General features: G+C 37.7%; 1 protein-coding gene across 1 annotated transcript; it reads right to left on the bottom strand.

The window, feature by feature from the left end:
• Positions 1–37,036: 37,036 nt before the first annotated feature.
• NAF1 (nuclear assembly factor 1 ribonucleoprotein) lies at positions 37,037–69,103 on the bottom strand. The gene is made up of 8 exons (XM_066387167.1): positions 68,583–69,103; positions 66,306–66,471; positions 50,876–50,969; positions 47,826–47,908; positions 45,771–45,922; positions 42,929–42,980; positions 40,632–40,734; positions 37,037–37,956 (listed from the first exon to the last, which is right to left on the bottom strand). Exons 1-8 carry the CDS (start codon positions 68,948–68,950, stop codon positions 37,466–37,468), a joined length of 1,509 nt encoding a protein of 502 aa, XP_066243264.1. The 5' UTR covers positions 68,951–69,103; the 3' UTR covers positions 37,037–37,465.
• Positions 69,104–72,089: the final 2,986 nt, after the last annotated feature.

The raw sequence follows: 72,089 nt of genomic DNA, 5'->3' as shown, positions 1-72,089 counted from the left end.
GGGATTTCAATACCACATTAACATCATTAGATAGATCCTCAAAAAAGAAAATTAACAAAGAAACAGCAGACTTAAAGGACATATTAGATCAACTCAATTTAATAGATATCTTTAGGACCTTTCACCCTAAAACAGCAGAATATACATTCTTTTCAAGTGCTCATGGTACATTCTCTAGAATAGATCACATGTTAGGGCAAAAAAGTGGTTTCAACAAATTTAAGGCGATTGAAATCATATCGAGCAACTTCTTGGATGACAATGGCATTAAACTAGAAATCAACCGCAACAGAAAAACTAAAAACTACTCAAACACTTGGAAACTAAATAGCATGTTATTAAATAATGAATGGGTATAAGATCCAAGAAGAAATTTAAAAATCCCTAGAAACAAACGATAATGAGCATACATCAACTCAAAATTTATGGGACACACCAAAAACACTCCTGAGAGGGAAGTTTATAGCATTACAGGCATACCTCAAGAAGCTAGAAAAAGCTCTAATAAACAACTTGACCCTACATCTAAAAGAACTAGAAAAAGAACAGCAAGTAAAGCCCAGAGCTAGTAGAAGGAAGGAAATAATAAAGATCAGAGCAGAAATAAATGACATAGAGGCTAAAGAAACAATACAGAGGATCAATGAAACCAGGAGCTGGTTCTTTGAAAAGGTAAACAAGATCGATGAACCTTTAACCAGACTCACCAAGAAAAAAAAAGAGAGGACTCAAATAAATAAAATTAGAAACGAGAGTGGAGAAATAACAACTGACACAACAGAAATACAAAATATTGTAAGAAAATACTATGAAGAACTGTACGCCAAAAAACTAGACAACCTAGATGAAATGGAAAAATTCCTTGAAACATAAAATCTTCCAAAAATTAATCTGGAAGAATCAGAAAACCTAAACAGACCAATTACAACAAATGAGATTGAAACAGTTATCAAAAAACTCCCAACAAAGAAAAGTCCTGGGCCTGATGGCTTCACAAGTGAGTTCTACCAAATATTCAAAGAAGAACTAACTCCTATCCTTCTCAAGCTATTTCAAAAAATTCAAGAGGAAGGAAGACTTCCAAGCTCCTTTTATGAGGTGAGCATAATTCTGATTCCAAAACCAGGCAAAGACAACACAAAGAAAGAAAATTATAGGCCAATATCCCTAATGAATTTAGATGCAAAAAATCCTCAACAAAATATGAGCAAACTGGATCCAGCAATATATGAAAAAAATCATACACCATGATCAAGTGGGATTTATTCTTGAGAGGCAAGGCTGGTACAATATTCGCAAATCAATCAATGTGATTCATCACATAAACAAAAGAAAGGAGAAAAAACACATGATAATTTCAATAGATGCAGAAAAAACATTTGATAAAATCCAGCACCCATTCATGATTAAATCTCTCAGCAAAGGGGGAATACAGAGAACATACCTCAACATGATAAAGGCCATCTATGACAAACCCACCACTAATATCATACTCAATGGGCAAAACTTAAAAGGAATCCCCTTAAGATCAGGAACAAGGCAAGGGTGCCCCCTTTCACCACTCTTATTCAACATAGTTCTGGAAGACCTAGCCACAGCAATCAGACAAGAAAAAGAAATAAAAGGCATCCAAATTGGAAAAAAAGATGTAAAACTATCATTATTTGCAGATGATATGATAGTGTATATAGAAAACCCTAAAGTCACAGTCAAAAATCTACTAGACCTGATAAATAAATTCAGCAAGGTGGCAGGATATAAAATCAATACTCAGAAATCAGAGGCATTTTTATACACCAACAATGAACTGTCAGAAAGAGAAATTAAGGAATCAATCCCCTTTACCATTGCAACCAAAAAATAAAGTACCTAGGAATAAATATAACCAGGGAGATTAAAGACTTATACTCGGAAAATTACAAAACATTGATAAAAGAAATCAGGGAAGATACAAACAAGTGGAGGCATATACCGTGCTCATGGTTAGGAAGAATAAAAATCATTAAAATGTCTATATTACCCAAAGCAATTTATAAATTCAATGTAATACTCATTAAAATACCAATGACTTACTTTAAAGATATAGAACATATATTCCAAAAATTTATATGGAACCAAAAGAGAACACAAATAGCCTCAGCAATTTTGAAAAGGAAGAATAAAGCGGGAGGTATCACACTTCTGGATATCAAGTTTTATTATAAGGCCATTGTACTCAAAACAACCTGGTACTGACATAAGAACAGGCATTTAGATCAATGGAACAGAACAGAGAACCCAGAAATAAACCCACAGTTTTATGAACAACTGATATTTGACAAAGGAGGTAAGAGCATACAATGGAGTAAAGACAGCCTTTTCAACAAATGGTGTTGGGAAAATTGGACAGCTACCTGCGAAAAAATGAAACTAGACCACCAACTTACACCATTCACAAAAATAAACTCAAAATGAATAAAAGACTTAAATGTAAGCCGTAAAACCATAAGCATCTTAGAAGGAAACATAGGCAGTAAGCTCTCTGACATCTCTTGCAGCAATATATTTGCCGATTTGTCTCCACAGGCAAGTGAAATAAAAGACAGGATAAACACATGCGACTTTATCAAACTAAAAAGCTTCTGCACAGCTAAAGACAACAAGAACAAAATAAAAAGACAAACTACACAATGGGAGAACATATTTGACAATACGTCTGATAAGGGGTTAATAACCAAAATTTATAAAAAACTTTTAAAACTTAATACCAGGAAGACAAACAATCCAATCCAAAAATGGGCAAAAGAAATGAATGGACACTTCTCCAAAGAGGACATACAGATGGCCAACAGGCATATGAAAAAATGCTCAACATCACTAATCATTAGAGAAATGCAAATTAAAACCACAATGAGATATCACCTCACACCAGTCAGAATGGCGCTCATCAATAAAACAACACAGAATAAGTGCTGGCGAGGATGTGGAGAAAAGGGAACCCTCCTGCACTGCTGGTGGGAATGCAGACTGGTGCAGCCACTGTGGAAAACAGTATGGAGATTCCTCAAGAAATTAAAAATTGAACTGCCTTTTGACCCAGCTATCCCACTGTTAGGAATATACCCCAAGAACACCATAGCACTGTTTGAAAAGAAGAAATGCACCCCCCTGTTTATGGCAGCATTGTTCACAATAGCAAAGATCTGGAACAGCCCAAGTGTCCATCAGAGGACGAGTGGATTAAAAAGCTTTGGTACATATATACTATGGAATACTACTCAGCCATAAGAAATGATGACATCGGATCTTTTACAACAACATGGATGGACCTTGATAACAGTATACTGAGCGAAATAAGTAAATCAGAAAAAACTAAGAACTATATGATTTCATACATAGGTGGGACATAAAAATGAGACTCAGAGACATGGACAACAGTGTTGGGATTACAGGGTGGGGGGAGGAGAGGGAGGGGGTTTGGGGAGGAGAGCGGCACAAAGAAAACCAGTTAGAAGGTGACGGAAGACAATTTTATCATTGTCACCTCATCAAAATCAATAAAAAAAAATGTGTCTCATGGCTAATTCAGGCAGTTAGAAGAATAGTATAAGGATGCTAATTCTGCTTCTCAGGCCACATCCTGCAAAAGGGGACCCAAGCAAATTGGTGATTTGGCTCCTCTGATTTTGCCAATTGGATTTAAAAAAAAAATAGGTCAGGAACGCCCTGAAATGGAACTAACAATACATGAGCATAAATTTAAAGGACTTTTAAATACTGGAGCTGATGTATCTGTTATTGCTAAGCTACATTGGCCTCCTTCCTGGCCCACTTACACAGCAGCCACAGAATTACAAGGTGTAGGGCAGAGTAAATCCCCTCAACAAAGTTCTAGTTTTCTACATTGGGAATATTAAGAAGTCATTCTGGATTTTTAAGCCTTCTGTGCTCCCTGGATGGCCAATTAATTTGTGAGGAAGAGATGTTTTGAAAAATATGGGAGTGTTGCTTGTCAGTCCTAATGGTTTAATTAGTACTCAGATGCTTGATCGGGGATTTTTGCCCACCAAGGGACTAGGGAAAAGACAGCGAGGAATTCTCACCCCCATAGAAGTGGCACCCAATACCAGAAGGTGTGGATTAGAATATCAAAATTTAGCATAGGGGCCTTGGTAGCTCCTGCTACCCCAATAATGCATTGTGTAGACCCAATTACTTGGAAATCAGATAATCCTGTATGGGTAGACCAGACCAATGGCCCCTTTGTCAGGAGAAACTTAGGGCAGCTGCTCAATTGGTACAAGAGCAGCTACAGCTTGGGTATTTTGAACCATCTAATAGCCTATAAAATACACTTTCATATTTTGATCTTGTTATCTCCTGGATTATCAAGGGGCATAGGCGACCCTTACAGCTTATAGGTTTTGAGCCTCAAAATTATTATTGTTCCTTTTTTCAAAGGATCAACAACAATGGTTCTGGGGAACTTCCTCTAAATGGCAAATCGCTCTTGCAAATCAATGGACAACTTTATACTGAAACTATCAACTCAAAATCAGCTCAAAGACTAGAATTATATGCCATTATCATGGCTTTTCAGCATTTGCCATATTCCCCCTTTAATCTATATACAGACAGCAAATATTTACTTATGGTGTTTCCACTATAAAGACTGCTGTCTTAGGGACAAATGCTGATGAACTATTTCAGCAGTTCCTCCTTCTTCAAAGACTTGTATGTCAACATAGAGCTCCATGTTTTATAGGACATACTCGAGCTCACTCCATGCTCCCTGGAGCTTTAGCACAAGGGAATGCCCTTTTTTCCTTTTTTCTTTTATTTCTATATTTTTTTATTTTTATTTTTTTGTTTATTTCTTTTTCTTCTGAAGTTGGAAATGGGGAGGCATTCAGACAGACTCCCGCATGCGCCCAACTGGGATCCACCCGGCACGCCTACCAGGGGGGGGATGCTCTGCCCATCTGGGGTGTTGCTCTGTTGCAACCAGAGCCATTCTAGCACCTGAGGCAGAGGCCACAGAGCCATCCTCAGTGCCCAGGCCAGCTTTGCTCCAATGGAGCCTTGGCTGCGGGAGGGGGAGAGAGAGACAGAGAGGAAAGAGAATGGAGAGGTGGAGAAGCAGATGGGCACTTCTCCTGTGTGCCCTGGCTGGGAATCGAACCCAGGACCCATGCACGCCAGGCCAACACTCAACCACTGAGTCAACTGGCTAGGGCCTAGGAAAGCCCTTGTTGATCAAGCTACCCAAAAGAAAATCATTTGGAGCAACCATGACAGATCGAACAATTCAGTCTCATACCATTCATCACCAGAACGCTGCAGCCCTGTGTAAACAGTTTCAACTTTCTTGGGAAGCAGCACGGCAGATTGGGAAATCCTGTCCAAGGGGTCCTATACTACAATCTGCCCCTTTATTTGGAAGTAACCCTCAAGGACCCCTACCAGGACAACTTTGGCAAACGGATGTTACTCATATACCTTCATTTGGCAAACAGTCGTATGTCCACGTTACAGTGTATACATATTCTGGATTTATAGTAACCACTGTCAGAACAGGATAGGCTGCTAAGCATGTATAGCTCATTGTCTTTATGCATTTTTCTATTATTGGATTTCCTAAACTGGTTAAACTGACAATGCTCCTGCATATGGAGCAAAAGCATTTAATGTATTTTGTCAAACCTTTCGAATTATGTGTATTTCTTACAATCTTTAAAGCAAGGTATTATTAAAGTGTACCCAGCAAATATTTTAAGGTCAATTTAAAAAAATTTAAAAGGGGGGAGTCATATCCTGGAACTCCTACAGGTCTACCATATCATGCTTTTTACTTAAAAAAAAATTTAAATTTCTTTTGAATGCTGATGAACAAATCTTTTTCTCCTGCAAACTACTACCTTCTTTATTTGATCCAGCCAATAACATTGTTTTGTCTTTTTCCAAATAGCTCCAGATATATGGAAAAGACTTATATAGGCAGATGGGGATCCTCAAACCCCTCAGCGAGATCTTCTGAGCATGGTTTTTAAGATACCAAGAGGCAAAAAAAGCCCAATAGAGATCAGGGAAACTACCAGCTTTTAGGATATGCCCTTAAAGGCTACAACATTCCAAACGGGTCTCATAGGATGCCATCTGGGTCTTGCTTCAATAGTGGAAAGGAAGGTCATTGAGCTAAAGCCTGCTAGACTTACATGCCTCTGCTGTGAGGAAACAGGGACACTGGAAGGTAGGCTTCCCCCTTGCTCCTCTAAGGGAGGCTTCAGTCTCTTCCAGCCCTACTCCAGCCACCTATGACCTAATCTTGCCCAGAATGCTGGGGTTTGCCACTGAAGGCTGAAGGTGCCCAGGGCCTTCAGCCCCATCCACGACACTGTGGACAAGCCTAGGGTATTTCTTCCCAGAAGCAAGTAAACTGATCTCATTTGAACAAGGGCCACTTAACTATGTCTTGCCTGAATAGTCAGGTTTTTTATTCTTCCCTCGAAGATCTCTGTTGTGGTTGTTGATAGTCCTATTTTCTGCTGCTTTGTTTAATATATAGTGTTTCCTTTATTCCTCCTACCTCAACGCCCCACTCATATTTCAGGCTGGGACCTGCTCCTAATTTAGAGCTCTCGTTCCCCCTTTTGTTAACTTCTATTATGAATCTATCTTTGCCACCCACCTTAGTGTATCCCAAGGTTCTCTTTACCAAGCCACAGTCACAGAGCTCCAGGGAAAAGCAACCTGGTCTCATCTCTCCAGCAGAGGAGAACAGAAGCTCCATCTCCACACATGCTGCAGATGGCTTTTCCAGTCTACCTAAATCATTACCAGCTAGAAGCAGCTGTCATTGGGACTTGGACATGAGCTGCAAAGTATAGAATTGTGACAACAATTCCAGTGCCATGCGAACTTTTCCTGGATGTGGACTTTTCCTCGCCTCCTGCTTCTTGGGACAGCTCCTAACAGACTGAACTGGGGTTGGGTTGCAATTTTCAGGGATTTGGCATGGTGTTGGTGCCAACTTGGACTTGGTGAACATGTTAAGGACACTACTCTTTTATGGATTCTTGCTGTATTGGCCAAGAGTTTGTTTAAAGGCTTTAATCAGTGTAAAAAAATAGAAGACTGGATAAAAAAGATGTGGCACATATACACCATGGTATACTATTCAGCCATAAGAAATGATGACATCAGATTACTTACAACAAAATGGTGGGATCTTGATAACATTATACAGAGTGAAATAAGTAAATCAGAGAAAAACAAGAACTGCAGGATTCCATACATTGGTGGGACATAAAAATGAGACTAAGAGACATGGACAAGAGAGTGGTGGGTACAGGGGGCAGGAGGAGGGAAGGATGATGAGAGGGAGGGGAGGGGAGAAGGAGGGCACAAAGAAAACTAGATAGAAGGTGACAGAGGACAATCTGACTTTGGGTGATGGGTATGCAACAGAGTTGAATGACAAGATAACCTGGACATGTTTTCTTTGAATATATGTACCCTGAATTATTGATGTCACCTTATTAATATTAATAAAAATTTATTTATAAAAAATTTTAAATAAAGAAAGGTAAAAAATAAAAATAAATTAAAACTAAAAACGTACTTGTTTTGGGGCCAAGCAAGTATATTTCACTTTATAAATAAAATAAATGGACATGCCTAGCTTGTAGTTATCTTTAATCCATTAGATGTGGAAAACATGCATAATTTTTAATGTTCAGTTCCTGTTGAGGACTAAGTTAAAGTAAAGGACTGTGAATAAAAAAAGTTATAATAAAAATCTTGCCAATTAATCCTTAAAATGTTTATTTATTAATGTTTTGTTCTAAATTGCATGCTTCACTTAAACATAGCAATAATAATATTACCTAATATTAAGCCTAGCCATTTGTAAGATTTTTGTTTTTTCTTAAGAATTAATCAATGCATTTTCATTAACTACAGCTGTGGGAAGCTTCCCGAAACTGTGAACCAGGGCACTACTATTGACAGTTATCCTAGTAGAAGACGTGATATTAGCCTGGGGTCCTATATCTATGAAATAAAGAAAACACAAGGGGTTGTGAGGGTTCTTATAGCATTTCAAGCTAGGTAGTTTGATCCTGTAAAGTTAAATACACAAACATCCTCATACTCTAGCTGTTGCATTGACCAATATAGTAGGCAGTAGCCCCAGACAATTATATAAATTTAAATTAATTGAAATAAAGTCAAAACTAAATGCAATTCCTCAGTACCACTAGCCACACTTAAAGTGCTCAATATTCCCATGTAGCTAGCGGCTACCATATTAGAAAATGCCAATACAGATGATTTCTATCAGAGCAGAAATTCTATTGGCAGCACTGATCTAGAGTTTTCATTTTTAGAGTGTAAAAACTCAAGTTAAATAGAATTACTGAAAAAGTATCAAAATATATTCATATTTTTTCTCCTTTTCATTCCTTTGGGTTTTTCTTCTATTTGTTCTTCACTTCAACATCAGCCAACATGATTTCAGTTTCAAAATGGAATAAAGTCACTTATTTTCATTAAAAATTACTTTAGGCTACACGATTTGGGATAGCTATATGCAGTGTAAATCATATGTAGCTGGCTTATTAATATATCTCCTCCTAAAAATTCTTCTGTATCCTGCCTTGGTGTCTCTATGTAACCCGTGGAATTAAGGGTTTTCACTAAAGGACTACATCTGGACTCTAGAAGGCATGGAACTCATTGATCAGTGCATGTAGGTCAAGCTCCTGGAGTGGAGAGCAGAATGGAGAGTGATGATTGAACCTGGAGTGGCAAGCTGAAGAGTCCCAGCAACAGTTCCTCACGTTGGAACATGACAATCCACAATATTAAGGAACTCACTGAAATGTGTACAACAAAGCAATTCAAGTTAAGCCTTCTGTATGATCACCATTCAAATCTGACAGGTGATTACAAACAGCAGCTGATGCCAACCCAAGAAGACCTAGAAATAACACAACTGAAAATTGGAGGCAGACAACACCAACCCTAGATAAACCATCTCTAAAAACAACACACCCAAATGAGGAAGGTATACACAGACATAATGGGAAGACAGAGAAATGCAATCCAAATGAATCAACAAGAGAAACCACCAGAAAATGAACTGAGTGATAGAAAATAATCAAACTACCAGATGCAGAGTTTAAAATAATGATTAGAATACTGAAAGATCTTAGAACAACAATGGATGGACACATGAGCACATAAATAAAGAGATTATAAGCATAAAAAAGGACATTAAAATAATAAAGAATAACCAGTCAGAAATGATATATACAATATCAGAAATGAAGACTACACTAGAAGCAACTAAAAGCAGGCTGGATGAAGCAGAGGATCAAATCAGCGATTTAGAAGACAAGATAAATGAAAACACAGAAGCAGAACAACAAAAAGAAAAGAGGCTAAAAAAATCTGAGGAAACTCTTAGAGAGCTCTGTGAAAACCTAAAGAGAAACAACATCCACATCATAGGGGTTCCAGAAAAAGAAGAGAAAGAACAAGGGATAGAGACCTTATTCAAACAAATCTTAGCTGAAAACTTCCATAAATTGATGCAGAAAAAAGTCACACAAGTTCAAGAAGTACAGAGAACTCCATTAAAGAGAAACCCAAAGAAATATACACCAAGACACATAATAATTAAAATACCAAAGCTAAGAGATAAAGAGAAAATATTAAAAGCTGCTAGAGAAAAAAAGGTTATCACCTACAAAGAAGGCCCCATAAAGATGACATCTGACTTCTCAACAGAAACACTTGAGGCCAGAAGGGTATGGCAAGAAATATACAAAGTAATGAAGAACAAGAGCTTACAACCAAGACTTCTTTATCCAACAAGGCTATTGTTTAAGATTAAAGGAGAAATAAAAAGCTTTCCAGACAAAAGAAAACTCAAAAAATACATTACAACTAAACCAATGCTGCAAGAAATGTTAAGGGGTCTGTTGTAAACAGAACAAAAAGGAAAAAATATATAGTAAAAAAGGAATAAAGCTTTAAAGAATAAAATGGTAATAAACAACTACATATCAATAATAACCTTAAATGTAAATGGATTAAATGATACAATGAAAAGATAGGGTAGCTGCATGGATAAGAAAACAAGACCCATACATATGCTGTCTACAAGAGACATACCTCAAAACAAAAGTTACACATAGACTGAAGGTAAAAGAATGGAAAAAATATTTCATGCAAATGAAAATGAAAAAAAAGCTGGAGTAGCAATACTTATATCAGACAAAATGGACTTTAAAACAAAAGCTATAATAAGAGATAAAGAGGGCCAATGCATAATGATAAAGGGAGCAATTTAACAGGAAGGTATAACCATTATAAATATCTAAGCACCTAATATAGGAGAACCTAAATATATAAATCAGACTTTGATGGATATAAAGGTGAGATCAACAGCAATACTATAATAGTAGGGAATTTCAATACCCCAATAACATCACTAAATAGATCCTCAAGAAAGAAAATTAACAAAGAAAAGCAGACGTAAAGGACACACTAGATCAACTTGGATTTAATAGATATCTTTAGAACTTTTCACCCTAAAGCAGCAGAATATACATTCTTCTCAAGTGCTCATGGTACATTCTCTAGGATAGATCAAATGTTAGGGACAAAAGCAGTCTCAACAAATTTAAGGTGACGAAATCATATCAAGCACTTTCTCTGATCACAATGGCATGAAACTAGAAATCAACAACAACAGAAAAACTGAAAAATTCTCTAACACATGGAAACTAAATAGCATGTTATTAAATAATAAATGGATTAATAATGAGATCAAAGAAGAAATTAAGAAATTCCTAAAAACAAAAGATAATGAGCATACAACAACTCAAAATTATGGGACACAGCAAAAGCAGTCCTAAGAGGGAAGTTCATAGCACTACAGGTATACTTTAAGAAGCTAGAAAAAGCTCAAATAAAAAACCTAACCCTGCATCTAAAAAAACTAGAAAAAGAACAGCAAGTAAAGCTCAGAGGTAGTAGAAGGAAGGAAATAATAAAGATCAGAGCAGAAATAAATGACATAGAGGCTAAAGAAACAATACAGAGGATCAATGAAACCAAGAGCTGGTTCTTTGAAAGGCTAAACAAGATCGATAAACCCTTAAGCAGACTCACTAAGAAAAAAAGAGAGAGGACTCAAATAAATAAAATTAGAAATGAGAGTGGAGAAATAACAACTGCCACAACAGAAATACAAAATATTTTGTAAGAAAATACTATGAAGAACTGTATGCCAAAAAAATTAGACAACCTAGATGAAATGGACAAATTCCTTGAAACATATAATGTCTCAAAAATTGATCTGGAAGAATCAGAAAACCTAAACAGACCAATTACAACAAATGAGATTGAAACAGTTATCAAAAACTGCCAACAAACAAAAGCCCTGGACCAGATGGCTTCACAGGTGAATTCTACCAAATATTCAAAGAAGAACTAACTTCTATCCTTCTGAAGTTATTTCAAAAAAATCAAGAGGAAGGAAACTTCCAAGTTCCTTTTATGGGGTGAGCATAATTCTGATTCCAAAACCAGGCAAAGACAACACAAAGTAAAAAACTTATAGGCCAATATTCCTGATGAACTTAGATGCTAAAATCCTCAACAAAATATTAGCAAACTGAACCGGCAATACATGAAAAAAATTATATATCACGATCAAGTGGGATTTATTCTGGGGAGGCAAGGATGGTACAATATTCATAAACCAATCAGTGAGATTCACCACATAAACAAAAGAAAGGAGAAAAACCACATGATAATTTCAATAGATGTAGAAAAGGCATTTGATAAAATCCAGCATCCATTTATGCTCAAAACTCTCAGCAATGTGAGAATACAGAGAAAATACCTCGACATGATAAGGGCCATCTATGACAAACCCACAGCCAACATTATACTCAATGGGAAAAAATGAAAAAGCAATCCCCTTAAGATCAGGAACAAGGTTGGAGTGCTCCCTTTCACCACTCTTATTCAACATAGTTCTGGAAATCCTAGCCACAGCAATCAGACAAGAAAAAAAAAATAAAAGGATCTAAATTGGAAAAGAAAAAGTGAAACTATCATTATTTATTGATGATATGATACTGTATATAGAAAACCCTAAAGTCACAGTCAAAAAACTACTGGACCTGATAAATGAATTCAGCAAAGTGGCAGGATATAAAATCAATACTCAGAAATCAGAGGCACTTTTAAACACCAACAATTAACTGTCAGAAAAAGAAATTAAGGAAACAATCCCCTTCACTATTGCAACAACAACAACAAAAATAAAGTACCTAGTAGTAAACTTAACCAAGGAGGTTAAAGACTTGTACTTGGAAAATTATAAAACATTGATAAAAGAAATCAAGGAAGATATAAACAAGTGGAAGCATATACCGTGTTCATGGTTAGGAAGAATAAACATCATTAAAATATCTATATTACCCAAAGAAATTTATAAATTCAATGAAATACCAATTAAAATACCAATGACATACTTTAAAGATATAGAACACATCATCCAAAAATTGATATAGAACCAAAAAAGAACATGAATAGCTTCAGCAATCTTGAAAAAGAAGAATAAAGTGGGAGGTATCACACTTCCTGATATCAAGTTATACTAAAGGCCATTGTACTCAAAACAGCTTGGTACTGGCATAAGAACAGGCATATAGATCAATGGAACAGAAAAGAGAACCCAGAAATAAACCCACACCTTTATGGTCAATTGATATTTGACAAAGGAGGTAAGAGCATACAATGGAGTAAAGACAGTCTCTTTAACAAATGGTATTGGGACAATTGAACAGCTACCTGCAAAAAATGAAACTAGACTATCAACTTAAACCATTCACAAAAATAAACTCAAAATGAATAAAAGACTTAAATGTAAGTCGTGAAACCACAAGCATCTTAGAAGAAAATAGGCAGTAAGTTCACCGACATCTCTCGCAGCAGTATTTTTGCTAATTTATCTCCATGGGCAATTAAATTAAAACTCAAGATAAACAAATGGGACTATATCAAACTAAAAGCTTTTGTACAGCTAAAGAGAAGATGAACAGAATAAAAAGACAAACCACACAATGGGTGAACATATTCGACACTACATCTCATAAGGGCTTAACAACCAAAATTTATAAGGAACTTGTAAAACTCAACACCAGGAAGACAAACAATCCAATCCAAAAATGGGTAAAAGAAATGAATAGACACTTCTCCAAAGAGGACATACAGATGGCCAATAGATCAAAAAATGTTCAACATCACTAATCATTAGAGAAATGCAAATTGAAACCACGAGATACCACCTCACACCAGTCAGAATGGCGCTCATCAACAAAACAACACATGATAGGTGCTGGCGAGAATGTGGAGAAAGGGGAACCCTCCTGCACTGCTGGTGGGAATGCAGACTGGTGCAACTACTGTGGAAAAGTGTGGAGATTCCTCAAAAAATTAAAAATGAATCTGCCTTTTTAACCAGCTATTCCACTTATAGGAATATATCCCAAGAACACCATATCACTGACTGAAAAAAAGAAACGCACCCCTATGTTTATGGCAGCATTGTTCACAATAGCAAAGATCTGGAAACAGCTCAAGTGTCCATCAGTTGACAAGTGGATTAAAAAGCAGTGGTACATATATACAATGGAATAATATGGGGCCATGAAAAAGAAGGAAATTTTACCTTTTGCAACAACATAGATGGACATGGAAACTATTATGTTAAGTGAAATAAGCCAGGCAGAGAAAGAAAAATATCATATGACCTCATTCATTTGAGGAATCCAATGAACAATGAAAACTGAGGAATGGAATTGAGACAGAGGAGGATCAAATGGACCACAGGAAAAGAGGACAGAGGGAAAGGTGATGATAGGATGAGATAAACCTGAAGGGAAGGGGGGAGGGCACTATTAGGAGGGGGGCAAAGGAGATCTTGAAGGGTATAAGGGGGAGGGAGGTGCATTTGGGGTGACACTAGAATCTATGTAAATACAATTAATTAATTAAATAAAAAATTACTTTAGAAAACAAAATAAGTCTTACGTTTCCTGAGAAATTTAGAGAACAATATAAAAAAAGATATTTTAAACACACCATGTTAGATGAATATTTATACGTGCAATTCCAAAATAAAGACCTATTTATCAGTAAATTAGGCAAAATTAGTAGATAAAATTCATTTGGATTTTCAGTACTACATACATATTAGAGAGAATTCTCCATCCTTTTCTTATATTTTCAAAGAAAGGTACACCGGAGCATTTTTCCATACCACCTTTCTTAGGAAGAGTAGCTAATCCTGAAACTGCCTGGGCCATTTTCCTAGAAGGAGGGACCACTGAAGCCCAGGCTAAAGCCTTTGTTTTTATCTCTAGTGGCCAGTCTGTGCTGGGGTACGGCAGGTTCCCATGCCTGCTCCTACACTGCGCATCCAGGTACACGGAGCTCTCCTGTGCCATGTTCTCTCAAGGACAAAGCTTGTTCTCTTTCTCCTTCAAGTTCAAACCATCTTGAACTGACTTCAATTCAGAGAAAAGTGATCTCACTTCAGTCCCAGCTCTGGGAACAGACTACAAATAAGCTTTTATCTGAAAGCCCTGCCTTGGTTCACCTATTTTAAAAATTGGTTTCCATAGGGCTATTACCTCTCTACTATTTGTTCCATTAGCCAGAAATTGGGAGAGGGTAAAGCCTTTAGTAAACTAAAAGTACAATATACAATAGTGTTATTTAACCTTTTTTTTTCACTACTGCCTCTCTAAGAACCTTTTACAAATATTTTTGCCTAATCCTCCTATCATGAAATTTTAATACTTCAGATATACTACATATCTAATTACTCTATGTGTACTGGTGCTTTGTACATAAAAGAGTAAGAAACTTTACCTTCCAAAAATCAAGTTTTACCTCTTTGGCAATGATATTGCAATTTTTGATAATGCCTGATAATCAAGAAACAAAGTATCAGAAATGGATACTGTTTTCTAGATCTTTACCTGTGTTGCTGTGCACTGTTATATAAATCAAATAGCTTGCTTGAGTCTGGAAATTAGAAATTCTTTTTTCCTCCTGAATATAACAAATTGCATACATTAGTAGTTTAGTAAGGAAATAACCTGTTTGGATTTCCTGAGAAATCATAGTATTTGAAGTCACCAGACATTGATCTTTGAGATCTTATGTCATTTCCACTCTATTTTCAATGCCACTGCTCACAGGCAGGGCGGCATTGTGAAAGAATAAGAGACAACAACATGGGAGGAGGGGAGGAAATGGATGAAAACATCTAGATAATAGTTTGGAGTATATATATTTTTTATTTTCCAAAAGCCATTTATTCAAACCCATTGACCAATAGGCTACCCATATCTCTTTTTTTGAGACTCCTTAACATAATAGATTATAATTTGAAAAGTAACTCATATTGCCACCCTCAATTATTAAAATGCCCTATCACTTCTAAAGACAATAATATTCAAATATTGAGCACTGAGTTCAAGGTGAGAAAGTTGATTATACCTTAAGGAAATAATTGTTAAAGATTTATACCAATCTATATTCCATTCAGTGAATGCATCCTACTTCATATTGTCATGGGAAAGGCACCGGGTTGAGGTATGTCTGCCCCAACACCAGCTGGAATGTGTGGGTTCTTGACTTCGTGCAGAAAAGATTTCATGACCCAAGTCTGGGTGATTTTGTGAGTATACTTATTAAAGCTGAGGACAGTAAAACAAAGTAGGGGCTTAGAATAGAAAAGATCACAGCAACAGGAGTGAGCCTCGGCAGAGCTGCCTTGTTCCTTTAGAAAAAGAAGTCACAGAGGCAGAAATGAGCCACACTGGGCTGTGCGGACTCAAGAAACAAATTACAGAGGCAAATGGAGGGCCCTTGGAGACAAGTAGGTTCAAGCTGCCACTGCTGGCTGCTCCCCTGGTTTCAAGTCTCATGGAAACCTTTAGAGCTTAAGGGAAAGAAAGCAAAGATACACACCTGAGGAAAGAAGGGGGATGTGAGTGTGTTCAAGGGAGAGTGAGCTGATACCTATCATCATTTCTCATGGTTTTTGTTTTCTAAAGGCGGGAATTTTAGGAGAGGTGTCAATCAGAAGATTCATCAGTTTTCCAGGTGTGTCATTTGTTATACTGATACATCAAAATAAGCACATAGGATCTGGCTGGTTAGCATAATGGTAGAGCATCAGCCTGGCATGTGGATGTCCTGGGTTCAATTCCAAGTCAGGGCACACAGGAAAAGCTCCCATCTGCTTCTCCACCCCTCCCCCTTGGCTTCTCTCTCTCTCCTCTCTCTTCCTCTCCTGCAGCCATTGATCAATTGGAGTGAGTTGGTCCTGGGTGCTGAGAATGGCTTCATGGCCTCTGCCTCAGGGGCTAAAAAATGGCTCTGGTTGCAACCAAGCAAGAGCACCAGATGGGCAGAACTTCGCCTCCTAATGGGCTTGCTGGGTGGATCCCAGTCAAGGTGCATGCGAGAGTCTGTCTCTGCCTCCCCTCCTCTCACTGAATACTAAATAAATAAATAAATAAATAAATAAATAAATAAATAAATAAATAAATAAATAAATAAAGATGAGCATATAGATGGATCAGGGTCCTTCTCTGGTCAGTTTCATCTTCAAAGAATGCCACCAGAAAGGGATCAATGTGGGTCCAGGCATAGTGTGGAATGTGCAAACCATTCCCTCCTAAGTGTCCTTGGTTAGGGAAGATAGATCTTGCAATTTATTAGCTGGCTCTAAATGGCTTGGTCATTTTTCTATCCAGTTGTCTCAGTTTGCCTCATTCCATCTGCCAGGAAATTTCCCTAGCTTCTCACTAACCTGCCTCAATATTATTTGATAAATCAATAAATCTTTATAATTAAGATAATAAATAAGGCTCCTCATTGATATTTTTCTTCATCATTCTTCACATGGCAATAATAAAAGAAATACAGGGATTTTAAAGTATAACAAGATATTGTTCTTGAGATGTATTCAATCAAAGTAACAAGCAAAAACATACTCTGATTTATTCTATCATTCATTCATTCACTCAACACATATTTACTCTGGGAACTCTGCCAGAGGAAAACACTTTTATCCTAAAGAAACTAGTGCTGAGGCCATTCTTGCTCATCTGTGGAGTCTCTCCCTGTTCAGCTTAGAATCTCACGAGAAAAGGGCTTGTTGTCTTTTTTCCTTTGGGTACAGTTCCTAAATGAAATTAGGCTCAGGAAGACATAGGTCTCCACTCCCTCCCCAAATCTTTCTATAAGTTGAAAATAAATGATTGAGAAAAATTCCCTATCACATTTCAGAACATTTGTTTGAGCAGAAACAAGCTTTTCATTAAAATAACTCCAAACACACCAGGTTTTGATGCTGAGGGGAAAAGAAAATATAATTTCTTAACACAGTGCTTTTAAACCCAGAAATGGAATCTTTACTTTTTCACGTCTCTCATTTATTTGGTCTTTCTTCATTGCAAATATGTGAGCTGGCATCGACCTATTGAATATGCAAACCTAGAGATCATTAAGCAAGAAAACAGCTTTTCATTATTTAGGCAGAACATGAAATCTGTGGGATGCACACAGGGTTTCCATGGCAACTATTCTATATGAAATAATGCCTGACTAGTCCGGCAGATTGTTCTTACCAGCCACCAGCCTGGTAATGTTTGCAAATTCAGCCAACTTGGAAAGAAACTGGCATGGTAAACGGGTTTTGTCTCCTCTCTCTGTTCTGGAAAGCTAAGGGCCAAAGTGATGTATATGTATCTCTCAGTGCATTTCTATACATTTTAAGGTGACTTTTAATTTTGCTTTTGGTTTTTCTATTTGCTTCCACCAACTGTAGTACAGATTTTTTGAACCCACAAGTGATGAGCTCTAGCCACTCTACAATACAGATATTTATATTTGTGGTCCCAGGAATCAGAAACCACAATTTCTAGGAATTTATTTGTATTTAGGAAATGAATAAAAGCCTTACAATTGACAGAGCTGCCTAAGTTTGTCTCTCCTTTCTACAATAATCAAAAATTGTTTCTTTTCACAAAAGTTAAGCCCAAGCAGTGACTTTTCAAAAGCTCCTTAGATAACTCTTTATCTAAGTATATCATAAAAAATGCCTCCCCCGCTTTTTTGGGTATATTTCTAGATGTGATTTCAGCTATTGCATACCCACCTTTTCTTGTTTTTTCAAAGTGACAGCATTAAATATATTTTTCTATATATAAAGCCAAAAGATTGATTTGATGTTAAACAAACATCCATATCAGCGTCAAGGAAAGAATGTATGACTATCAGTGAACTGGAAGGAAGCACATGGTAAATTTCTTTGGCCACTGTCAACCATTTAAAATACTCAGGTTCAGAGAGATAACACTAGAAAACTGAAAACTAGGTTAATTCTCTAACCACCACGACTCCCTTCTCCTCCCTGAGCATAAAATAAAAGAAATATGCAATCCTTGGTTGTTGTTTTTGTTTGTTTGTTTGTTTGTTTTAATTTTATTTTTTAATGGGGTGACATCAATAAATCAGGGTACATATATTCAAAGAAAACATGTCCAGGTTATCTTGTCATTCAATTATGTTGCATACCCATCACCCAAAGTCAGATTGTCCTCTGCCACCTTCTAACTAGTTTTCTTTGTGCCCCTCCCACTCCCTGTTTCCCTCTCTGTCTCCCCCCACCCCCCGTAACCACCACACTCTTATCAATGTCTCTTAGTCTCGCTTTTATATCCCACCTATGTATGGAATAATGCAGTTCCTGGTTTTCTCTGATTTACTTATTTCACTTTGTATAATGTTATCAAGATCCCACCATTTTGCTGTGAATGATCCGATGTCATCATTTCTTATGGCTGAGTAGTATTCCATAGTGTATATGTGCCACATCTTCTTTATCCAGTCATCTAATGACGGGCTTTTTGGTTGTTTCCATGTCCTGGCCACTGTAAACAATGCTGCAATGGACATGGGGCTGAATGTGTCTTTACATATCAATTTTTCTGAGTTTTGGGGGTATATACCCAGTAGAGGGATTGCTGGGTCATAAGGTAGTTCTATTTTCAGTTTTTTGAGGAACCACCATATTTCTTCCATAATGGTTGTACTACTTTACATTCCCACCAACAGTGAATGAGGGTTCCTTTTTCTCCACAGCCTCTCCAACATTTGCTATTACCTGTCTTTTAATAATAGCTAATCTAACAGGTGTGAGGTGGTATCTCATTGCCGTTTTGATTTGCATTTCTCTAATAACTAACCAAGATGAGCATCTTTTCATATATCTGTTGGCCATTTGTATTTCTTCCTGGGAGAAGTGGCTGTTCATGTCCTCTTCCCATTTTTTTATTGGATTGTTTGTTTGTTTGTTGTTGAGTTTTATGAGTTCTCTGTATATTTTGAATATTAGGCCCTTATCTGAGCTGTTGTTTGAAAATATCATTTCCCATTTAGTTGGCTGTCTGTTTATTTTCTTGTCAGTTTCTCTTGCTAAGCAAAAACTTCTTAGTCTGATGTAGTCCCATTCATTAATTTTTGCCTTCACTTCTCTTGCCTTTGGAGTCAAATTCATAAAATGCTCTTTAAAACCCAGGTCCATGAGTTTAGTACCTATGTCTTCTTCTATGTAATTTATTGTTTCAGGTCTCATGTTTAGATCTTTGATTTATTTTGAGTTAATTTAAGTACAAGGGGACAACTGTGGTCCAGTTTCATTCTTTTGTATGTGGCTTTCCAGTTTTCCCAGTACCATTTGTTGAAGAGGCTTTCTTTTCTCCATTGTGTGTTGTCGGCCCCTTTATCAAAAATTATTTGACTATATATATGTGGTTTTATTTCTGGGTTTTCTATTCTGTTCCATTGGTCTGAGTGTCTATTTTTCTGCCAATACCACGCTGTTTTGATTGTCGTGGCCCTATAATATACTTTAAAGTCAGGTATTGTAATGCCCCCAGCTTCATTCTTTTTCTTTAGGATTGCTTTGGCTATTTGGGGTTTTTTTATAGTTTCATATAAATCTGATGATTTTTTGCTCCATTTCTTTAAAAAATGTCATTAAAATTTTGATGAAAATAGCATTAAATTTGTATATTGCTTTGGGTAATATGGCCATCTTGATTATATTTATTATTCCTAACCAAAAACAAGGAATATTCTTCCATCTCATTATATCTTTTTCGATTTCCCTTAACAATGATTTGTAGTTTTCACTATATAAGTCCTTTACATTCTTTGTTATCTTTATTCCTAGGTATTTTATTTTTTTTGTTGCAATCATGAAGGGGATTTTTTTTTAGTTTGTTCTCAAATGTTTCATTGTTGGCATATAGAAAGGTTATGGACTTCTGTATGTTAATTTTGTATCCTGTGACCTTGCTGTATTGGCTTATTGTTTCTAGTAGTCTTTTTGTGGATTCTCTGGGGTTTTTGATGTATAGGATCATATCATCTGCAAAAAGTGATACCTTTACTTCTTCTTTTCTGATATGGATGCTTTTTATTTCTTTGTCTTGTCTGATTGCTCTGGCTAGAACCTCTAGCACCACATTAAATAAGAGATAAGAGTGGAGAGAGTGGACAACCCTGTCTTGTTCCTGATTTAAGGGGGAAAGGCTTCAGTTTTGTGCCATGTAATGTGATGTTAGCTGATGGTTTATCATATATGGCCTTTATCATGTTGAGATATTTTCTTTCTATACCCATTATGTTGAGAGTTTTAAACATAAAATTGTGTTGTATTTTATCGAAAGCCTTTACCACATCTACTGATAAGATCATGTGGTTTTTATTCTTTGTTTTGTTGATATGGTGTATTACGTTAACCGTTTTACGTATGTTGAATGAACCATCCTTGAGCTTCTGGGATAAATCCCACTTGATCATGATGTATTATCTTTTTAATATGTTGTTGTATTTGATTTGCTAGTATTTTGTTTAGTATTTTAGCCTTTGTATTCATTAGAGATATTGGTCTGTAGTTTTCTTTTTTTGTGCCATCCTTGCCTGGTTTTGGTATGAGGGTTATGTTGGCCTCATAAAATGTGTTTGGAAGTATTGCTTCTTCTTCAATTTTTTGGAAGACTTTCAGTAGAGTAGGAACCAAGTCTGCTTTGAATGTTTGATAAAATTTGCTGGTATGGCCGTCTGGGCCTGGAATTTTATTTTTGGGGAGGTTTTTAATGTTTTTTCTATTTCTTCTCTACTAATAGATCTATTTAGGCTTTCTGCTTCTTCTTGACTCAGTCTAGGAAGGTTGTATTGTTCTAGGAATTTATCCATTTCTTCTACGTTGTTGAATTTAGTGGCATAAAGTTTTTCATAGTATTCTACAATAATTCTTTGTATATCTATGATGTCTGTGGTGATTTCTCCTCTTTCATTTTGGATTTTGTTTATATGAGTTCTTTCTCTTTTTTCCTTGGAAAGCCTTGCCAAGGGTTTGTCAATTTTGTTGATCTTTTCAAAGAACCAGCTCCTTGTTCTATTAATTTTTTCTATAGTTTCTCTGTTCTCTATTTCATTTATTTCTGCTCTGATTTTTATTATCTCCTTTCTTCGGCTGGTTTTGGGTTGTCTTTGTTCTTCTTTTTCCAGTTCCTTAAGGTGTGAAGTAAAGTGGTTCACTTGGGCTCTCTCTTGTTTGTTCATATATGCCTGAAGTGATATGAACTTCCCTCTTATCACTGCTTTTACTGCATCCCGTAGATTCTGATATGTAGTATTGTCATTTTCATTTGTCTGTGTATATCTTTGATCTCTGCACTTATTTCTTCTTTGACCCATTCATTTTTTTTTTTTTTTTTTTTTTGCATTTTTCTGAAGCTGGAAATGGGGAGAGACAGTCAGAGAGACTACCGCATGCGCCTGACCGGGATCCATCCAGCACACCCACCAGTGGGCAATGCTCTGCCCACCAGAGGGCGATGCTCTGCTCCTACGGGGCGTCGCTCTGTCGCAACCAGAGCCACATTAGCTCCTGGGGCAGAGGCCAAGCAGCCATCACCAGCGCTCGGGCCATCCTTGCTCCAATGGAGCCTCGCTGCGGGAGGGGAAGAGAGAGACAGAGAGGAAGGAGAGGGGGAGGGGTGGAGAAGCAGATGGGCGCTTCTCCTGTGTGCCCTGGCCGGGAATCGAACCAGGGACCTCTGCACGCCAGGCCAATGCTTTACCACTGAGCCAACTGGCCAGGGCCCTGACCCATTCATTTTTTAAAAGTATGTTGTTTATTTTCCACATTTTTGTGAGATTTTTCCCTCTTTTTAGCAGTTGAATTCTAGTTTCAAGGCTTTATGATCAGAAAATATGCTTGGTACAACTTCGATTTTTCTGAATTTGCTGATGTTCCTTTGGTGGCCCAACATATGGTCAATTCTTGAGAATGATCCATGTACACTGGAGAAAAATATATACTCTGTCACTTTGGGATGAAATGTCCTATAGATGTCTATCACATCCAGGTGCTCTAATGTTTTTTTAAGGCCACTATATCTTTGTTGATTCTCTGTTTGGATGACCGATCTAGAGCCATCAGCGGTGTATTGGGGTCTCCAAGTATAATTGTATTTTTATCAGTTTTTGTTTTAAGGTCAATAAGTAGCTGTCTTATATATTTTGGTGCTCCTTGGTTTGGTGCAAATATATTAAGAATTGTTATGTCTTCTTGATTCAGTGTCCCCTTAGCCATTATGAAATGGCCATTTTTGTCTCTGAGTACTTTTGCTGTCTTGTAGTCAGCATTATAAGATATGAGTATTGCTACACCTGCTTTTTTTTGGATGTTATTTGCTTGGAGTATTGTTTTCCAGCCTTTCACTTTGAATTTGTTTTTATCCTTGTTGCTTAGATGAGTTTCTTGAAGGCAGCATACAGTTGGATTTTCTTTTTTAATCCATTTTGCTACTCTGTGCCTTTTTATTGGTGAGTTTAATCAGTTTACATTTAGTGTAATTATTGACACTTGCGAGTTCCCTATTGCCATTTTATAGATTGCTTTCTGTTAGTTTTGTGTCTTGTTTGATCCTTCTCTTTTGTTTTTCTATCTTTTGTTTTTACTTGGTTGTATTCCATACATCTTTCCTCTGTTGCTAACTTTTTTAAATCATGTGCTTCTTTGGTGGTTTTTTCAATGGTGGTTACTGTTAATTAATGAAAGGGTTCCTACCCTGTTCATTGTAGTGTACAATCTTGTGAGAACTTTTGCACTCCATCATCCTTTGCTACTGTTAATCTCCATCCTCTTTCCCCCCTTTCTTTATGTTGTTGTCAAAGTTTAAATTTGGTTTTATTGTGTTCTTCTTGGAGCTTTTACTTAGGGCTTTGGTTTTTTTTGTTGTTGTTCTTTGTATCTGATTGGAGAACCCCCTTTATTAATTCCTGGAGTGGGGGTTTTCTGAAGATAAATTCCCTCATCTTTTCTGTATCTGTGAATGTTTTTATTTCTCCTCCATATTTGAAGGATAGCTTTGATGGGTATAGTATTCGTGGTTGAAAGTTCCTCTCTTTCAGGACTTTAAATATTGGGGTCCACTCTCTTCTAGCTGGTAGAGTTTCTGCTGAGAAATCTGATGATAATCTAATGGGCCTTCCTTTATATGTTGTATTCTTCTTTTCCCTGGCTGCCTTGAGAATTTTTTCTTTGCCGTTGGTTTGTGCCAATTTCATTATGATGTGCCTTGGAGTAGGTTTTTGGGGTTAAGAAAACTTGGAGTTCTGTTTGCTTCTTGAATTTGAGGCTTTTGTTCTTTCCACAGGCATGGGAAGTTCTCATCTATTATTTGTTTGAGTATGTTCTCCATTCCATTTTCTCTCTCTACTCCCTCTGATATACCTATTATTCTTGTTGTTCTTTTTGATGGAGTCAGATAATTCCTGTAGGGCTATCTCATTTTTTTTTAATTTTTGAGTCTCTTTCTTCTTCTCTGTTGTGCCTCAAGTTGCTTGTCTTCTATTTTACTAAACCTATCTTCTATCTGGCCTGTTCTATTAGCTAAGCTTTTTACCTCATTTTTTAGCTCTTGAATTCAGTTTTTCATCTCTGTTTGATTTGTTTTTATAATTTCAATTTCTTGGAAATATATTCTTTGTGTTCATTGAGTTGTTTTCTGAGCTCCCTAAATTACCTTTTGTGTTTTCTTGTATATCTCTGAGTATTTTTAGGATTTCTAGTTTACATTCTCTGTTGTTTAACTCCAAGTTTTCCAATATATTGAATTTTTTTATAGATTTTTCCTCATCTATCTGTGTTACCTCTCTTTTGTATCCATGATATTCGATTTTCTCTTCCTTAATGGCATCTGAGTGTGGTTTTTGATAGCACTGAGATTTAATAAAGAATAAAAAGTTAAAAAATAAAAATAAAAATAGAAAAGTTTTTTTAAAAAAAAAAATTAAAAATTAAAAAAAAAGGAAAAGAAAATTATTCCCCCCTCCTTTTTTCCTCTCCTCTCCTCTTCCCTCTTTCTTGAGAAAATCTTGTGGTGAACTGTGAATTATATTGTACTGAATAGAACAAACAATGCCTGTAATGGAGGGCCTGAGTTGGGGAGAAGTAATAAAGGGGCAAAAGAAGTAGGTATGGACCCACAAAATGCAAATAAGAAAAAAAATTGGGTCAAAAATAAAATGATTTGCTTTTAGGTGTTGGTTGACTAAGAGATATGATGAGAGGAATAAGAGGGAAACAGGAAAATGAGTGGGGGGGAATTAAAAAACTACTATTGTATTTAGTGGAACAAGAACTAGATAAAATGGAGAGCCAGGGTTGGGAGCACTGCTAGTGAGTTAAAAAAGTAAAGCAGCCCTGGCCGGTTGGCTCAGCGGTAGAGCGTCGGCCTGGCATGCGGGGGACCCGGGTTCGATTCCTGGCCAGGGCACATAGGAGAAGCGCCCATTTGCTTCTCCACCCCCCTTCCTTCCTCTCTGTCTCTCTCTTCCCCTCCCGCAGCCAGGGCTCCACTGGAGCAAAGATGGCCCCGGTGCTGGGGATGGCTCCTTGGCCTCTGCCCCAGGCGCTAGAGTGGCTCTGGTCACAGCAGAGCGATGCCCCAGAGGAGCAGAGCATCGCCCCCTGGTGGGCAGAACATCGTCCCTGGTGGGTGTGCCGGGTGGATCCCGGTCTGGCGCATGCGGGAGTCTGTCTGACTGTCTCTCCCCATTTCCAGCTTTAGAAAAATACAAAAACAACAACAACAACAAAAAAAGGTAAGCAAAAACCCCCCAAAATACCACAAACATAAGTTTGAGTCCCAGATAAGATAATTTGTTCGTTATTGAGGATTGAATGAGAGGAGATGTAAAGGAGAAAGGAAGAAACTAATATAGAGGTAGAGAAGAAAGAGAAAGAAAAAAAAAGAGGGAACCACTAAAAGAAGAAAAAAGTAAAAAAAGGAGAGAGAGAGAGAGAGTTAATGGTTTTGGAGTGCAACCCTCATAGAGAGAAAGGAAGAGGAAAGAAAAGATAATGGGAGATGCAACACTTATGGGTAGTGTAGTTCAAAGAGAGGAGAGAGTAAGACCGGCAGAGAATTAAACGACCAAATTGGAAGAGGAAAAAGAAAAAAAAAAGTCAAGAATGAAAATAAGAGAAACAAACGAAAAAATATAATAAAATGGGATAGGTTATAAAATCTGTGGATTATTCTTGATTTTGATAGGTTATCTTCTTGCTTTTTCTTTTCTCTCCCTCTTCCTGGTTGGTGACTCTGTACCCCGGGTTCTGCCCCTGTGGCATGCTCAGGTAGAGGTTTGTAGTTGATAAGTCTCTATGGTGATGTCATGTATTGGGCTTCTGTCTTGTTGGCAGTCGAGGCTCATTAGCATTTATAGGCTTCGACAGTGAGAGAGTCGTGTTCCCGGAGCCTCTCTCCTAGTCTTTCCTTCCTCAATTAGTAGCCTGATAATCCAGCTATGGGGCTGCTGCTGCCTCTGCCTGGATAGTAAGAGGCTCAAGGAGCTGGCAACTCCCCACTCTATTCCCACTCAGCACAGGGCTCTGGGTAAGGCTCAGTCAGTCAGAGCTGCTAGCATAACCAGGCGGGGCTTCTGCCCACACAAAGACCTCTAACTCTGCCACTCTGTCTGGTAACACGGGCGGGCACCCACTCCCGGGGCGCTCAGAGGAATCTTTCGCTCACTATCTGCACGCGCAGACCAGGATATCAGGCCGGCAGTCTCACACTCTGAGTGAAACCCTTGCCCACACGGAAAAGTACCAGTGTTGGAATTGGCTCTCACTCCCTCCCCATGAGTGGCTTTTTCAGGGCACGGGGGCGGCCCGAGATTCCGCTTTCGGCCCACACAAAGGCCCCTGACTCTGCCTCTCTTTGGAGTAACACGAGCACCCACTCCCAAGGCGCTGGGAGGAATCTCTTGCCCACTTTCCATGTGCGCTGACCAGGATATCATGCCGGCAGTCTTACACTCCAAGTGAAACCCACACCCGCACAGAAAAGATCCAGTGTTGGAATTAGCTCTCGCTCCCTCCCCGTGCACGGCTTTTCCATGGCGCTGGGGTGTTCCTGAGAATCTGCTTTTCAGCCCACACAAAGGCCTCTGACTCTGCCTCTCTGTGGGATAACATTGGCGCCCACTCCTGGGGCTTTCAAAAAATCTTTCACCCACTATCTGCGCACACCGACCTGGAGATCTGGGCAAATGGCTGCCCCACTTGTCTTTCTTTATCTGGGTTTGGCACGAGTGTTAGCTTGTATTGCTAGGTTGCCACAGGCACAGTTTTTCCTCGGCTTTGATCTTTGTGCCACAGCCTGGTTCGGCCATTTGTGCTGCGGCCTGGATCTATTCACCCCCTTTGCCCGCCTTAGTTTCTATACTCTCAGTTCCCAGTGAAAGCAGCCCTATTTAGGTTAGTGAGGAAGGCGGAGTGTTTCTTACTCCCTATTTCCTTTGGGGTTTGATTATATATTTAGCCAATTTTTCGCTCAACCATACCTTTGGGTGTATTGAGGAACATCTGGAGGCTCCAAGGATAGATTTTTCTGTTTCTGGTTGAAGATCTTTTTGAGTTTTGGGGGAGATTTATCGGTATCGCTTCCTACCGTGCCATTACTCTGACGTCATCAAAAACTTCTCGCAATCCTTGTTTTTTTATTTTGTTTTGTTTTGAATCAGGTGTCGAGGCTTGAGCAACTGAAAGGATAGAATTGTCATCACTAGAAATTTAGAAACTCCAGTGGCGCAAGCCCGGAGTAAAACTTTAGAGTTCAGGTTTGAACACATGAAGGTATTGATTAGTCATCTAAGTAAAAGATGTCAGGTAATCTGGAGATTTCTGAGTCTGAGCAAAGTCTGTGAAAGAGACACATAGTCCTTGGCAAACAAAAATGCACCAAATGCACAGCCCTGGGGAACCTCTACAATAAGAGTCAGAGAAAGAGGACAAATCGGAAAAAGAGACTGAGAAGCAGAGCCACCTCCCTGCACAACTCCAGGGGACACCATTTGCATTTTTGTCTGAGTAAATGGCATCTCTTGGGATCGTGGAATTAATAGTCCATCTGAGAAAGTGTGACGAGTAAGGCAGAATAAGCAAGAGATTTGGATACTCTAGAAGCCAAGGGGAAAAGTGTCAAGGGTGGAAATTAATCAGCCATGAACTGAAGTGAGAGGAAGGCTGAGATTAGACCACCACAGTGTGCGATGCAGAGGTCACTGATGACTTGGACAAGAGCCATTTTCCCTGCTCAGTAGGGGCAAAAGACTGAATAGAATAAGCTCAAGAGAAATGGGAAAAGATGGACACTGGGATTATAGATCATTTTTAAAGTAGGGTTTTTTTGTTTGTTTGTTTGCTTTTTTGCAAAAAAGAGCAGGGAAATAGGGCAGTCATTAGTAAAGTGAGCCAAAAGAATGATTTTTTAAAAACATAAGATGGGATAAATAATAGCAATTTTTCCAGTAAGAAGAAATGGGCGATGTAAACAGGGAGCAGAAAGAATCACTAGAGCAATGTCTTTGAGTAAGCAGATGCAGTGCAGTAATGAAGCAACAGGTTTTAAATAAAAGCGCTATCTAAAGAGGACAGTCATAGGACTGGAACTGAAGCAGGTTGGTGGATGAACACGGTGATGGCAGTTTGAATAATTTTGGAGGGGTCACAGACTGGGTTCTCCTGAAGCAAAACTGAGATGAAGTTTAAAATACTAAATATTTATTAGAAATCAACACTTATGGAAAAGAGGAAAAAGGATCTGATGGAAGAAAAATTCAAACTCCAATGAATACAAGAAAAAGCCTTAACCAACCCCGGAGAGCTCTGGTGTCTTTACACTCTCGCCACCCACTTCTCTTGTAGAGACTCTGCTTTGGGTTTCCTCTGGGAGGGAAGGGGGTCCCTCTGGGCTCTCACTAGGTGAGGTGGACTTGCAAGGAGCAGGCTGCAGGAAGATGCCAGACAGCTTGCCGGACAGCTGGGGTAGTGGTTCTTCCACTGAAGGGAGATATGAGTGATACATCTTTACCCACCAAGTAGAATATCGTGACCATTTTCTCTCTACAAAGAGACAAACGAAATAGATACTTGGGAGTGAGAAAGAACAGTGAAATTTTGGGTGGGAAAATGAAGGACCTGAAGATAGAGATATAAAGTTGTCACCTAGGTGAGTGACCAGTACTCTTATTATGGAATTTTGAGAAAAATAAATAAAAATTATAAATGGATGAATAGTTTTTTGTTGTTGTTGTTGTTGTTGTTTTTAGCAAGATAGAGACAGAGAGAGGGACAGACAGGCAGGAAAGGAGAGAGATGAGAAGCATCAATTCTTGGTTGTGGCACCCTAGTTGTTCATTGATTGATTTCTTATATGAGCCTTAATGGGGGTGGGAGGCTACAGCAGAGCGAGTGACCCCTTGCTCAAGCTAGCAACTTTGTGCTCAAGCCAGCACCTTGGGCTTAAGTCAGCAACCATAAGGTCATGTCCATGATCCCACAATCAAACCAGCAACCCCATACTCAAGCTGGTGAACCCATGCTCAAGCCAGATGAGCCCACACTTGAACCTGGGTCTTCTGCGTCCCAGTCCAACACTCTATCCACTGCACCACCACCTAGTCAGGCTGAATTAACCTTGAATTATTTTGGTTCAAGTGTGTATTTCTCTGCCCTTCTATCAGGGCTTCTGTGCATATTAAACACGTGCTGAAATTTTTCTAGCAGAATTTCTCAGGACTAATGCCTCCTTAAGTGTAAATATAATCTTTTTATTTTCTTAGTTTTTGTTTAACATTTCTTTTTCTATTCTTCTAATTCCAACTTCTGAAAATGTTGCAGTTTATCGTTGCCTTGTGAGGCAGCCTAGAATAGTAATTTCAGGCTCAGATGCTAGAATCAGATGACTATATTCAATACGACTTTATCATTAATAGCTGTAAGATATTGGATAAAGTCCTTGACTGTAAAAAGCCCCATTTTCCTTCTTTAAAAAATTGTAATAGTATTTCCTGCTTCACAAAATTGTTGTGGGGATTAAAAGACAAACCATGCAAAATCCATCCCTTTACTCAGGGTCTGACACCTGACCTAGTCACTTAGACCCTAAGCCTGAGTCATTCCAGGTGACTTCCCTTTCCTGCTTCACAACCTAACACCATGTCTTGTCGGTTCATGTTCCTGAACTTCCTATTCCAAATCATCTCCCCATCTCAACCACTAGTAAATCCTCTTCAGCAACTGCAGTCATCAATAATTTAATTGGCCTCCTTCCATTTTGTCCCTCCCATTCTCTTCTTTCAGATTTTAGCATTTCCAAAGTAGGAAACTAACAACGTCATTAACCCAGCGTAGAACCATGGGTTAGGGCACCCATGCATGCCCCCAACGCTCTCTGTCAGCTGGCCTGCAGTTTCCAGTTTCCGGCATTGGTTCCCTCCTCTCCACATCCATCATATCTATCTGCCTGCTGGGCTCTAAAATGCTTAGCTGTTTTACAGTTCCACGTTTTTTCTCTTATCCCTTATTTCTGAAGAATCAGCTCCGGAACATGTTCTCTGTGAATTATTCCCTATCCTCTTCCTTTCCCCATGCCTAGCTAAGGTACAACTGACTCTCTCACCTCCACGTTCCCACTAGTCTCTGTAAAACATGTACTTGTAGGCTAGTACTTGGTGTCCTTGCTTGTGTATTGCCTACTACTGCACTCTAAGGGTTCTATCCTCAGCGTCAAATGCATGGCCATTTGGCACAGATGTTTATTGTTGGGTGAGTACATGAAAGTTCAATGACTCTCTCATCTCAATTTCACTAAGGTGGTTAAGCAAGAGAAATATTAACAGCAATTATATGTACTTCCCTGTCAGTTGCTACAAAAGGTTTACATGACCACTTATGTCGCCTATACCTCCTCCACCTTCCCCTTCCCGTCCGCAATCACCACTGTCGTCCGTGTAGGACACTATGTTCTTACAGGTATAAATTGAAGATATTTTCACAGTATAAAATTTTGTTTCATAATTCTTATATTTTTCAAAACTGTGGTCTGTGGATATGTTCCCAGTATCCATAAGAAATGATTTTTAAAGGATTGTGCATTATCAAATCTCAGAAATATTCATATTGTTAGACCTTCTCCCAAACAAATCTTGAGCATCTTTCCAGCCCCTCTTTCTCTCTCTTCAGATATTACATTTTTAAAAAGACGAAAATCATGACCCTCTCTCCTACAAAAATGTACATCTTACAGGTTTTTAATGGGTTCTACAACGCTGGGGAATAAAACTCCTGGTTAAAAACCAGAGTCTAGGCTAGTAACAACAGTTCCCTAAACTACTACAAAATACCTTTCTAGTATGCCCAGGCCCATGATCTTGATAGATTGTCTCCTTGGCAAGATGAGGTGTCTCTTAGAAACGTGTGCTATGGTGCTTCTGCCACTATCCTCTATGACAGCATTTCCCAACATGTGTTCTGGAGAGGATGATACAGGCAGATAGATGTTCTAGGAAGAAAACTAAATATGGGAATACGTTCTGTAGTCCATAGACAGGGCGTCCCCGGGTTACGACAGTCTCGACATACAACATTTCTAGTAGTTTACGACACTCACTCCCATAAAAAACTTAAAAATTAAGACATGCGTTACAGCAGATTTTGAAAGAGAGGTCATCAACCTTCCAGACTAGCCAGGAACAATTCTTTAAGAAGGTAGAAAGGCCTGCAACAGATCCTGTACCCTCCACATCAGCTGCTTCCTGAGATGAAACACCTGTAGCACAGGCAGAATCCTCTCCAGCGTCTCCTGCATGTTCCTTAGGCAATCCTGATTCACCTGACCCAGGATCTCCAGCACCTTCTGCAGGTTCTGCTGCCTCTCCAGCTTCCTCTTCCCAATAGGTCACTCTCTCCCACCTTGCAATGCCCCTTCCAGTGTGCAAGCCAACCATAGGAATAAAGATAAGGAATTCATTTTACACTCATTTTTTTTTGTTACTACAGTACAGTGTCTAGTACAGTATATTTGTCCTTTTTCTGTGGCTTAGCTGTGTTTTTATGTTCTAGATTATGATTTTGCAACTGTGTTAGGATAGGTAAATGAGTCAGGCTGGGATGAATTTCGATTCACACCAAAATTCAAGTTATATCACTGTTGTAGGAACAGAGCTGTGTCATAACCCGAAGAGCTCCTGTATGAGACTGAATCATATGAAATTGCCATTTGTAGAAAATTTCCTATGGTTCAAACTAACTTTATTTGAATGCATCAATGAAGGTCTATGGTTATTTTCTTCTGTCCTTAAATATTTTTCTGCCATAATCTTGCTAAACAGAACTCATAAATTTATGTTGGTGCACCAATAAATATACTAATTATACTTGGTCAAAAGCCAAACCGAGAACAAAATAACCAACCTAACAAAATAGAAACATCACAGAAACAGAGAACAGACTGATGGTTTCCAGATAGGAGGGGCATTGTGAGGCTGGGTGAAAATCTTGAAGGATTAAAAGTACAAATTGGTAGTTACAAAATAATCATGGGATGTAAAGTACAGTTTGGGGAATACAGACAATAACATTGTAATAACTATGTACAGTGCCAGGTGGGTAAATAAAATATCAGGAGGACCACTCTGTAAAGTATGACTAATTACTATTCTGTACTCCTGAAACTAATATCAACTAATATTGAATGCAAACTGTAATTGAAAAATAAAATAAAAACTGATGTTAAAAGATATTAATCCTTTGCTTTGAGTAAATCAGCCAGCTACTAAAACAGATCATATAACAAAGCCTGACAGTCCTAAAACATATCTGAGATGAATTCTGCATATAGTCAAACAGATACTTATTTGGAGGAAGAGAGCAAATATTTCCCAGTGCTCCTGAATGTCATGGGCCCACACAATGGAAAGTTTTAAGAGCTGCAATAGGTTTTGCACATGGTAGTGGCTATTGATACTGAGAGCATCCTAAAAGTCCATCCTTACATCTAAATATACAGAACACCATCATCTATCACATTTTAATAGGAATTCTATACTAATAGATTTTATTTCTTTGTATTTGTTGTATGTTATTTTTTGAGTCATATCTCATTAGAAACAATGTTTAGCCCATCTAACCTCAAATATGAATAAAAAGCTTTTACCAAATAAGGTCAGTTTGTTCCGTCTGGGGGATGGTATAACACAACCAACTATCCGCATTTCACCAACATCCTGAGTAGAAATTAAGGGTACTAACCAACTAAAATATGCATATCAGGTTTAGTAGTCCTCAAATATCTGTATGTATATAGACATATATAAGTATATATAACATTCTATAACTGATTACAAAAAATTAGGGGATATTCTATCACTGCATATTCATTTTTGAAATATCCTCTAATTTTTGTGAGCAGTATCTGTATGTTTACACTTACTTATTGAATGTGCAGAAGATTTTTTTTCTTCACTGGTAATTTTCATTATTTTACCAGTTGAAATATAAATTTGTACCTAATTTCTAAGACACTGAGTAATTGTACATGTCTAATACACCAATGATAACAATTTCGGTGAAGAGTACACAATAGAGTCACAAAAGAAACTTAATTTTATTGCTGCTAGCAGTTTAAAACAAGTGCTTTGGTTTGATAGATGGCATTAAGAAGATCTTTCTCAATTTTAATTTCAGGCACACTATAGTAACTGTTTCCTTGGTTTTCTGGAACATAATTGCTATATAAATTTAGGTTCAAACTAGGTCACACAATGAGAAGTTGGGAAAAGCTTTTAGAATCTTGGCAATTTATCTGCTAGAAAGGACATAAATGGGTTATTTTTTTTACCCTAAATATATTAAATCACAGTGTAGCTGCAACAGTACCTGAAAATGAATTCTCATAAATTCTTTTATTTTTATTTTCCAGATTGCATTTTAGTAAAGTATCCTTTTTTTATAGTTATACCTCAAAGCTTATTATTGTTGGTATCATATATACAAATGTCAGAAAACAGATTTATTTTATTTTATTTTTTTATTTTAGAGAGGAGGGGGGAGAGAGAGAGAGAGAGAGAGAGAGAGAGAGAGAGAAAGAGAGAGAGAGAAGGGGGAGGAGCAGGAAGCATCAACTCCCATATGTGCCTTGACCAGGCAAGCCAGGGTTTTGAACCAGCAACCTCAGTGTTTCCAGGTTGACGCTTTATCCACTGCACCACCACAGTTCAGGCAGAAAACAGATTTTATAAACACATTTGTGAGCACACAAACTCACTACATGAAATGTTCATCTGGCTTTAAAAGGACCTAGTATTCAACATACTAAAGTATTTTTCCTCGCACTTAATTATAGAAGTATATAACTATTTAGAAAAATTCTAAATACCCTGAGCATGTGAAGCGTTCCTAAGTAAAAAATTTTCTCAAGCCGTAGACAAACCGACTGAGAAAGGATGACAAGTAGACATACAAGGAATAATTTCTGTTCCCCTGCTTAAATTCCCTGAATTGTATCACCCTAAAGGGGTGGATTGCTTTTTCTGCAACAGGAAAGAACTCAATGATGGGACACTGTAAAAGAACTAGTAGAAAGCAATGAAACCAGCAACCATAAAATTTAGGTGAATTTATAAAATTGAAAACAAGTTGGTAACATTACTGTTGAAACAGAATATCTATAAATGACACATTATGCCTGAGATTCTATCTCTCCTCAAATCATAATGATTATTATCTTAAGGAATCTTGTCTTTAGCACCTGGGGATTTAAAATACCACTTATTTATGGTTTTTGGTTTTGTTTTGTTTTTCTGAAGCTGGAAACGGGGAGAGACAGTCAGACAGACTCCCGCATGCGCCCGACCGGGATCCACCCGGCACGCCCACCAGGGGCCATGCTCTGCCCACCAGGAGGTGATGCTCTGCCCCTCTGGGGTGTCGCTCTGCCGTGACCAGAGCCACTCTAGCGCCTGGGGCAGAGGCCAAGGAGCCATCCCCAGCGCCCGGGCCATCTTTGCTCCAATGGAGCCTTGGCTGCGGGAGGGGAAGAGAGAGACAGAGAGGAAGGAGGGGGGTGGTGGAGAAGCAAATGGGCGCTTCTCCTATGTGCCCTGGCCGGGAATCGAACCCGGGTCCCCCGCACGCCAGGCCGACGCTCTACCGCTGAGCCAACCGGCCAGGGCCAATGTTTTAAATTATAGTAGACCAGAACTCCATTATACTCATTTCATATTCATCAACTGTCCTGAATTTTTAAATGTATACCGAGTGCTCACTGACTCTAAGCAAGCAACAAAAAAGTAGCAAACAAGTAGTAGGGGTAGAAGGCGGGGAGTCATCAATCAGAATGTGGGTAGAAGGAGAAAGAGAAAACTTCTACACCCCCAAACAAGGGAGACCTCTACACACAGGCCCCTGCATCTCCCATGTGTCTAGTCAGTATTGATCATTAGAGTCCACTAATAACTAGCTACATAGAAGAGATGTTTACATGTTGCTATTGATCCTTGACTTAACTACATGGAGTTTAAGACATGTTCTTTGGTAAAGTCTGAAACTGCACATTTTACTCCAGGTTTCCACCCGTCTCAATCCAGTTCTTTCAGTATCTATTTCTAATACGCCGACAAGTCAACCAGTCACCAGGGACCTCACTGTTTTCCATAAAAGAAAGGAAGAGCACACACAGTTATTCATCTCAATAAAACAAATATATTAGTTTAGGCAGTAATTTTAATTTTACACATTTCCAACTGCAGATATGCAAAGGTATTATCCACATTCAGTCAGGTGACTGTTGATCTATTGTCATAGGAAAAGGCTAATATAAACAATTCTCTATTTAAGGTAAGAAACTGTGAGTAGAACATTGTATCTTTACACTGGCCAGCAGTTCAAAGATCAGGGCCACACAGTGTAAAAGCAGCACTGTAAGATTCAAGTGGGGATGATAAAAATAGAATTTTTTTTTCCAGATAAAAGAGACAACAATACTCCTCTTAATTTCCAAAGACAGATGTAGTTGACAAACTACAGCTCAGAGAACCAAGTAAGATGCTACAGGTACAACTGAAGTAGCTGTCTTCTCTCTCTCTTCCCTATCAACTCCATCAGCCTCACCCCTTTCCAAACAGTACTCCCTGAAGTGCCAGCAGGAATGGCCAAGAGCTGGTGTCTATTTACCCCGAAATCTATTACAGACTAAGAATATATCCTTCAGTTAATCACCCAGGGCAGTACCTGTTAAAAATAGTTTCCTAAATCTCATCTCATAGCTACTAAATTTGAATCTGAGATCAAGTCCAAGAATGTGCATTTTTAATAAACTATTCAAAATTTAGGTGATAATTACAGGCATTTTTCAGGCACCCTGAAATTTCAAAAACCCTAAATTAAGTATAAGAAAAAAGGCAAATCAAATCTAAGTGTTTAAGGTAGCAACATAATTGAAAGCAGATATCAAATGGTATTATTCAGTTGTTTCTTTAGATATGAAATGTCTACTGTCAGATACTTGTACTTGAGGTGCAGAGGGTCAGACTTGTATATACCATGGCGATTAAAACAACTTGATTTACCTTCACTGGATGGAAATCTTACTCTTCCCATTCTGGTAGAAAAGTTTTGTTCTTTTCAGTGGTTCCAGATACACTCTCATTTATTCTGACAATATCCCATCAACCAGAAAAAGACTATGCCATAATCTGTGCAGGTAACTCCTAAAGAGAAGTTATAAAAACTTGCTAAGAAAGAATGACAGTGTAGGGCTCAGGATATCAGTGTATACACAAACCTGAGGACCCACACAGACTCCTTCACCAGTGGGAGGTGAAAAGGAGCCTGGGTGTGACCAGTCTATGGGCTTGTGATGAATGCTCTCCAGATTACCCCAATGTGCAAACAAATGCTATTTTCCAACAATGTCAAGAAAATTATGAAGCATAATTTCACAGAAAGTGACGTGCTGATCTAAGAATCAAGAGAACTAGGTTCAACTCCTTGCCATCTCACTGAGTGACCTTAGGTAAGTTACTCAACCCTTTGGAACCCTTAGCTAGGCTCTTCCTTATTTATCAACTGAGGACTCGTTTAGACTACTTCAAAGGTCTCTTCTATTTTTAAAATTCTGTATTTTCCCTTACATTTACATTGCAGTATGTAATACAAGACTCACTGGTCATTTAATTAAAAGTAAATTCAGTCATTCATTAGATATTCATTAAGCACCTAATCTCTGTCAGGCATGTGAGAATCTGGGAAATAGATATAGAAGATACAGTGTTCTCATATGGGGTCAAATACAGTTTATTGTGAACAATCTTTGTGTCCCTTTAAGTGGTTAAATAGTCAAGTCTAATGAATAATGCCCAAATAATGGAAATCAGCACAAATAATGAAAAGCTTTAGTTACAGTCAAAGCTTCGACCAACATATAAGGCTTTCCTTCTCTGTACCCTTCATTCGGTTTCTTAATTAAAACATGTAAATTTACTGGTAATTTGCACTTAATAATCAAAATTAATTTCCAAAGTATAAGTTTATAGAAAAAGTTTATTTTAAAGCCTCTCAATAGGATTTCAACATCATATTTTCAGATATACCAACAAGGTAGTCAGTATGTTCAGTATAGTCTAATTCATGATGAAAGTTGGTGCGCCTCTATTATTCAACCTCTGTATCCTGTTTAGTTGGGCAGGGACAGGGAAGCATAGGTTCAAAGTTTTAATTAAATATTACATAACTGAAATTTTCCCCTATAAATCCAGTGTATTATACAGATACAATTTCACAAAATTTATAATCATATACCAATTTACAACTAAAGCAAGCATTCAATTTTTTACAATGTTTTAAAAATCTAGATCCATAATAGCTTTCTTTAAAAAAATTCTTCCCATATAAAAGAAAAATCCTTTCTATATAAAATAAAAGTCTACATTTCTCTGGAATGCATATATTCACCTAAGAGTAAGATCCAACATGAGAAGAATTAGTATCTCCGGGAGAGGGGGGTGGAGGCAAGGGTGGAGGGGGCGGAGGGGGGGGTAGAAAGTATGGTATAGGAATGAATTGATGTGGTGCCATGTTGGGTGCAGCCCAGCCCATATTTACAGATGCAGGTGGTGGTGGGGGGGGAGGAGGTGGTGGTGGAGGCGGAGGCGGAGGCGGCAGTGGAGGAGGGAGTGAGTAATTATACATGTCAAACGCTGGAGGAGGGTAGGGGTACTGTGGCATGAAATGACCCTGTATGTGAGGTGGAAATCCTGAGGTGTCCCGAGATACCATATGCTCTGAGTTATAAAACTGTGGAGGTGGGGGCCCGCTGTGGCAAGGTGAAGGGTAGTTGCCCTGGGGAAATCCTCCTGTGAATTCTCTGCTGTGATACCCTTTTGAGTGCTCTGAAGCAGAACTGCGAGCATTCCAATTCTGATGTACTTCTGCAAACTCTCCACCTTTGAGCAGGGTAAAAAACAAAAATAGAAACACAAAATTAATTAATACATTGAAAAATACTGTTTAAAATTTCATAAATGTCTTTTCTTTAACTTCCCATAGTATATCTTATGGGAGTTAAAAATGCTTAAGACTTAAAATGACCAATTTTAAAGACTCCAAAAGACCAGAAAGCCTAGCAAGACAGAAATTTTTAGACAATCATCACTCAACTCCAGCCCAACAGCGCAGAGAAAACCAGACATCACCATCATCCACACTCTCAGAGACCGAGTGGGAAGCTTAGACTTCCTCCCCGGACAGGCTGTAATGAGATTCCTCGACCTCTCACCAGGGTGGTGTCCGAGCAGGCTGAACAGGGAGCCAGTCACAAAGGCCTCCGGCAATGACACTGGAGACTGCCAGGACCCCCGGACTTCTACCTCCAGCAGTGTCAGTGCTCCTCCACCTCCTGCACTGGCTGGTGTCAGAGAGGACGCACTGAAGTCAGGACTCTGCTCACCACCCAGCTGCAGCGAGGCAGTCATGAGGTGCTCCTCCTCGCCAGGCACAAGCAGAGGCCTACCTATGCCCAGCGGTAAACAGGGCACCCTCAGGTGCCTCCGCTGTCAGCCAAGAAGAAACACTGGACTTTTATCCCTACCAGGTAGTCATAGTAATAATGTGACTCCCTCCTTCCTTCCCCGGCCAGAGAAGTTTTAAAAACAAAACTGCTAAAACAGAAGGTCCAAATAAGATTTCAATTAATTCTTACTGGTCCAGGTTTCAATTAAAAATCACTCATCACACCAAGAACCCAGATTTCAAACTCAATGAAAATGGAAAATTAATCGAGGCCAATACCAAGAAGACAAAAATGTTAAAATTTGAGAAGTATTTTAAAATAGTCATTATAAAAATGCTTCAACAAGAAATTATGAGCACACTAAAACAAACAGAAAGTTCAAACAAGCAAAAAAAAAAAAGATACAAAAAAGCAAACAGAAATTTTAGAACTGAAAATTCAGTAATACAGTGAAGATATCAATTCTCTCCAAATATACATACAGGTTTAATGCAATTCCTAACAACATCCCAGGAAGACTTACTGTCAATATAGAAATTATTCTAAATTTATTTAGAAAGGCAAAAAACTAGAATACTTAAAATAATTTTGCAACCTTTTAGAAAAACAATAGGAGAAAGTCTTTGGGATGTAGATCTAGGCAAGAAATACTGAGACTCCATTAAAAAAACCTGATAAATTGGGGTTCACTGAAATTAAAAACTTTTGTTCTACAAATGACCTTTTCAAGAGGATGAAAACATCCAGCTAAAGACTAGAATAAATTATGTACAAATTCATAATTCAAGAGTTATAAAAACAGAAACATAATTAGATAGTGGGCAAAAGACAAACGTTATCACTGAAGAGGGTACACAGACAGCAAACGAGCATAGGAAAGATGATCGCTATCATTAGCCAATGGGAAATGCAAGTTAAAATTACAGACATCACTACACACCCATGGGAATGGATGGCTAAAGTTAAAAATAGTGACTCCACCAAATGCTGGTGAGAATGCAGAGAAATTAAGTCACTCACACTGCTGATGGGAATGTAAAGTGGTCCAGCCACTGAAAAACAGTAGGGCAGTTTCTTGAGAAACTAATTATACCACCATCATATAATCTAACAACTGCACTCTTAGATATTTATTCCAGAGAAATGAAAATTAGTGTTCACACAAAAAACTGTACACTAATGTACAAAGCAATTCCATTCCTATAATCGAAAACTGTTAACCACCCAGACATCCTTCAATGCATAGATGGTTAAACGACCTGTGGGACATTCACATAATGGAATACCACTCTCGAATGAAAAGACTCAAATTGGACACATACAATAATCTATATAAATCTTCAGAATATTATGATCAGTAACAAAATCGAATTCTGAGTGGTAACATATTGTGTGACTCCATCTATACAAGCAACCCTGACATGACAAATTATATGACAGAAATGGAGAACAGATTACTGGTTGCCAGGAGTTGAGGAGGAGGTAGGAGGGAGGAAATTGTGACTATAAAAAAGCAACACGAGGAATCTTTTCCTGTGATGGCAATGTTCTGTATCTTGACTGTATCAAAGTCAATATCCTGGTTGCCATATTTTACTGTATCGTTTTATTAGATGTTACTATTGCAGGAAACTGGGTAATGGGCAAATAAGGTCTCACTGTATTACTTCTTACAACTTCATGTCACTCTATAAAAAGTTTAGTGTTAAAAAAGGAAAAAGAAAACAGGAAAGGTATAATAAAATGAAATACATGTTAAAAAAATAAGGTAGCTTGAGTTAGACATTAAGTACTATACCATTTAATTCAAAATTGGAAGCTACTAGGTTTCTTAAGAGGAAGTGCTAATGAGCACAAATAACTCTACCCAGGCTTTGTTTGCCTTTGACCCTAGAAGCCATTTTTACATCCTTAAGCTTGAAAAATGACCACTGAATATTCCTTGCGCCTCTCTCCCACATCACACACTGTAAAACACCTCCAATGCTAGCTACGGAAGACAGGGTGGAACAGGAAAACCCAGATGATTTCTTCAGCTTTATTACTGATGAACTTACATGAATGTAAGTAAAGATTCTTTTAAAATTACTGAATGCTGCATTTTCTCACCTGATTTATTAAATTCTGATCTGACTTTTTTCCGGCCTTGCATGCGATACCTTTTTCTCTGTTTGAATTCTTTTTCCTTTTCATCATCACTGTAATCTAAGGCCTGACAGGGAAAAATATATAGGTTTATGTCACATGAATTTACCAATTCAATGGTACATACATGGAGATGAAAAGAATAAGGCTATTATTTAACACTGACACTGAAAGATACTCTTTTTAATACTCAGTAGTTTCCAGTAAGATTTGAATTAGTTACATATAACAGAAAAATAAAGCATTTTTTAATAAATGCCTAAAGACTCTTAATTGACACAGGCTAGTAATCAGAGAGTACCCAAGGCTTTTTTGGTTTTTCAATTCCTAAAAAGTTTCAGACAGGTAATTTTGTTTTTATTTTTTAAGTTAGAGGAGAGGAGACAGAGACAGACTCCCTGCATGCGCCCTGAAAGGGATCCACCCATAAACCCTATCTGGGGCTGATGCTTGAATCAACCAAGCTATCCTCAGCCCCGGAGGGCCAATTCTCAAACCAACTGAGCTATCCTCAGGGGCCGGGGCCAACACTCAAACCAATTGAGCCACTGGCTGCTGGAGGCAAAGAAAGAGAGAAGGGGAAAGAGAGGGGAACAGATGGTCACTTCTCATGTGTGCCCTGACTGGGGATTGAACCCAGGACATCCGCACACTGGCCCGACACTCTATCCACTGAGCCAACTGGCTTTTAACAATCTTAAGATACAGCCAGAAGTCTAACTTCCAGCTTAGAATCAAGATTCACCACAGTGCCAGCTGCCAGAAATGCTAAAGAAGGAATTAGTTCGGAATATGTAAATAACATAAAGTATCTGATCTAACATAAAAATAGGAGAATGTTATATATTTCATTCAAAAATTGTAAGCCAAGCACTGTTCTAAATACTATACAGGTATTCCTTCTTATTACTATAATGTCAGGTATAGAAAGGGCTATAAATAAAAAATAAGGTAAAGTAAGAGTAGAAAAAATCACAAGGGATACTATTTAGAAAGGATTGCAGAAAAGGCTTTGATAAGCAGACATATACATGACCCAACTTCCAAGAGAAAATAATATTAAGAATTAAGATGGTACAGTGGTGGTGGCATAATGGATAGAGCATTGACCTGGGATGCTGAGGTCCCAGGTTCAAAACCCTGAGGTCACTGGCTTGAGTGTGGGCTCATCCAGCTTGAGCACAGGCTCACCAGCTTTTGACATGACCCCATGGTCACTGGCTCAGCTGGAGCTCCCCGGTCAAGGCACATATGGGAAAGCAGTCAATGAACAACTAAATAAGGTGCTGCAACTATGAGTTGATGCTTCTCATCTCTCTTCCTCCTCTCTCTTAAAAAACAAAAAAAAATTACAATTTACTGTTATAGCTCATCCCCCAAAAAAGACTTAGCAGCTTTATAAGACTTCTGTTTTCTTAGAATTTAGACATTATTCTATTAATATCAGAAAAAAGATATTGTTTCATAAAAAATATATGCAATCAGGCTCACTATGTATTCATGTGTGCACATTTAAAAAGAATTAAAATGTATAAGAAAGCTTTTGTATGGGATTATCAATCAGTCTTGCTGAAGTATTTTCTAGATCACATTTTCCATGAACCAAGAGTCCACACACCTCAGAATCCATAATTAAATTCAGAAACATCAATTAATTTTAGTACCTTCAAATACCTTTAGTACCTTTATGATTTTTTATTACTAATCTTTATGTGCTAAAATTTTTAAGCTCATGTGAAATCTGGTATCTGCCAGGCAGTAGACAATATTGAGATCACAGGGAAAACATTTCTCTGAAATTGTTCAGTTAAATGAGAAAGCAGATACATAAACCAAGAAATAGAGCATGACAGTATGGACCTAAGGAAAAAGGGCAAAGAGAATTTCCTGGTATGGGTACCCCAAGATAGATCTCTAATGATTGAGTTAACGGTGAAAATAAGAGAATGGACATTTCTTTCCAAGGAGAAAATGTGTAGAGGCTTAGTATATTCGAGACATGAAAATGGTTCTGTACGACAAAAGGCAAAATTAAAGAATAAAAGACCTTACTGTGTCATTTTAAATAACTGGGCATTGTCTTAAAGGCAGGAGGGAGAAATGAAAGGATTTTAATTGGCAATAAACTATTTAAAGACAATTTTGGCAATATTTGCAGGATCAGGAGCATTTAGTACCTCCTTAAGGTTACAAATGACAAATTTATAAGATTAAGTCCTGCCTTACTATCTAAAATATTGTGTAAAAAGGCTTATCCTTACATCTGGTGGCGGTTCCTGGTCATTCTCCCATGATGCATCCGATCCCCTTCCCCTGGAAAGAGAAAACAAAAAGTCACAGAAGTACTTGTTAGGTTGTTAAGCACTTCTTCTTCATGGTATTGAAAATAATAAAACAGAAGACATGAGTTCAACTCTTAACAGAAAAGGACATTTCTATGTCCTTTCATCTTGTTTCAAAAGATGTGGGAAGCTCATAAAAAAAAAAACACACACAACATGTGGACATCTTAGGATCAAGGTATCAGAAGAAGCCAGGCTGTGACGAAAGTGGGTTTGCAGTTCCTAAGCATCTCCGGATGCTATGACTCTGATTGATACTTTCATGATACCTGAGCTCAGTTAATAAAACTCACTTCAATAAATGCTTATTCTATACAAACTATAGTCAAACACTTCCAGATGCTAAACACATAAAAACGAGTATGAGGCATTTCCTTATCTAAGATTTCACAGATTTAATGGTAGAGATAACAACATGAAATTTTCCCCTCTGTTGATCTGATGAGTACCAGTGACTCCAGGAGTAGCCTATGCTTATTCCAACAGTGATTCTCAAAGCAAAGAGGGTAAAAGGTGATTTCGTTTTTTTGGGGGGAAGAGGAGTTTTGAAGATTTTGAAGGACAGTAAAATCACAAGCATTAATTATTTTTAGTGGGAAGTTTAGTATAATTATAATTTATGAAAGCTCATTTAAAATCTTATTCAATTACATTAAAATACTGCCAAGTATTAGTTCTCCTGCTTCAAACTAGATCTAAAAAATTAATGGTATTCTCAGGAATTAATTCATTAAATGCAGTAATGTATTAATCTATAATCCATAAAAATCAATTTACAGATGTCAGAGACTGGTACAGTATGGAAATTATTAAGTTTGCTCAGAAATTTCAATTCAGAACTTTGACATGGTGTATGAGGCATTAGTAATAATTTTTCCACCATTTACAAAAAAAGCTTTTACTTGTTAATTATCATCTGACACCTATACATTCAACACAGCTCCAGTGTACCTTTTCTCCATGTAAGCCAACTCATGGCCTGTGGGGCCCTGAGCCTGGAGTTTGAAGACAAAAATGAAAGGAGTGCCCCAAATAGTGCATTTAGTACTGAAACTCAAAGTCTACTAAAGGAAAAATCGAGCAACATTTTAAAAACCACTTTTCAACGAGAGTAAGCTCCTGAGAAACTAAGCTTAAAATAGCCCTGCTAGAAGCAGGTAAGCTGGAGTGGAGCCGAACTTCTCTACTTCAAAGGCAAAGTACTCCACTGAGTTCCCTTGACAGACACCAAGTTCAAGACTACAGTTTTGAACAGAGTAGGCTTTGACAGGTGGGCCTCTGCAGAGGAAGCCTAACTTCCTAGTTCTTTAGTTTATTGTTATTTTTTTCCAGCACAGAATTCTTGTTCTAAAAATCAAAAACAAAGACTGCACTTATGGTTTAAAATCTATTTAATAAACATTTCAGAAAACCTTTTCAGTTTATCTGTTTTAAGCTAAGGTATTTTATTTGGCAAAAGCAAAATATACAACATATCTACAGCAACATCCTAATATTTAAAGCAGAATGAAATGCTAATTATTTAAGGCATAATTTTAAAACATACTAAAATCTTTATGATTTTACTATTTAATTCACCTTTCTTAGCAGCAGTCATTTCCAAAAATTAACGTTACAATAGTCTGAAGTAATTTAAGTAAAATGTTCCTTCAGATATTATGTAGATTCTAAGTGTGAACTCAATCAATTAACAGGAACAAAATATTCATATCTGAAATAATAAATGGAATTCAGAGACTTGACTTAATATGTAAGTGGTAGCGACCTTCTCATGCCCAGCACTTCTGACAGAGCACTACTCCCACTCACTGCCTGAAGCTCCTTTGCAGAGCCAGACCTGCAAGCGCCTGCGCAGCAAACTCAGTGCAGTCTTTTTGGATTGAAGATCTCCCTTCCCTCTCCCGATATTATGTGGTCTTGTCTTCCTCTCCTCACTTGACAATGTTTTTAGTGGCTCATATTCATTACATCCTTCTAAAGCATTCAACTAATTTTTAAAGAAAAAGTTATTCTGCTTGAACTATATGCCATTGGTTTACATAAACAGTGAATTATATAATTAGAATAGGTTTGCTATAAACAGCTTTACAACTAACAGTTGGCAATACAATTAGTACAAGGCAAATACACAATTAACCAATGGGGGCATAAGTGTGCAGAAATATTACTACCCACATGCCACAGACATCATTCAGCATATTTATATACAAAAGGGAGAACCGTGATTTATTAGTTAAGGCAAGCTTGTTTATCAATGCTTGAAACACAGCTTTTCAGGGACAAATTTTAGTTGTATCTTCTATAAGTTTACAATTTATAAGCAACCTGAAGTGTCCCCTTACTTTCTTTTCTTGAGTATTACAAAGTTCTATGAAATAGTATAAAACCTATGAATTTAACCAATGAAAAGTTTTACTCAAAATGGAAAAGAATTTTTTAAATGGTAATACTAATATTGAAGTAGCATGTATATAAAAGAATGTATATAATGAAAAATGCAATAAATTAGAATTCAGAAAGTTTATATGGCCAAAGTGTGTATTCCTACTAGTTGAGCAAGTTATTTTGGGCAAAATATGTAAATAATCTCTAGCTGTAAAATCTGAAAATAAATTGTAGCTTTCAGAGGTGTTATGAGGAAGATAAATGCACCCTTAGACAGAACTCACCTAAAAGTACCATTGCTGAGAATTATTGCTAAAATGTGAACATTAGGTAAGCAAACTCACACTTACTGGATGGGGGCGGAGTGAGTACTTACTTTTCTGTGAATACATATTGGGTGAAGTCTTTTGTTGATGGAGCAAAATACATAGTATCCTTTATTTTAATACCTTTATTCTCAATGTGCTCTGAAGAATTAAACCGTAACACGTAAAATGGATGTGCAACAGGTCCAAATATCTCAAATATCTGTAAAAAAGAAGAAACATAAAGGTCCTTTTTAACCTGTGAGTCATTACTCAAAAAGTTAGTATTTAAAATAGAAAGCACTGACAATTGTTATAAAAGGTCATGTTAATATCAGAGAAATGAAATAAAACTGTATATTTAAGTTATCTTTGCATACTCAAAGTTTTCATATTTTGATTATAAATGCATTAGCTTTTTCCAGATTTCCCTTTTATGAATTTAAAAGAAGTATAAAAACTTGTCTTTGCTAAATTCAAATGATTTGGGTGGCATCAACTAAATGGAAATTATAAATTTTTGTTTTTATTGCTCATTTAAACTATAAGATATGAAGAAAAGAATGACAAGTGATAACTTTTGAAAAATAAAATGCTGTTTGTCATTTGGAATCTTATGACACAAAAACTTAAAAATAAGCTTCTGCTTCAACAGGTACTCGGCCACGTCTGCTGCTTGTACATCACAGATGACACTTTATAAAATTAAACTTTTTCTAATTTAAAAAAATAGTAGATCTGAATTTCAAGTTGTTTATTTCTCCAAAATTGATGATGTTATATAGCCTTTAACTTTTATGTAAAGGAACTGATTTTAGCACAGACACATTTTATTTCTGCAAGTGTTTTATGAATGACAAAGAAAACCTATACAGTAGTTTTCAAATTCTCAAAATAAATACTTACATTTTTAAGAAATGTTTCTGAGAATAAATAGAGGCATATCATAGAAAAATGGCCATCACCAATGTCACTGTAGTTTGCCAGTCTTTTTTCTACCACTAAAATTTGAGATTATAATTTTTGTATATGGCTCACTTTTAAAACCTAAAGTGCATTAAGTTTTTCCATATTATAAGTATTCTTCATGTATAATTTCAGTGGCTATATAACATTACTTTATAGGTTTAGTACAATTTAACTCTTTTTATATTATAGGATAACCGGGCAGCTTCCAATTTGTTCAAGATAATAAATGATGCCAAAGTATACTTACATGTAAATTTTTATACTTCAGAGTTCCTAAAAACTGATTTGTCAGGAATGGAATTATTGGAGCTAAGCATGATTCCTTTGGATATAGATTACTAAATCATTTTCCAGATAGCTTAGACCATTTTAAACCAACTGCTGTGAAACTCCCTGCTTTATTACACTCTTGAATTTTTATAGTAAATGCTTCTCATACATGCCTTGACTGGAGGGCTCAAGCCAGCAACCTTAGGCTTCAAGCCGTGACCGTAGGGATCAGGTTAATCTGTGAGAAGGCTTTATGTTCTCTACTAACTAGTCAAAATTGCATAATTGCTGGGTAAAATGTATAGACTCCCATATTAAGAATGGACATGCAGGGTGGTTTCATTATTAAGACATCAAAAGAAACTCAACCTTATGATGAGTACTTAATTATACATATTCATAATTGCCCAGAATGTGCTTATAAGTGAAACTTTGATGCTGTCACTAAAATATTTTTCCATTGAAGGAAATCAAAGTCTAAAGAATTTTGAGTCACCTCTCAACAGGACCTACAAACCAAAAGACTTTAAGAACTACTATATGATGGAGTAGCCTCCTATACTCTGAGTACCTGGCAAGTAAGGAACTGTGTCTTACTCAATACGGAGAGCCATTGCCTAGCTAAGTACCTTACAAAGCATTAAGAAAAATTCTATACATGTGTATTATTTAATGACTTAAGCAGCAAAGAGTAATGAGCAGTATTAAACTAATATATATACAAAGTATTAAAGAAAATAAAAAATGTATACTAGAATGTATAATCTGAGAGTTCTGGATTGCTCACCTACTAAAATTAATAAACGCTTTTTAGGACAGATAAGGTGAAAAACACCAATAAACAAAGCAACAGAGTAATCTGTAGGATTTGAATGATTTTTACAAACCTTTCCTGCTGCCAGCCGGTCGCTTTTAAAAATTACAGTATCCTCATTAACTGGAGGTAGGCCAGTCATAGATTCAATTATTACTGAAAAATGAAACAAAAGAGTTTATTTCAAGATTTAACAGAAGATAATATAGAATTAAAATGAGAATTTAGGCTTTAATTCCAACATAATTTAATATGCTATTTCAGGTGAAATAATATGTCTCACTATTCGTCCTGGATATTCTATTTATTACCATATAGCACAGGAAAGTAGATTCTACATATATTTTTATTTAACACAAAAACTACAATTCTAAGAAAGAAAAAGTATATAAAGTCTCACAGAAAATTTCATCCATGCATTAAAAAGTCAAGTTCAAGCCGTGTACATTTTTTTCAAGCACTTTTACCCAAAAACGTGTAATTTAGCCACAAAACTCCTGTTTTTGAAGAAATTACGTTTTTTTTCTCACTCTAGAAATTCTTTTCTATTTAGCATTGATTATTTACTGCTATATGAAAAAGTTACTTCATAAAAGCATCTTCCTCTGAACAGATAAAGAATATGAGTATATAGTAATTTTTATCACTTCTCTTCTCAAAAAGCAAAAGCATTATTCCATTAGTCTAGCATATTCTAATTCTTCTAAGTGCCTTTTATAAATGTTAAACAATCAATCTACTACAGCAAACCGGAGAAAAAAACAATAGGTTCTTAGAAAATTAGAGCAACAAGCAAGAATACTTTGTCACATTATATCGATAATGCCATCTCCACTTTAGAAAAAAATATTAGTTCGGAATATTAAAATACATTCAAAAAATTTCAACTATATCTCAACTAATTTTTTTTCCCCAACACTGACAGACTTCATTGTTGGGGATTCCCAGCTGTGACTCCACCCTCTTAAATAAAACAGTGTACAGAAAAAAAGGATTTAGAAACCTTTGTATAATATCCACATCCTGGCTCCCTACGGCAGGAAGGGGGCAACTGCTAGGTGGACAGGAGGGGTCCACACACAGCCCTTGCCATCTGAAGCTCACATCCACCCTACATATGAGATGATGTGGGAATAGGGAGCCCCCAGGCCAGGGGCAAGATAGTAACAGGGGGTGGGGGCATGGTGGGCAGCAGCTAGTGCTTTTAAATTCTGAATATACACAACAATAAGTCAAGATATTTTTAGTTAGATCTGCTTCTGGAATAAAGACGATGACAACAAACAGTAAGAGAATTTATTCTCAATCCTATCTCCTGTCTAATGCCCTTCCCAAAGAGTCAAATTATATGAAAATTAAAAATTACCTAATCCAATACCCTCTTTTGAAAGAAAACTGAGAAATAGGACTAAAGATTATAGTATCATAATTCCATACCCAGTTATCACTAGCACCTAGATCCCTAGTTCCAATGTTCTTCCTGTAACACAAATAGTGACTGTGTTCCCACAGCCTAAAAGACCCATTCTCTTATTATAATTTTAGGTGGCACACAGTTTCAGGCAGTTGGGAATAAATAAACTCGAGTGTATACCATACACTGATAAAAAAATTCAAAAACTATCAATACTCTGAAAGAATGTACTAGTACATACATAATTTCATGAAATCTATCCATTTCTACTTAGATGGATAATATCTAAGTAGGCTCTTATATTTTCCAGATTATAAACAAAGAGGGAGGAAGGGAGGGAGGGAGGGAGGGAGGGAGGGAGGGAGGGAGGGAGGGAGGGAGGGAGGGAGGGAAACAAGCCAACATAACTTCTGTAAGAACTACAGAGCACAGAACCAAATCCTCCCTTTTCATCATTTCTGCGCTCTCATTTGAATTCACAGATACTTTGTGCCTAGTGCACTCTTTATTTTCTTGTTTGTAATTCAGTCCAAATAATGTTAGGTATTTTAGGTCTTCAAAACAGAGTAGCATGTGCTGATTTTTATTCATTCAATCTTTATTCCAACCAGCTTGAGAATTTTGTTAGTTAATTATGTGTTAATAAAAACAGTGTCTTTAAAAAGCTTTGTTTCATGTATATCATATAGTTACATTTTATTCATTGAGGATAAACATAATGATCTGTATTTTTCCTATATACATCAAGTCTGATAAATGCTCAACTTATGCTATAAAATCAAGTATTATCTGTTTTGAGTTATTCATGCATATTATTAACTACCATAGGATGAACAAAAAAGTAGTGTAACGCTGAGTTCCATTCTCAGGTGTATATCACTATGAAAGTCAACGGAAGGTACATGAATTTCTTCAAGGCCTTTCGATACCACCTCTTAAAGCTAAAAGGAAATCTATACTATCTAGTTATATCCAACAGATTCATATTCTATGCTATTATTATCAGTATTACATCACACACTTTTCTAATTTACATTTATAAAATCAAATCAAAGGTGGTAGGAAGAATAGTGCCTTTCCCACAAAAAAAAGATACCCACACCCTAATCCCTAAACCTCTGAAAATGTTACATTTAAACAAACTTTTTTCTTGTAGATGTGGTTATGGTTAAGAATCTTGAGATGGAGCGATTATCCTAGATTAGACATGAAGGCCCAATCTAAGGAGTCCTTAAAAGAAGAGAACCCTTCCAGGCTGCATTCTGAGAGAAGCCACATTGTTGGCTATGAAGATAAAAGGGGGCCATGAGCCAGGGAGTGCAGGTATCCTCTAACGCTGAAAGGGGGAAGGAAATGGATTCTCCTCTAAAGCCTCCACAACAAAATTTAGCCCTGATGGACCCCTGGATTTTAACTCAGTAAGACCTACATCAGACTTCGGGGCCAAAGACCATAAAATTAAGTTTGTATTATTTTAAATCACTAAATTTGCAGTAATTTAACAGCAATAGAAAACAAATATCACACATCAAAAAAAACTATGGAGAAACATCAGTAAAAGTAAACTTTAAATTTTTATAAAAAAAATGTATTTATGGATTATTTATATAAGTAAAATTCAAAACTCAATAGTCATGAAGTCTTTGATTCAATATTAGTGCATTGGTTGGATATATGTAATCATTTTTATTAATAAATTATTTACATACCTAATTGTTCAATAATACTTGAAACCATCCCAAGAGGCTTTAATTCAATATCTTCAGGCAGAATAATAGTGAGTTCTTCAACTGAAGGTAGTTCCTATAATATAAAAAAGCATTAAGTTTTCCCAAGCTTCAGCAACTTTTTAAAAAATGGGAATTAGTTTCCATTTAAAGTACTGTACACATTTCTAAAGACACAACATTCAGCACTTGTACCATCTCCTTGATGTTATCCTCTGTAGTCACTGAAAGCACTTTCCTGCCTCCAACACCTCCCCACCTAACTGATGCAATAGGTCTAGTGTCTATACCCTAATCCAGACAGACTAAGAATATAGACAAAATTATCATTTGAGATCTTACCAATCACACTTGAACAGGAGACCAACAAAAAAGAATGTTATTGTTAAGATATCCAAGTTAAGAAAAGAGACAATTCACATAATTTCCATTTGAAAAAAAAAAATTCCATTGTCACTAGTTTCTCCACAGAAGAAAAGTTCTCTCTCTTAGCTGCCTTGACTTGCTTAATCAATTAAACTGACTGTGATCAAGTTGCTGAACAGAGATGCAGCAATCTTTTCTGAGGCTACATGAAAAAAGAGATTAATATCTGGTCTCTTCAGAAAAAAATACAGAACTTCTGGAAACAGAATAGGCATCAGCCCAGAAACAGCTGTGAGGGTGACTCCTGTTATCTTTCCTCTCTAGGTGAAAAACCAAATATCTTAACATCAAAAGATTTCTCTTTTCTGACCCAGCACCTCACCATATCTCAGTTGCTATAGAAACTAGACATTGAAGTAGAGATGAGGTTGAAGACAAATCTAAGAATAAAATTGGCCTAAGGCTTTAAATTAAAAAACAGAACTTTCAATCTATTCTTGACCTTTGCCAAAAGATCACAATTAACTTCCAGAAGTTTTAACTTAAGGCTTAAAAGTACACATATCTTATTAATGACATGTTAGGAGTTAGTTTGGAAAAGGGAAATGTAGAAAGGAAAACCTAAATAATATAGTACACTGCAGATGAATGCATTATGAGTAATAATTTCCCCTATAGGGATTCAAAAAAGGTTTTTCAAAAAAATCACTTAACCAGAGTTAAAATACAACTTGCCTATAAGAGATGCTATTTTATGATCCAGGATTACAGTAATTATAAAGAGCCACACTAAGGCTCTCAACCAACTCACTGCAGACTTACCTCTGTATGACTGCAAGACATGATTGTGTTTTATATATCAGAATTTTTCTATACTTTTAGGAAGGGGACAACCACTTATTATTTTATCATATTAAACATGGAGAGCCTTTTCTTGACAAAACCATGATTAAAAAGTGGTCCAGAGATGTATAAGAATAGAGAAGGAAGTTCAGTTGTTAGACTGGACATGTAATGGGCAGAGTATTGCCCCCTAGTGGGTTTACTGGATGGATCCCGGTCGGGTGCATGTGGGAGTCTGTCTCTCTGCCTCTCCGCTTCTCACTTCAGAAAAAAAAAAAAAAAAAAAGTTCTTAGCCCTGTTGAATGTAAGGCTGGAAAACTATTGATATAATGTCTATAATGTCAAGGGACTGCTTTGAGGCTATTTGAAAGGACAATTGTGACAGGCATCTCACACTGATTCTGGTCCAGGGTTTCAGGGAGTGGCACCTCTTATGGCCAGTGATCTTACAAATGCAGAAGCACAGAAATGAAATTTGCCCTATCCCCCACCCAAATTACAGTAAGATCGAGAGGAAAAACTTTCATTACTTTTGGACTGGGATAACGCCTGCTGGGTAGTCAGGTTTGTGGTGACAGAGGGTAGCAAAGTCTCTGAAAGAAGTGCTTTTAGATCTTTTACCGTCTGAACTGGATAGGAGAGCAGACCACATGCCATTAACACTTAGGACACAAAGACAACATAATTCTCAAATACTAAATAACAGTATTATTCAACCACAGTGTTTCACCGTACCATAATTTAGTACACCTGTCACCTCATAAAACATTTATCTGCCTTTTTCAAATCTTTACTATGACAAACAATGAACATTCTTTCACATATCTTTGAGTAACCACTGTGATAAAATAAATTACTCTAAGTGTAACTGCTAGATTCAAAGACATTAATTAAAGCATTTTTATACTTACCATGGGAGGGAGATACCATGATCACAGAGACAAGAACATTTTTAATTTTGACAAATAATGCTAAATTTCCTTCCTTTCGAAAGGTTACATCAATTCACACTTCTACAAACAATATACATGAGATTTTCCGACACCCTTGCCATCACCAATAAGCAAATCTTTGCCAGTTTAATAGGTCCAAATCGTATCTTGCTTTAATATGAATTTCTTCATTAATCAGGAAAACTAAACATCCTTACATGTTTCCGGGCTATATTTATGTATTTATGGACTGTCTATATATTTTACACATTTGTCTTTATCATTTTATTAATTTATAAGAGAACCCTACGTTTTTAAGAACTTTTGCCCTTTATTAAGTATTTAGCAAACACCCACTCTCTTACCTACCAGCATATTTTTTAGCCTCTGTTGTTTAATAAACTTTGGTATTTTCTTTTTCTTTTCTTTCTTTTTTAGGTGAAGGGAAGGGAGATAATGAGGCAGACTCCCGTACGCACCTTGACCAGAATCCACCCAGCAACCCCCCATCTGGGGCTCATATTCGAGTACCAAGCTATTTTTAGCTCCTGCAGCTATTACACTGGTATTTTCATTTTTATGTAGTCAAACATAGTGATTTTTTTTTTTTTTTTTTAGATTTTGAGACTTGTGTAAGTCACAAGAGCTTCCCTTAAACAAATTAATTTTTATTTATTTTACTGCTTTTGGAGAGAGAAACAATCTGCTGTTCCACTTATTTATGCACTCATTGGTTGATTCTTGTATGTGACTTGACCGGGAATCAAACCTGCAACTTTGGCATATTGGGGCAATGCTACCAACTGAGCTACATGGCCAGGGCAAAATTTTTTAATTGAGTGATGTTTCCATCATTTTTCTAGTTTCATTTTTAATATTTGTAATTATATATTGGTAAATTTGTGGATTTTATTCTTACAGAAAATCAAGGTAGAGAATTTATTTTTATCCAAATTACTAGCCAGTTATCCCTGCATCTTGAAGAATAATTCATGTTTTTCCCTACTGATTTGAAAAACAAATTTTAACATACACTAAATGTATTTATACATTTGGGTGTTTTGTTGAAATCTCCATTTGGTTCTACTAATCTACTTCAGTGTCAGTACTAAACTATTTTACTAACTGTGCCTTTCATAATATGTTCTGGGTGTTGTTTTTTTGTTACAGAGAGAGACGAGAGAGAGGGACAGATAGGGACAGACAGATAGGAAGGTAGAGAGATGAGAAGCATTAATTCTTCACTGTTGCTTTTTAGTTGTTCATTGATTGCTTTCTCATATGCACCTTGATGAAGGAGGGGCCTACAGCAGACTGAATGACCCCTTGCTCAAGCCAGCAACCCTGTGCTCAAGCTAGCAACCTCGGGGTTTCGAACCTGGGTCCTCTGCATCACAGTCCGATGCTCTACCCAATGTGCTACCGCCTGGTCAGGCCATAGTATGGTTTAATATTCGGGAATAAAGACTAGTTTTCCTATCCACTTCACATCAATATTTTTCCCCTTGGAATTTTTCTAGCTATTTGCACATTTATTTCATTAAACTTTAAAACCAATTTGTTAATACTAATGTTGTTATGTTGTTACTATTGATTAAAATCACATTTAGGCCCTAGCCAGTTAGCTCAGTTAGTTAGAGCATTCTCCCGAAACACAAAGGCTGTGTGCAGTTTTGATCCCTGGTCAAGGTACACATGGGAACCAAATAATTAATGCACAACCTAGTAGAACTACAAAATGAATGTTTCCTTCTCTCCCATTCCCTCTCACTCTAAAATCAATTTTTAAAAAAATCTTAAAAAATAAAAAAAAAATTTTTTAAATCACATTTTATTATAATTGTCTTCTTACAGGTCCTACATAGGCTTTAGGCTTATTCAAAGCCATTTTTATCTAATTTGCTTTTATAAATTACTAGTTATTTAATATTTTTTACTGCTATTATAAATTGATTCTTTATAGAGAACTGTTGTTTATTTATTTATTTTATTGATTTGAAGGGAGGAAGGAGGAGAACCAAACAACTTGTTGTTCCACTTATTAATGCATTCGCTGGTTAATTCTTGTATGTGGCCTGTCTGGGAATTAAACCTGCACCCTCAGTGTACTAGGACAACACTCTAATCAACTGAGTTACCTGAGTTTTTTGTGTATTCACTAAATTACCACATTTTAAAAATATAAGTACTCCTCCTTTTCAGTATTAGAACATCACAGTTTTCACTTTTCATCACTGGTTGAGATTTCCAGAATGTCAAATGTCTAGCAATTGTGATGTCCAAATCTTTATTAGAATCTTTTCAAATGGTAAGCAGAATGATGCATTTTGATTTTCTAATTATTGAATTTTTAATAAGATTAATAAAGTAGCCATCTATTCCTATCTTACCAAGTTTATTAAAAAAAAATCAGAAATGACTACTGACCTTTAAAATGACTACTGACCTTTATAAAATGACTTTTTATCATCTTTTAAGATCATTATAGTTTACTCTAAGTTGAGCAGGTCATTCCAGAATCTGATGAAGTCTCTGCTATAAGGATGTCGATGAGACATGCAGCCAGAATATTTACAGTGGGCAGGAATGGACACCTGTGGTCAAAAACAATCTGGCAGGCCCGCTTAATTCCTGCTGCTATATCCTATTTTGACCCATGTATGAAAAGAAATAAAAGCACTAAGTTGCCTCATGATAGTAACAAACCTACTTATAAAAGTGTAGTGCATTGAATCTCTATCACAAATATCTGCAAAACAAAAAGAGCTAACCCTGGCCTGTTTGCTCAGTGGTAGAGCGTCAGCCCAGCATGTGGAAGTCCCGGGTTCTATTCCCGGCCAGGGCACACAGGAGAAGCACCCATCTGCTTCTCCACTCTTCCCCCCTCCTTCCTCTCTCTCTCTCTCTTCTCCTCCCGAGCCAAGGCTCCATTGGAGCAAAGTTGGCCCGGGCGCTGAGGATGGCTCCATGGTGTTTGCCTCAGGCGCTAGAATGGCTCCAGTTGCAGCAGAGCAACACTCCAGATGGGCAGAGCATCACTCCCCAGTGGGCATGTTGGGTAGATCCTGGTCAGGTACATGAGAGAGTCTGTCCCTTTACCTCCCCACTTCTCACTTCAGAGAAACATACACACACACACACACACACACACACACAGTTACATAAAGAGCTAAATATTGTACAAAAAAACATATTAAGGCATAAGTCAGATTAATAAGTGGAACCAAGCCTGTACAATTCCAGGTTGAGAGCCTGTTACAGAGTTTGCCCTTAAAAGTCTAGTTGAATCAAGCAATATATTTGCTTTGAAAATGGCAGACATTTTGGGACTGACCAAGGGAGAAAAGATATATTTATTCCTTTTAAATGAGCGTGCCAGAAAAGAAGGACAAAAGGGGAAAATACCCTAAGAAAATACCCTAAAAATACCCTAAAACAGTGGTCCCCAACCCCTGGGCCATGGACCGGTATCGGTTCATGGGCCATTTGGTACCGGTCCACAGAGAAAGAATAAATAACTTACATTATTTCCATTTTATTTATATTTAAGTCTGAACGATATTTTATTTTTAAAAAATGACCAGATTCCCTCTGTTACATCCGTCTAAGACTCACTCTTGATGCTTGTCTCGGTCACGTGATACATTTATCCGTCCCACCCTAAAGGCCGGTCTGTGAAAATATTTTCTGACATTAAACTGGTCCGTGGCCCAAAAAAGGTTGGGGACCACTGCCCTAAAATACCCTAAAAAGTGCCCATCAAGAATTCACCCAAGCAATGTGCTTTCCATAAAAATTTTTGGCAGATTCAAAGAGGTAGAACTTTAGAAGTTTCCAGGGGAAGGTTCCTTGGATTGCCACATCAGAATGATCAATACAAGATCTTGTATTGATGTTTGGATGTCAAATGTCACCTTCTCTTCCCTAATTGCTAAATCTAAAGTACTACGCATCACTAATAAGTCTAGTCACTCTATCAAATTATCCTGCTGCTTTCCTTTCTTGTAAACACATTACTGTCTAACATCCTGTTTGTTTCCATCTTAAAGTCTATTTTCCTAACTAGACAATAAATCCAACAAAAACTTAAACCTAGCCAGGCTTGCTCCTTGCTGTAGCACCCAGGGCAATGACTAGCACATAAGAAGTGTTTAGTAAATATACGTTCACTAAATGAATTGACTTATTTCATCAGCCCATGCTAAACAAAAATCTCAGAAGAGGTCAGTCTTTTCCAGAGTACAAATCAGATGCTGAAAATACAATTTTTAGAATTCAAGAGAATTCTCAAGGAATAAAAAGAACCTCAATCCAACCTTCTCAAGGCAGGCTTCAAAGGAAGAAGCTTCACTGCCCAGGGTTAATACATGGGTAACTCAGGTTTGCAGCAGCAAACCTTATTATAATCATTAGATTAACACCTGGCTCCCTGATAACACAACAGCTGCCCCAGGTAAGATAATAAATAAATCTCCTCAGTATCACAGGTTTCATAATTCCCTGTAAGAAAATAAAAAAATCAATCACTTTGATTTGCTGAGCAAGGAAGGATGGGTATGCGTGACAGAAAATAGAGGGGAAAACACACAGACACACTCCAATATGAAAAAAATATGGCCAGAACTCTACCACTTTGACAGTGCACACAAAATATAAAGAACGAGAAATAAAATGCATAGATGAACTAAAAAATTAAGGGCAGAGATGACGAGGAAACCTGGGATAGAAAAAGCTGCTTCATCATATAATAAGCAAAAATCAAACATACTGAAAATAATAAAAGAAGGCTACTTATTGCCAGATGGGAAGTTTAAAAATGAGCCTGAATTACCCGTGCCCTCATGGAAAGAGACCACTGGGTGAGAAAGACTCATTTTATTCTGCTTCACCAATTAACACTATATTTATTTAAATTTAATTAAAAATAAAATTTAAAACGCAGTCCTCAGTCACACTAGCCACATTTCAAGTACTCAATAGCTTAAGACAATAGCTTAAGCTCAAAGGCTTAAGAACAAGCTCAGACGAGTGGACACAGAACATCCCATCTGCAGCAAAGCCTATTAGACAGCACTGTTGTTTACACTGTCATACATCCAAGAGCCCTCCACTGCAAGACGCAAAGCTATGAAGAGCACTAACCAATTTTCAGTCATTAATACAGGTATAATTTTAAGACCACATTATAAGAGCATGCACCATATGACTATACAGTTTTCATGTTAACCTGAATTTTCTCACTTGGGAAACAAAGATTTGTGATGAATCTCTATTTTTCACACTTCCGAAAATTAAAATGAAACTAAGTATCTGTTTTTGATGTACAGTATCTGCAACTAGAGATAAACATGCTATCATTTAAATAAAACTACTCTTTACAGACTCAATCAAGAGTAAAACATAGTTTTTCTGGACATCGTTATTCAATACTTCTATATGCAATAACAGAGTGGGCAAGTAAAAGAAAAATATTTCATTCACATCATCAGCAAAAGACAAGGCCTCATGGAAACAAAAATCCCCCAACATATCACATCACAGCATTTGGCAAATGAACTACTGGAATTCAACATACTAAAACAATCATATTTTTCCTAGATGCCCTACAGTTTCAAACCAAGGCTTTATTAAGAAGGAATATAGCCCAAGCAATTACAACTTAAGAAAACTTCTATTAGATTATTAGATACAATCATTCTTCAAATGGCAAAATATGCAAAATATACATTATTATTCAGAAACCAAATAATCAGGAAGTTCAAATGACCAAATTCCAATGTTATTCGAGCAGATCTCCACAAAAACTAAAAATTAACAGACTGGAACCTGCTTGTTACTCGTTCTGAATCTGCTCCTCCCACCTATGCTACCCCAGGCCAGTCACTGTCTTTCTGGATATCAGTTATCTTATTTATAAATAGTGAGGGAACTAAGCAAAAATTCTGAATAGTTCATACAAATGGCTAACGATGCAATTTAAAAAAATCTTTAACAGCATGTAATTAAAAAGACAGTGTATAAATATAGCAAATTATGTGACATAAGAATATCTTCAAAATTTGACTCACATAAATATAAAAGTAAAATACAAAAATAATCCACCTTAATAAGAAAAATACCTTTGACCTTGGCTGGTTGGCTCAGCAGTAGAGTGCTGGCTCAGCGTGTGGAAGTCTGGGGTTCGAGTTCCAGCCAGGGCACACAGGAGAAGCACACATCTGCTTCTCCACTCTTCCCCCTCTCCTTTCTCTCTCTTCTCCTCCCACAGCCAAGGCTCCATTGGAGCAAAGTTGGCCCGGGTGCTGAGAATGGCTCCATGGCCTCTGCCTCTGGCACTATAATGGCTCTGGCTGCAATGGAGCAACGGCCCAGATGGGCAGAGCATTTACCCCTGGTGGACATGCTGGGCGGAACCCCGTCAGGCGCATGCGGGAGTCTGTCTCTCTGCTTCCCAGCTTCTCACTTCAGAAAAATACAAAAAAAAAAAAAAAAAAAAGAAAAACCCTTCAACAATGAATTCTAGCATCATCTTTTATATTAACAGAGGAGGCCATATTTTATTTCATCAAATCTAAGACTGATTTTACACACCATGAAGATAACAGTACTGCCGAATAACTACAAAATGTCCTCACTTATTAACTTTTCAGAAATCTTAAAAGGTAAAAAAAAAAAGTGGCCTTTTTTAGAATTGACATTAGCTATATACACGATAATGAATGAACAAACACAGAAACCTTCCCTGAGCCCCTACTATGTAGCCAACACTGGGAATAAATGTCAAGCTACCGACCCAGTCCTTTCATTGGAAAAGTTCATATTCTCTTTGCCTGTCTTTACCCACATTTATCGTCTCCATCTTTAAATCTAAGTTCAAACCATGAGCCTTCCTTGACCACTGTAGTGCAAGTTATCTCCTCTTCCACACTCAGTCTGATTTTTTCCATTCACATGACATGCATTATCTCTATGATGTTACTTTGCTTTCAGCATAAGTATGTATGCTCACTCTCTAGTTAAATTCCTATTTAATATGCATCTGTCTTTATCCTCTAAAGCAGGAAGAACTCACCTATTAAAATCTACTGGGGAATGGAGGAATCTAATAAATACAATGTTTTTGTGCAATAGTCATTTATGTGTATATACACAGGACCTACATGGATACTCTACTGCATAAAACAGTTTTTATTTGAAGTTTAAGGGATCATTCATGTTTATTAAAAGTTTTACTGAAATAATTTTGGGCCCTGGTCAGTTGGCTCAGTAGTAGAGTGTCAGCCCAGCATGTGGATGTCCTGGGTTCAACTCCCAGTCAGAGCACACAGGAAAGTGACCATCTGCTTCTCCACCCCTACTCCCTTTTCTCTCCCTTCCACAGCCATGACTCAATTGATTCGAGCCCATTGGCCCTTGGTGCTAAGGATGGCTCTGTGAAGGCACTAAGAATAGCTTCGTTGTGAGCACGGCCCCAGATGGGCAAAGAATCAGCCCCAGATGGGGGTTGCCAGGTGGATCCTAGTTGGGGCACATCCAGGAGTCTGTCTCTCTGTCTTCCCTTCTCTCACTTGGAAAAGAAGAAAAAATAAAAAATAAAAAGAATTTTGTATAATAAAACATTATCTTAAAAAAATATTTTTAAAGAGCTCCAAATATTAATATAAATGATCTTCTTTTGAGTATATAAATCATTTCTAAAATATCAGGCATTTTGAGAAGAATATTGCTAACTGCCATCAGTATTCTAAGATACACTGTAATAATTCCGAATATATCTAAAGTCATAAAAAGCTGAAGTTGAAAGAGGCCTGCATTTAGGACAAAACTTATAACCAAGTTAGGCCTTAACAACAACATAGTCAGTCAACAATTATTAAGTATAGGCCAGGTGCAATCTAATGCCATAAATAATGGGAAATCAAAAAGGCATGAGTTCGATTCCCCATCACTGCACACAAGAGAAGTGCCCATTTGCTTCTCCACTCCTTCCCCTCTTGCTTCTCTCTCTCTCTCTTTCTCTTCTCCTCTCCTCCTCCAGCCATGGCTCTACTAGAGCAAGTTGGCCCTGGGCGGTATGGATGGCTCCATGGCCTCTGCCTCAGGCGCTAAAAAATGGCTTTGGCACAATGGAGCAAGGGCCACAGGTGGGCAGAGCATCACCCCCTCCCTAGTGGGCTTGCTGGGTGGATCCTGGCTGGGCGCATGTAGAAGTCTGTCTCTGCCTCCCCTCCTCTTACTAAAATAATAATAATAATAATAATAAATAAAAAGGCATGAAATAATCCACTCTTAACTTCTCGCCAGCTGTTTCCATATCCTCATGTCAAGATGTTTTAGGATATGTATCTACACTGCCAGAATCTGAAACAAAATACAGTGTATTCAATCTAACTATAAAATATATCTATTTCAAAACATAATATACCAAATTATAAAGGTAAATTTACCAAGAATTGCCTCCAAGCATTAAATTTTTTTCCTTGGTCATGCTATATTTTATATATAAATACACATTATAATTCTTACTACAGTATTGTAATTGTAAGCATTATAATCAAAACTTTAAAACATTATGTAAAATCGAGCTTTTCAAAAGAAAAAAACATAGATATTAATTTATAAAATTCATTTCTCATTAAGACTTTGAAATGTCACAATTCCATAAATGTTTTTATGATTCTAAATTTTTAATTATATCTGATTTATCTGAATGAAGAGTTTAGGCCATAAATTAATAAGAACATTTTTCAAAAAAACTTGAATTTTCCAATTTATTGAAAGACAAAGCAAATCCTATGTGGTTTTATACAGTTCCAAGGCCATAATAATATGTATGTTGCTTTACATGTATTGTGTAGGTTATCTATAAACCTTCTCAGCATTAGAGATTTTTTTAAAGAATAATTTGACTTAGTTATATTTAATTTTATATATGACATAATTGTGGCATTATGAAAAGAGTCAATTAAGACTCTCCCTTTCCATTGTCCATTATAGATGACTAATCCCACTTTTTCTCCCTTCCCCTCACCCCTGCTTTTCATTCAGCTTACAACCAAATCTTCTCAGGGGACTGTTGTAAATACTTGAGGTCTAATTCCAAAGGAATGATCTCAAGGTTACTTCACACATACACTTCCATGTACTTACACTTAAAAGATTGCCAAGAGTAAGTAGTTAAATCACCAGGATCTAATTTTCCAAGAACAGAAAAGATTTAATGAGCTAGATCAAAGGAAGCAACATTTCTGCTTGAGAAACAGACTAAATGAAGATATAAATTAAGCTCAGCATACCTGAAGGACACTAGCCACCTGGCTAGAATGAGACACTTTCTGAAGAGGTAGGACAAAAAACTGGGTTAAATTGGGCATGTCTATGTTCAAGAGATGGCTAAAAATCCAGCACGAACTCTTAAAATTGTTTAAACTGTTTGGCCCACTTTAATTTATGCATCTTACCTATAAGCAAAGACAATATGGGTAGAATATTTCATTAATTTTCTTCAGAAAGTGTATTTTGTTACCACTAAGTCTAGCTGGGGTCTCCTATACTACCAAACCTAAACAAAACAGCACATATAACACCAGCTAGAGTCATAACAAAAGAGGGAACACTTCCTAGGAAGAGTGGATTATCATCTTCTGGGAAAAAAAATCTAAGATAAGAAACAGAATTATCTCAAAAGTAGGCAAAGAAATAGTAAATCTAATTAGGTAGTTCATGGGGAAGCTCAAAGTAGAAGATCCTATATTTGGACCCAAGGACACAGAAGTCCATGTACACGCTAACATGAAAAAGATGAATCTACAGGTAAAGAGGGAAAATAAAATGACAGAGAACTTATGAGAAAGGTCAAGAGGCATATAAAAGAAACAGCATGGCATCCTCCACAGCTGCCTTAAGTCCTAATGGCTTTCCTATGCAAGTTTAGAGCAAATTCCCACTCTCTCAAAGTAATTTGCGTCTCTGTTGTTCGTAACAAGAAGACTGGAACCTAAGTCATATGTGATAGCTTCTTTCAAGTGTTTCCCGTTGTCCCCTATAAACGGTAACTGCTGTGACTGACTGAACAGAATCGCCTTCTCAAAGGACATAAGCCTCCCTTTCCTGTGACAGAGAACCACTTCTTGTGTTCTGCATGGGTCGATACCACCCACCCAATCCCCACCCTCCTCAAAATATACACACATTCCCACTCCCTCTGTCAACTGATCCTACACACTCCCACCCTCACACTCGCCCACGTGCTCTCTCTCAAGCACACATTCTCCTACATACTCTCCCACACAAACAGAAGTCACTACATGACTCATGCATAAGCAATCAAATACCCATTCCACTAGCCTCAATAATTTGTTCAGGACGGTGCACCAGCCTCCCAGTAAACCAGTAAAAGTCTTTTCCATAACTTTCATATGGGAGAATCAGTGGTCAAACTGCCAGTCCCATGAAGAAACACCTGCTAAGAGAGAGAGAAAAGAGAGTCCTAAAGATACTGAATACTGTCATGGCCGGGTAGGTCAGTTCTTTGGGGTGTCGTCCCAACAGGGCACATACTGGAATCAATCGATGAATGCACAAATTAAGTGGGAACAGCAAATCAATGTTTCTCCCTCTCTCTCTTCCTCTCCCTTTCTAAAATCAATCAGTTAATAAAAGATAAAGATACTAAGTATCTGTAGCCAAACTACCCCCAGTATTACGGACCAAACCTTCTCTTCCCTTGAATTAAAGAGTTCCAAATACTCTTTCAGAGTCCTCTGTCAAAGATTTAGGGCAGACCAGAGAAGTCATTTCTCTACCTATTTCTAGCAACAGAGTAGTCTAAAGGACCAAGAACTAATAATAAGTTTACCTAAGTGTGTAAATATAAAGCACACAGCTATTCAAGAACACAAAATTTCTCCTCCTTCTGACCCCGATTCCGCCTGACCCCAGCCTGCGGGAAACTGACTTTTAAACTAAGGGCTGACCGCTAACTGGAAGGTGCTTTCTCCTTTCACTGCCTCCCATCTCCACCCATTTTTTCTTCACCAAACTCTCAGCCTCTCCCTAGATTCTGGTTGGGCTAGAGGCTGAGCACCTTTGGGAACATTTAAGGACATGTGAGCACAATGCACAGTGTCTTCAAAAGTGTGTTGTGATGCAGGGGGAAAAAAAAGGAAAAGTAAAGACTTTAATTGCCTCCTCCATCCTTTCCAAAAACCCCTCAGTACTGGCACAAAAAGGAAAAGACCAGCCCGTCATACCAAGTTTTAAAAGCTAACCTACATTCCCATCAAAAATCTAATTTTCTGGTATGTGCCAAACACATACTCATACAATTCAAAATAGCACATCCAGCAATTAAATTCATTTGTCTCCACTTTATTTATTGTCTGCTTCTCCCCACTACACACTATGAAAGCAGAAACTGGGTGGGTCTTAACTACAGCACCTAGCATATGGTAGGTGTACTCTAATAGTTTAAGAATGAATGAAAGATGCCTATCCACTCAATTATTCCCTGTTACTATTGACTGAGGAACCATTACCTGTAAAGCACTGTACTGGGCACTATGCGAGCTATAAAGATCAGATATGAACTTAAGTCTGTTAAAGAACATGGTTCCTGGCCTCCCTGTGGCCATGGCCCCATTTTTACCTTCTGATGCAGATATGGGCATTCTATCCTGAAAAATAATAAACAAATAGACTAAGATTTTACATGAAATTTCAAGGGAATCTCAAAGTAAGAATTGCAGATCTAATAAGAAAATGAAGACGCTACACATACATATACAAAAGTACTGCGGTCCTTTATTTGTCGGTTTTTATATTCTAAGAGGAAAAGCAGCAAGAGCAAGATACAAGGACAAGATCAAACAAGTTCCCCAATACTTTCAGAAAAGAGTCAGAAACTGAGAGAGCCTCTGTGTAAAAAGACTACTGAGAGATAACGTTTGTAAGAAGAAAACATGAAGTTCCTCAAAAATCCAAGGATTTTAAATATGTAAGAGTGAGACAGGAAATTTCTTATTGTAAGCAGAGAAAAAGAAGGACTATTAGTAGAATTCAGTCATAAAATGGCACTCAACTGCCTCTAGGCTTTCCAATTATTATTTTCAAATTTTGCATTAAAATATTTCATTCGTTTAAGTGTTATTTAATAGTTATAATTAGCGACCATTAAATACTAAAAAAGCACTAATAACAACAAAGTACATGTGAGAATGGAAAGAATAAATAGGTAGCATTGTAACCTACATTCTGAAATTCTGAGAAGACTTTTCTCTCGACTCATGAGGTTTCAACCAGACTGCCATCCCCTTCTTCAGGAGAGTTTACAGTTTAACAGAAAATAACCACACAAGAGCTAATTTTACAAACCAAACCTATGAAGTGTCAATAAATACCATTCTATCACAAACAAGTTTTGTCTAACTGTAAGCATAAAAATAACAAAAATTAAATTAATAAACCTCAAATAGAAATATGATTTTGCTCAATCCATTTATTTCATTTTTTGTTTCCTAGTGCAATCAACTAAAAATGATTTTAATCACAAATGAGCAAAATGTTCTTAAGTATGGTTTGAAATATGGTTTAAAAAAAAGGGCAAGGTTGTAAATCTACATAAGAAATACCTTTTAGGAAAGACGAAAGAAAAATTGAAAAATAGTAGGCTAAAGTTGACACACCAGGAAGAACAATTAGCAAACGTTAGAGTTAGAAGCAACCTTAGAAATTATCCAGATCAATTCCCTAAACAATCCTATCGTTATGAAAGGTAAAGATGGCAAAAGTATGCCCAATAAAACTGAGAAGTCTTCAAATTTATGGATCAGACATAGGACAAAAGAGATCAATATTAGCACAATATATTTTAGAACGGGGTAGTCAACCTTTTTATAACTACCGCCCACTTTTGTATCTCTGTTAGTAGTAAAATTTTCTAACTGCCCACCGGTTCCACAGTAATGGTGATTTATAAAGTAGGAAAGTAACTTTACTTTATAAAATTTATAAAGCAGAGTTACAGCAAGTTAAAGCATATAATAATAATTATTTACCAAGTACTTTATGTCAGATTTTCGCTGTTCGGCAGAATAAATCTTTATAAAACAACTTACTATAGTTAAATCTATCTTTTTATACTTTGGTTGCTCTGCTACCTACCGCCCACCATGAAAGGTGGAACGCCCACTAGTGGGCGGTACGGACCAAGTTGACTACCACTGCTTTAGAACATCCAAATTAGGTTTAGTTAACAAATCTAAGTACTTACGTTAAGGAGTATTTCATCTTTTGTTTTAAGAGGCAAATCCGTGTTATCCTCAACTTGTAAATCATCTCCATCTGACAGCACTGGAGGAAGTGATATTTGAGAGGAAGAGGAAGATGAGGAAAATGATGAGGAAGAGGAAGAGCTTGAACTATCTGAATCTGTTTCACTGTAAGCAAGAAAAAGTGGAAAACTTAGTAAAGCAGTAATATGATGATGATAAAACATATTTATTCAACTAGGAAATCCTTCACTACATGTTTACTGTTGTTGATATATTCAAAAGCTAGAATTCTGAAGTTGACCATATTTGGAAAGTAGTCCTTAATCCACTGGTAACATTTTCAAAACCCCTACTGTAACTGCAACCTACTTATTACAACAGTCTCACACATCTGTCTTAATATAATTAAGCATGTGACAAATCACTGACAGAAGAGAGCTCTGGGCAATGCACTTCTCTTATTGCTCACCAATGACTAGATCACTTAATTGTCCATAGTTTCTTTTCAGTCTTCAGACAACTCGGAACTCAAAAGTTACCAACCATGTTGAAAATTCAATTCTCTGAAAAATTCTTTAGCCCTTGACTTACACAGTAATTCTTACCAGTAACCCCACACTGGATTGAAATTTTGTTTTTCTGGCTAACCCCTTCGGTCTCACACATGCTGTTTCCATCCTTATTCTCTTCTGTGTACTCTTTCCATGGATAACCTCATGCACTTCATGTTTCCATACATCATCCATGTGCAGGTAACTCTAAATCTACAGCACTGATAGCTCTAAGCTCCATCTTTAATCTCTAGCTGCCTACTGCATGAATGACCTATACTTACCTCACACTAGCAACAAAATAAAAGAAAAAAAAATCTTCAGATTAGTAAACATCACTTGTATTCCACTTCATCCCACTTCCACTGCTACTCCTATTTCAAGTGCTCATTTCTCACTTACTTTTCTGTAATAACTATTACTGACATCAGCACAGGTTTCTCCCCAAAACAATCACCCCTTTACCCTCTCATGACCTTCTAGTTTAAATAGTTCATTCTAGCTTTAAAAAAACAAAACAAAACAGCATTCATGCAACCCCTATGTTCAATGCAGCATTATTCACAGTGGCCAAGACATGGAAATATCCAGTGTCCTTCAGGAGGTGATTGGCTAAAGATGTGGTGTGTGTGTATATATATATATATATACACATATACACACACACACACACACATACATACAGTGGAATAGTACTTAGCCATAAGAAGAGACAAAATACTGCCATCTGCGACAACACCGATAGACCTTGAGAACACATACCATGGTTAGCTAAATTAGTCAGACAGAAAAAGTCAAGAACTATATAGATACACTCATATGTGGGATATAAAATTGAAAGCAACAAATGACCAAACAAGAAAAACAAAAACTCACAGACACAGAGGACAACAGTATGGTGGTTACCAGAGGGAAGAAGGGCGGTGCTAAAAGGGGTCAGATAAATGGTAATAGATGATGATTTGACTTTGGGTGGTGGGTACACAATGCAATATACCAATCATGTATCACAGAACACACAACACACTCAAATACTGTAAACAATGTTCAGTGTGCATAAGGAACATCCTACTTAGTCCTCTCCCACCCCAGAAGTTTCATATTTAAAAGACATGGGTGGTGGGCAGAATGAGGGAGACTATTACAAAACCTAATCAGAGCATACTATAATACTAAATCACAATGTTTGCTAATTTCACGTGATCCCCACAAGGATTAAAAGAATTAACAAAACTGCCAGGAGCCAATCTGGAAACAAATAAAATCAATGAACTAAACCTCAATTCATCTGTTTCAAAAACAAGAGCACACGCAAAACTCGATGGAAGAAAAAAAAAACTTAAGACCTGACACAAAACTCAAAAATTATAACCACAGAAAGACATGCCAAACTAAGTATCACGAAAACAATACAATATCCTCAGGTTTCCTATATTTTAACTGAAAATGCTACGATCTATATACAAAAGACCTTTCAAATTACCAAACTTCGGTTACAGCAATCCAATTAGGAGGCTCAGATTTACAACCGGATCTGCGACATCAGCGAGAAATGGGCGGTCCGAGCTACTTGTCAACACGTGCGCAGGGAGCTTCAGGGACCTCCCCTCCCTTCCCCTCCCTCCCGGGGCCACGCGGACACTGTCTCGGCCTCCGGGCCCGGCCCCCCCCGCCGGTTACACAAACCCTCTCCCCCAGCAGTTGCGGGACACGCTGACACCCGACCTGTCCGAGTCCGAGTCCGAGGTACCCAAGGGGTCCGGGGTCCGCACCAACTCTGCGGTCCGCACCAACTCGGCGGCGCCCGGGCCGGTGACGCAGTTCCCTCCAGGCGACGGCTGTGGCTCCACCTGCGGCCCGGGGTTCCCGCCGACGGCCGAGCTCAGCGCGGGTTCAGGCGGCTGCTCTCTTACTAGCTGAGCGTCCGCGTCCTGCCCAGTGTCTGGGGGCCCCTCATTCGATTGCAGTGGCGGCGGCTCTGGGACTAGAACCGAGCCCGGTGACGGCACCTCCTGACCCTGGCCAACTCCACAGCTGGTACCATTGAATTTCAGGGTCTCCAGCTGATTAGCTGCGGCCTCCACTACCTCCATGACGTCGCACCCCAGACCCAGTCAGGCTCACGTTCCGGGCCTGGGACAGGCTGCCCGCTCGCTCTGCAATTAAAACAACCGTACAGAACGGCGCCTAGGCCCTCCTTCCCGTGTCTTCCCGCTAACTGCACTCGCGGATGCCTGGAGACACGCCCCCGCCGTTTACAGAGCGGCACTTCCGGGAGAGCGTGTGACGTCACGCTTCGCGACGGCGCTCCCTGGGGGCGGGGTGGATCGCAGGACCTGTGGAAACGAGACCGCAGGTGGCCCTGAATTCCCGGCTTTCACTGCAGCTTTGGAACTAGGTCCCCCTGAAACCTCAAGATCAGATGGCTGGACTCATAGCCCCGTCACTAGCTCTGGGGCACTTCTCTTCGAAACGGAGATGTGATGGTGCGAGGCTCTGTATTTCACCAACTCCAGCCAGGAAGTCTTAAACACTTTTAGTAAACTTTACTAAAATTAAGTTAAATTGATAGCAAACACATTGACCTATTCATCTAAAAAAAAAAAAATCATTACAGTTATTCTCCCCCCCCCCCCCCCAAAACAACATCGAATTAAAGAGAGCAGTAATGGTGGACAAAATGTTGCCGCTTAGCGGTGTCTGTCGCGTAGTTGACACTGCTTCATTGAAAGGGTGGGAAGAGACTAAAATGTATTAATACTAACTTAGCTTAGAAAGCCATTACTCTAGGTCATAAGAAAAAGTGTTGAGGTAGAGATTAGAATTCTATGGTTTCCGATTGGAACTTTAGTTTGATGCATTAGATCCTCCAATAGTAATAATCATTGTTACCATTTATTGAACATGCATATGTGTCAAGGACTGTGCTAAATATTTTGTCAATTCTGAAGGAATGGTTCCAGAAGCCCCTTAACCCTTCCCCTTCAGATACCAAGTCTAGAAATGCTCAAGGCCCTTACATTAAATGGCATTGTATTTGCATATAACTTACACACATCCTCATGTATACTAAAAATCATCTATAGGGTACTTGTAATACCTAATGCAATGTAAATACTAACTAAATAGGGTTGATATACTGTGTCATTTAGGGAATAATGACAAGACAAAAAAGTTTGTATATGTTCAGCACAGACACAACCATCAGAGGTCTAAATACATACATAGTACATGTAATGGGGTTTTTTGTGGGGGATTTTTTTGTTTGTTTTGTTTTTGGTATTTTTCTGAAGTGAGAAGTAGGGAGGCAGAGAGACAGACTCCTGCATGCACCCGGCCAGGATCCACCCAGCAAGCCTACTAGGAGGTGATGCTCTGCCCATCTGGGGCTGTTGCTCTGTTGCAACCAGAGCCATTCTAGCACCTGAGGCAGAGGCTAGAGTCCGGGCCAACTTTGCTCCAATGGAGCCTTGGCTGTGGGAGGAGAAGAGAGAGAGATAGAGAGAAAAGAGAGAGAGAAGGGTAGAGAAGCAAATGGGCACTTCTCCTGTGTGCCCTGGCCAGGAATCAAACCCAGAACATCCATACACTGGGTTGACACTCTACCACTGACCCAACCAGCCAGGACCCATTAATATAATGTTTTTAAAAATATTTTCCATCAGAGGTTGGTTGAATATGTGGATACAGAACCTGCAAATACAGAAAGGGCTTGCTGTATTAAAAGAGAATTTATTATGTGCCCTCCACAGTAGTAAACCTTCACAAAATTCAAGACAAGAGTGGTTTTAGGGAGCTTATAATCAAATTGAAGTAAAACGATCAATGCACAGGAGATCACTAAAAAGATATTTGAAATGAGGACTAGAAAATGCAAATTCAATAATAATAGGAAGTTAGTGGGCCATATCATGGAAACACTGAAAGAGAAATAGGAATTTAAACTTGAGATACTACTCACTAATAAAATGATTAAGCAGAGCTAGGTGTCCCCAGCAAATAGAACTGTGTTCAAATCTCAGCTCTACCATTTCCTTGTTGGTTAGGCTGTGACCTTGAACAGGTAGCCTAAGTTAACTAAATTTCATTTTTCTTATCTGCAAAATACTATCTCATTTAGTTCATGTGAGCATTAATTAAAGTTTTATATAACAGAATGACATGTGATACATATAATTAGTATGAAAAATATTTTATGAATAAAACAATGTGTGAACTTATGAATAAAATGATACATCAGTGACAATTAGATACACAGTATGAATTTGAGGAGAGAAGAAATTTGAGTCAGAATGACCCTCTATCTAGCCAAAAGTCTGTTACATTTTTCCAAAAATTAAGTGATAAAAGTCTGAACTAAAGCTAGAGTCAATGAAATAAAGGAAATAAATCCCCATCAGAAGAATCATAGTTGGCCCTGGCCAGTTGGCTCAGTGGTAGAGCGTCAGCCTGGCGTGCGGAAGTCCCGGGTTTGATTCTCGGCCAGGGCACACAGGAGAGGCACCCATCTGCTTCTCCACCCCTCCCCCTCTCCTTCCTCTCTGTCTCTCTCTTCCCCTCCCGCAGCCAAGGCTCCATTGGAGCAAAAGATGGCCCGGGCGCTGGGGATGGCTCCTTGACCTCTGCCCCAGGCACTAGAGTGGCTCTGGTTGCGACTCAGCGACGCCCCGGAGGGGCAGAGCATCGCCCCCTGGTGGGCGTGCCGGGTTGATCCCGGTCGGGCGCATGCGGGAGTCTGTCTGACTGACTCCCCGTTTCCAGCTTCAGAAAAATACAAAAAAAAAGAGAAGAATCATAGTACTCTAACTTTTCTAACCAAGGAAACTAGAAAAATGTTGGTATTGCCAATAAATATGAAAGTGTTGAAATGAGATAATGAGTTTATGATGTGGAGTTTGAGGGAAAATTGGACAATCAGTTGACAATGCCAGTAGGCATTTGTAAATATGAGAATGGAATTTGGTAGAAAAGATAAAAACAGAGCATAGGTTTGAGAACAATTCAAATACCTATTTGTTCATTCAGTAATCACCTATGTACTAATGTGTGCTATGTAGTGCACTATGTCCTAGGCATCCAGGAAGATGAATAAAACTGTCCCTGACCTTAAGTAGATAACAATTTAGTACAAAAGACAAGTTGGAAAAAGCAATAAATACCTTATCAGGGAAATGTATGGTAGTAGAAGCATTCAGTATGGTAGTGGAAATGGGAACACTAAAGAGAAAGAAA

The sequence above is a fragment of the Saccopteryx leptura genome, chromosome 1, assembly GCF_036850995.1.
Source record: "Saccopteryx leptura isolate mSacLep1 chromosome 1, mSacLep1_pri_phased_curated, whole genome shotgun sequence".
Classification (NCBI taxonomy): domain Eukaryota; kingdom Metazoa; phylum Chordata; class Mammalia; order Chiroptera; family Emballonuridae; genus Saccopteryx; species Saccopteryx leptura.
The sequence above is the reverse complement of the archived record's forward strand: the minus strand, read 5'-3'. Positions and strand labels throughout refer to the sequence as shown.

Excerpts from the sequence above, each read along its gene's own strand:
- NAF1 (XM_066387167.1), bottom strand. The coding sequence starts at position 68,950 with ATGGAGGTAGTGGAGGCCGCAGCTAATCAGCTGGAGACCCTGAAATTC. Across the intron at positions 45,923-47,825 it reads ACCGGCTGGCAGCAGGAAAG|ATATTTGAGATATTTGGACC; the intron begins GTTTGTAAAAAT and ends TCTTTTTTACAG. Across the intron at positions 42,981-45,770 it reads CAATATGTATTCACAGAAAA|GGGAAGGGGATCGGATGCAT; the intron begins GTAAGTACTCAC and ends TTCTCTTTCCAG.